This window comes from Diadema antillarum, unplaced genomic scaffold, assembly GCF_040938485.1.
Source record: "Diadema antillarum isolate AM-2024a unplaced genomic scaffold, OU_Dant_1.0 seq00001426_RagTag, whole genome shotgun sequence".
NCBI classification, from domain to species: Eukaryota; Metazoa; Echinodermata; class Echinoidea; order Diadematoida; family Diadematidae; genus Diadema; species Diadema antillarum.
This window is the reverse complement of record NW_027272178.1, coordinates 252,262-313,209: the sequence shown is the minus strand read 5'-3', so window position 1 is coordinate 313,209 and position 60,948 is coordinate 252,262. Positions and strand designations below refer to the sequence as shown.

The window sequence follows — 60,948 nt, the reverse complement described above, 5'->3', positions numbered from 1 at the left end:
ACACCTCAAAGTGATTGAAGTCCTTGTTTATTTTTACTTTTCGTACGAGACCCGTTATAAACATAAATACTAGACACATGCTGTTTGGTAGTTTCTATAAGTGTAGACTACTAGCGGGCAGTTTTCATATCGGGTTTCACGTTGCCTCGTTTTTAACATCATCCACTTCCGCGTTTGGTTGTTGGATTTATCATTCCTTTAGAAGGAAGAGACTAAATTAGCGACACGCGTATAGAGTTGATAATATTCAATCATACCGGCACACAATTTCTGACATTTCAAGTGTTAACGCGGAATCTATTATTCTCTATTACCACTTCCTTGTTAAAGTCTCTTTAGCTTAGTTTTGTATGCAGCATGCAGTGCACTTTTGAGGCTGCATTGCTGCATTGTCATTCGTCTTAAGGCTTGAGAACATGCAGCCTGTTAATACACTGCATCAGCAATGATTTGCATTTTTGCTGCGACCAAAAATCGGATTTCGCAGATTTTTGTCGATCACTTCATCACCTTCGCATATTTGTTTGGACTATGCCCCTGAATATAGACCTGTGTAACTCGTGACCGAGTATCCATACGTCATCCTGAGTACTTGCTTGTGTGAACATGCGGCTGGATCAGTTGTCTGCTAATCACGGGTCTGATTTGTCTCGTCCTCCGAATGTTGTCATGTACGTATACCTGTAGTTTTAGAGTATTTGGAACTTTCCATGGAGCGATAATTATTCCGACCTCATTGGTCGATGTTGAATTGGACTTCTAATGTAATTCTGATGAGAAGTCAGTTTGTCTACTGAATGATAACGCTATAGCCATAAAGTATCAGTGTCCGCTAAGCGCCAACGTGGGGAATCGACCTAGTAATCGATTGATGTTTTCGACTGTTGCAAAGCCTTAATAGATATGATTTGAAACAGAGAGACACGCTATATCTCTCAAATGATAGGGTGCATCATGTCTTCGCCCTGGTCTGTCAAAACTCGGTCTGAAAAATGGCTGCCACGACTGGACTAACCACAGATCGTTTGCATCTTCCTAGACTGACCATTGTTCAAAGCATGAAGCACGCCAGTCCGCACTGAGCTGAATGCATCGATTAGAATGGCGTCTACTTCTCGCTTCTGAGGGCTGGCTTCTTAGGCTGTGTTAGTGTGCTTGTAAGGTATTGTTATTCACGAACTCTCAATTACGTAACAAGTTTACCATCCCACAATATCCACTAACATCGTTGAGAACTGTCTGTAGTTTACCGGCTATTTAACAAACTACATGTACAATGTGAAGCCATTGCATTTACTGATCTCATCAGAATTGACAACAATCAATTACTTCATATTTGGAGGATGAAAGGGAGCAACATTCAAAGGTTTTCTTAAACGCTGACTCTGTGATTTTAATGGTTTAACATGTGATGTATCATTGTAGACGATGATATTGTGTGAAACTTCTAAACATACACAGGAATCACACAAGATTATCAGGGCCACATATCATAATAATGTGTGAAGAGCTTGATGGACTTGGATACAGATTATAAAGCAGATGATCGAGGGTGTCGTCGAAAGCCTGTTTGACCAGCAAGTGCATCACTGCGGAAAGGATAATAATACGAGCAAGAAGTAAACAATCTGACGAGAGCAACGACCTGTTTGGTCAGCCCATCCGAGGCATAATGGCCATTTGCTGCCCATGGCGAAAACGAGATCGATATGACGATATCGATGATCGGTACGAGCGGATCTCGCAGACACCGAATGAATCGTCTTCTCTACTAGGAAATGGGTAAGTCACCAACTTCTTACACTGAATGATGCTGTCAGCTTAGTATTTGATATGTTGCTTATAACTTTTTTTTCCTTACAAATGAAATAAAGTTATGGTGTCGGGCTACTGAACAAAATGGAATTATGCTCGATAGCACTGCACAAATTATTTGTCATAGCACATCGTCAAAATCGTAATGATCCAATGATTATTACGTCATAGCACTTCATTATGTTAAATTGGTATGTAATTCAGAATACACAGTTAATTTCGACATAACATAGAATATAATATATCTAATATAATCATATCGCGTAATATTATGTTCATTATCATGCATACGAAACACATCTTTTTCTATTGTCCCTTCGAACAATTTTTTCAAACTATGCTTTTGTTGTATTTTTCTTGCTTAGACGAGTCGGCTATATACCCGATCAACATCCCAAGTAAGCAACACTTATCTTTGCCAAAAACCCACCACGTTATCTGCAGGTCTCTATCATTGTTTAACGGGCCTGGGAGATTTATTTTTCAACGCTTTTATAGTCGTCTCACTCGTAATTCACGGTCCATGGGGTACCATTGATAGCATTGTACGCATCTATCAAAGCCAGATTATTACCCAGGCATGTTGAAGTGCATGCATAAAATCTATACCTGGATGATCAACTTTAAGCCATCTAAAGAGAATGAAACCGAGATAAAACCATGTTGGTTGAGTGAGTGCAACAATCTTAAAAATAATAGGAACACATCTGTGAAGTTTCAGGAAAATCGGAGAGTTGGTTCAAAAAGTTGTCATTTCTGTTTGACGACTCTACAACATTTCGTGACGTCATTCATAGACACGATATATAAAGAAAATACAACATACTGAAAAAGTATGTGATTTTATTGCAGAAACTTATTGCCCTTGCAGAAAACTGGACATTATTGACATCAGTATCAAGAGAAAGAAATGTGTACTTTTGATCTTTTAAATGAAATTTTGTCGAATTCTATACAGTTGTAATTCTATTAATATACTATAATATTATTTTCATTATACGATTGTCCATGCAATACGGCAGCTTTGTTGTTGTTGTTGTTGTTGTTGTTGTTAATCTAAAGAAAGAAAGAAGAGAGAAAAAATGGGGCCCTATACAAATAATTTGCCAAAGACAGCACTTAACATAGAACAAACATTATAAATCTTAGAGAGATATAAACAAGAATATTAAATATACCAAGTCTCCACGAGCTTTGATAACTGCTGTACTTTTCAATCCAGCAATGGCGGCGCTGAATCTTTAAAAAAAATCTAACTTTTCAACTGATTGTCAGCTTTTTCTCAAATGCCACCACAGTTGTTTTTTTTTATTGCTAATATTGCCGCATTTACGCAATCCATACTGTATATATATATATATACGTATATATATATATATATATATATATATATATATATATAGATAATGTGGCATTATCCCCCTTTATGACAGTGTGGAAAAACAACGCAGTGTGGCAGCAGAAGAACTGAAGCCATAGTATACGCATTTCAGAGGAAATCTCCTTTTGAGTTACATGTACCTAAATAGCTCCCCATTCGCAACGTCAAATGTCATGTTACACGTATAGACAGGCCTGAAACATGGTGAAAGTAGAGTATTTTCACACACACACACACACGCACACACAAAACCAAGCTAACAAACCCTAGCCTATACAAAGAACATAGTGTATTATGTGCCATGACTCGGTATCTTCATGTGAACGCTGACTTAAGTGACAATGTTTTACTAACTCTTCATAGTTCACACCTCTATCTTACTAACCACACCCTACACCTGAACCCGCAGAGGTCGGTGATAACGTTGACTCCCTGTGGTCAGAAATACGTTAGATTTTTCTAAGTTAGTTTTGAAACCACACCGACCATTTATATCATTTAATAAATGACGTCAGAATGGATAGCTCTTGTCTTGATGGTATTGTTTTCATACAAAATATCAATCCATAGATAACTGCAAATCTTTCCTTGCTGTTGCCGTACCTTCCAGTGTGAAGGAATTTCTCTTGATAGTGTGCTCTTATCCGTGTTAAAAAACTGCATGTCTCGCAATACGCTGCAGTGCCGTCCTTCTTCTTTAAAGGGGATGGCTAGTAACTGATCAGTGGGAATCAGTGGGAATACAGGGGGATGATTGTTCCAATCCTTGTGGGATTCATTTAAGAGTACATTGTGTATCTATTGTTATGTGAAAATTATTTGCTTCAGAATGGTCTCATATTCAAGTAATGTGCTGTTTGACATTTCCAGGTTAGCATGCCTGTACAGTGACGGAGCATTAAACTGCACATTACTTGAATATGAGACCGTTCTGAAGCAAATAATTTTCACACAACAATAGATATATATAACTATGTACTCTTAAATGATATCCCACAAGGATTGGAACAATCATCCCCCAGCATTCACACTGATTCCCACTGATCAGTTACTAGCCATCCCCTTTAACGTGCTTGTTTTGTATCTAGGATCGCTCTCTTTGATGATGACGGCAAAACCGATATACCTTCCATACATACTACATACATACATACATACAATATCTTTGTGTGTCTACTCTAATAGTACCACTTACCACTACTGTCTTGATTATTTACTTAGTGCTGAATAAGCATCCTTCCTTCATCTAGCTATCACTATTGTAGCATTGTTTATACTTCTAAAAACTGTATACATGTTTCAGTTCCATTCTTGCTGCTCATCTTAATATTTGTTACAAAATTTTTCACTGTTGCAAAGCCACTCTGTAGTGTCCTGTGCTGAAAACGTTCTTACTGTATTGTTGTTCTGTCATGGATCTGTTATAGATTTTTGCTCGCCCTATAATAGAGAATTGCTGTTGCGTGTCATTGTTCGTTTGGTTTCCCTTTTTGTATAATAATGTGATCACCAGTCTTTGTCCACCGAAACAAACATGTGTTGCAATAAGCAAAGACATACAGTGTTAATTAGTTTTATCACGTGTTGAATTGCAGTATCAACGAGGAAGTAAAATCGGAAGATGCCATAGTTAAATGGATGACATAGTTTTGGTTGAGTTGGGGATTCAGTTGTTTGTTTGTTTTTTTGCAGTATATTTAGAGACCACTTAGATAAAATGTTAAAGAGCATACGATTTTTAGAGGAATTTAAAGCTTATTTGAATAAAATTGGTTTTAAAATGGCTGTGATATTCAGAAACAAAGACAGCCTAATAAACGGTTTGGATTCACCTTTTATTGGGACCACTCTGTTTTACTTTGCTTTTGGATATCTCACCCATTTCGAAACGAATTTTCATCAAATAAACTTCAAATTGTTCTTCTCATTTAATGCTCTCAAATATTTCATAAGTGGTTTTTAATCATCTCGTATAACAAGTCGAAACCTGAATCCCCATCTCAACCGAAACTATACCATCCTTTTAAAGGTACATTTGCACACATGATATCCGCGCTGATTTTAGTTTCTGTCACCTTACGAAATGAAGACATTTTGCCATCATATATCAACTATTGAAATACACGTTACATTGTTTATATGTTTTCTAGATGACGTCAGGGATCAGCAGTCAAGTTTTTCCATAGTAACAAAAACTCACACGCAATCTGATGCAAATCACTCTCATTTCTTAGAAAACAAATCAGCAAATATGAAAATATACGAGATACTGCCTAGTAAAATACAGTTGCGCTTATCAATACATTGCAGGGAATGGCTGGACGACCATAATCATTCTCGTTGTAAATCAGCCTGCCCTATCTTTTTTTACTGGTGGCATTGTCATGCTGGTGAAGACAAATAAGAGAAAAGAATAATTACAATTACATTTAATCATGTCCAACTGCATTCACCTGGCTTTCATAGATTAAATTTTAAAAAAAGAAAGAAAGTAGCATCAGTAGTATGATGTCGATGTTACCTGCTACATTATCCTGTCCAGTGTGTGTGTTAAAGAGGACATCCACCCCAAATAATTACACGTCAAATGAAAGAAGAAAATATTCCCTACAGAACGATACAAAAATGACAAAAATCGGATGAGAAAATAAGAAAGAAATGATATTTTAAAATTTCATTTTTTCGGAAAACATTTCTTGACCAATTCTTTTGAATATTCAAATCAGCAATATGACGATGTCATGTTCTCACAATTTTATATTTCATGTACATAAATTACAAAAATCTCATGTTTCAGCTGTATGAATATAAAACTTGTCTTAAAACCACCCGAAATAAAAAAAAAACCAAATGTTAACTCTGACATTATCTTGATATGGGAACATGCTTTTACTTGTACTAGCTACAAATAAAAATTATCCGAATTGTATTACATCGTATAATATACAATAAAAATTGTGAGGGTATGACATCATCAACTCGTTCATTTGAATATTCAAAAGGACTGGTCAAAAAATGTTTTCAAAAAAATATTGAAATTTCAAAATATCATATCTTCCTTAGTTATTGTTCGATTTTTGTCATTTTTGTACCATTCTAAGTAGGATAAGGAATATTTTTGCCTTTCTTTTGAAGTTTGTTCATTTTTGTGGTTGATTTCTTCCTTTTAATGGTGACCATATCATAATTGGTTGATGACATATCCAGACATCAGCGGTGTGTCATGATAACACTAGCAAAGCTGGCATGAGGTGAGAGTTTGTCTCCAATCAGTTCTTGTCATGTTCTTGTCAATATGTTTTAAAAAACTGCAAACTGCAGACATGGCATGTCCTTTAAACTTTGCGATATGACATGTTAACTACAGATCCCTGCATGTGCAACCCTTATTGTATGCTCATGGTCCAAACATGTACATCAATTTGCATTAATTGTACATATGGAATAATTCCCGTGTTTGTTGTCCCATTCCTTCTCAGTCCTTTTGAGTCACGACTTTGATGCTTGACCTAACCATCTCTTTTTATTTTTTTAAATAACTTGATAATTGTTTTGACAGTGACGGGACGCTGGTCGACGCCTACATCGCCAGTTACCGATCATGGGAGGACGACGTCAATCTCTGGTCCGACCCATACGACATCACTCACACGAGATGTGATCAGGACAAGGAACTCGATTCGCTCATCAGGAAGTGGCGGACTACGGCTTCACAGTCGGTACGGGCAACGCAGCAGCCACGTAGTCGTTCCTCAATAAATGTGATCCCACAAACAGCAGTCATCATTTGAGCAGCAAAAGGGCTTAGTTATTATAATGCTGCACATTGTCTACAGAGTTAAAAACCATCTGGCTCTTAAGTCACCATGTATTCTAATCATAGATTGATTTTTGGATAGGGCACTATTGACGATTATTGGTCCGAACCTTGAGGGAGCATACATTGTTGGGCCATATCGTCTGCGAATAAATGGTTGGCTGATACTGTTACAATGTTAATAATGGCGAAGTCCTCTGAGAGAACAGTGCATACACCGCAAAGACTGTCATTGTTCCTTTGTTATTATCATCGTTTATATGTACCAAAATATGGATCGAGAATAATGTTGGGAATCATTTTGTCCTTGTTTGTACGTCAAAATAATCATCATGGATATTTTCAAAGGTCAAGTATTCGAAATGTGCTGTCAGGAGGAAAGTTTTCACTCTCTTTTTGCGCGTTTGTACAGGCCATGTATCGTGTAACCTTTTATTATTTAAGTTTTCTGTACAATTTCCTCTCGACTTTTCTACTAAAAAGTCATGTCTGAAAGTTAACCAATACCGGCCTGACGTCATTACTTACTTTCTGTTAGAAAGCTTCATCATTCCAAATCTTTAAAATCTAATCAAGTGCAGTCATCTTAGTCATTCATTTCCGACATAGATCATTCCATACTTAATTCTTATCAGAGCCTATTTTCTTCATGTTTGTGTAAAGTTAACTTCTAGGTGCAAAGTGGTCTACTCAGATTCATGCTTGGGGGAGGCCAAATCAAATAAAGATAAGGACATGCCGAAGAGGAACCAAAGTCTGCCTTGCATGACCTTTTAACTTTCAAACAATCATCTCTAGAAGATATTTTGTTTGTTAACTGTTTGAAACTTTTAATCAGCAAGTTTGTGACGACAAACGTGACAAACTGCACGTATATTTGAATGAGCATGAATAGCTTGATATCAATATTCTTTTTCATATTTCCGCTATATTGCCATCGTTTCCCTTTGATTGTTTCTGCCTTTGGTCTTCATGTAAAAAGGTTGTAGGCATCAATGTTTAGGAGTTCTTTACATTACATTCCTCGTATTGATTTCGTTACTATTGTTGTTGGGATTTTCTTTCTATAAGACCTTGAAGATACCTTTACCCTTTTTTTCGACCTCATAGACAGATAAGTCGACGACGAACGTATTCCCAGAATATCTTTTGCGCGATATCGTGACCTTCAATTTCAGATCATGAATGATAAATAATTCTATGTCGAAATACCCCTACGTAATCAAGTGTGGTATAGATACACTGGAATAAAGTTAAACACTCATTTTAACCTATGTACTATCCTATACGGCGTCTCGCAACAAGACGAGACAATCACGACATTTACGAAAGCTCTGTTGTATAAATATTGACACGGTTAAAAATATTTGCCCAGAATTGATTTCTCAACAGTGCTATATAGATGCCCTGAGAAGAAGTCCGAGGGCATATAGCACTGCTGAAAAATCATCGAGGGCAAATAGTTTTAACCCTGACGAGAAAAAACGCCTAATTTTGTTTCATATTATACCTCGTCCCATTTAACTTTTCAGATATTCATGCAAAATGAAGGCAATGGATATGAAATTGTGGTGCTACCGGTCAGAAAATTAGGAAAAGTATCATTTGTTTTCACAATGCGAAAACATAGATACGCGCTCAAGATACCTTTGAGCAGCAATACGCAAATATCTATACGCGATGACTGCTAGATGGCTGCTGGGCAGTATATCGAAAATTATTGACTGCACCTCTGACCAATCAGAATCGAGGTTCATCTAATGAGGTATATAAAGAGAATATTACTTTCAGTTTCCTCTCTTTGTCAGTAAGAACGTATTGGACAGAGGACATATTTTTGATGAGTGCCCTATATAATTACAGCTGCTTTCTATTCTTTGACAATGATGTGTTTTGGTCCATTGTTGCTACATCTTTTTCTTTTTTTCGGTATCATTCTTTATTTCAATTCAGGTCATTTTCATTTCATGTAATGTCATTATTTTGTCACTTGTAGATACTTGTATAGTCAACCACTTAGTTCAACAAACATGTCCAAACATGTCATGCTCTGGGGAAAATCATGAATGTAAAAATGAAACAACATTTTTATTCCTTCCAGGAAAAGAAGACCATATATGAAAAGATCCAGGCCATCAGGCAGACAAGGAAACGAGTCCAAGAAAGATGGCTCAAAGTCCTCATAAAACTTGGTAAGTCTTCCTAGAAAAACGAATTGATATCTGTACATAGTGTAAGTCCACATCCGTTACCATGGTGAGGGATGCGAATAAACTCGTCTCTTTCTCTCCTCCCCGTCCTCTGACATCCTCCCCCATTCCGTTTGATGTATGTCTTTCTTATTTAACTTTCCTTCTTTTCAAAGTGGTGCTGCTGCTGGTAGTGGTGGGAGGGACTTGTAATGGTTTGTCATTTGTTTGTTTGTTTGTTTGTTTGTTTGCTTTTAAGACTCCCAATGACTAGAGGGATGGATATAGGACAATGTGTCTACATACTCAATCGATTTTTTAAAATTCTCTCTCGGTCATGTTATAGTTTTCGTACGATTGCGTTTCTTATCGTCTTTCTCATATATGGTTGTGTTAAAGTCAGTAGAGCACATTGGAGCCATTGTAGCAAAGAGTTGGGAGGTTGCAGTGTGTATCGCAGATTGTCTTACACACTACTAGAGTTGGCAAATTCTATCACAGAAAAGATATTTTTGTATGCCCTTGCTGCACATCAATAAATGATAGGGTTTTTTCTGCTCTTTATTTCCCCCGTCCATCTGTACCTACGTCCAGGTTTCGAAGCCGACGCTGGCCGGCTGGTGTCGATAAGCAGGGCCTCGGGCATGGCCGCTCCCGAGCCGCCGACTGAAAAGGCCACGGACTTCCATCACCTGCTCGTCTACCAGACCGAGATTTTCGGGGATGCGGAGGTGCAGGACAGACGGTACACCATCATCCTGGTGAGGCGCTAATTGTCGTAATTTTCCTAATTTCTCATTGACACAGTAGGCAGTAATACAAAAAGGTTACTTTTAGCAAGAGCTCTAGCATTTTTGTTTTTTCAAAGCCCACTCAGTTCTAATAAATCTAATGTAATAATCCTGATAACCACAACAGAATGAGAATTGGTGGTGGTGGTAATGATAATGAGCAGTGATGAGTGTAAATGATGTTAGCATTATGATAATGTCGTAAGATGGCAATATATAAATACCAGTGATGATAATCATAAGAATGGTAATTCAATATTATGATACATGTAGCAGTAATTTGTAACAGTTTTGAAAATATTAACAGTGCTTATGGCTGATTTGCTCTTTTTTTCTATCATTTTGATATGTTCAGGATCGGCTAATAGATCTGGACGTGGCTGATGACTTTATTCAACTCGCTAGACAAATGTATCCCAGGGAACCCGCAGGTCTGCAGCAGCAAATCTCTGTTTAATATGCATTTCTTTTTGCACCGAGAAAACCGAAGAGCGAGAAAACTGGAGAGTACGGAGGGTAAAAAGAGTGGTCGTGGACCACAACAATAAAACGTCTCGATCGCTCTATGTCGGTGAAGGCTATCCCTTCGAAATCTGGTGGGATTGGAAATGGACTAATGTAGACACGTGCCACCGCGGCAAGGAGAGGCTGGGATCACATGGCTGGAAGTGCATAGCTCTGGTACGTGGTCGCTGTGTCAAGCACTTGAACTAGAGCTGTAGGATTCGAATCGCACAAGAGGTTGACGCCCGAATGTGCTGGCGTGTGTGCTCTCATGCCGAGTTTAAACCTAATCAATGGGAGGCTACCAATGCGAAAATATGGACCTTTTTTATTTCTTTGTTGGCGTTTTCCATAATGCGGAACTAATGTATCATAATCAATGTCATTTGGAAGACACATGGAAACTCTGTTCAGATTTTCTCTGCCTCCAAGAGCTTAGGTTTGATACTTCCATGCACCAGGAGAGAGACATCCGGAAGGTAATAGCCCTTATGGCTCAGTGGACTAAGATCGCGGACTCTGGAGCACGAGGTCTCTGGTTCGAGTGTAATGGCAGCAGCGGTTTCGTCCTCAGCAAGGCACTTTAAATATCCTCATTGCCTAGTCCTTCCCAAGGACTATAGGCTGGTCGGTCACGTGGTAACTTGCTCATAAGTATTTAAGTACTTCCTCAGTGGCTAATTCAACGAAATCCAAGCACATGTACTGCTGTACACCTGCTGAAACGAAAGTCATTTCTGTCGTCTCTGAGGGCGCCCCTCCTTGAAAACCTGAAAAACACTTTACTCAACTTGCTTGTTTTCTCTCCCCCATATACTGTTGTTGTTCTCTTTAACGTGAATGTGATGTTCAGTGATAATTTCATTAACTTTTTTATAACCTTTTGAAGGAGATGGTATTCTATATTTTGTATTACTTTTAAGAATATTAAGACGCTTGTCATGACATAAGGATGTTGCAATATTCTTAGAGTGATAGTCGTATGAAATCGTAGAATTTATTTCGTTGAGAAAAAAATTACCAGTTAGCATCTCTTTGCCACCAAGGAGGGCTTTTAATTGAACACAGTTCAAGTATATAAAGCTCCATTCTTCCCTCAACTTAGCGCTTTTTTTGTGTGTATGGATAATAATTCACTGAAATTGTGTGCCTTATCAGACGCAAGGGTTAATCAAACTACATTCATAGGACAGACAAAAGATCGCACTTTGACTCACCTTTGCCCAGCGAATCAACCACAGGTTTATTGTTTGTCGATGCTATAAGCAATGATGTTTATAAGAGCCTCACCTTGACCCCCCCCCCCCCTTTCTTAACATGTGTTGTACTCGATGTTATTAAGTATTGCATACAGCTACGTATGATACCAATAGTAGAAGACAAAATGATGAAGATAGGCCTTTGTCATAATATGTCTGTAGATCTTTATGATCTCACCCAGTATAGTCCTACGTATCAAATACATCACATACATTTAACAGATGATGGCATTCATTATTATCTTTCATCTTGAGGACAGAAATTTTGTAGCATCATTTTGAGACGGAATGTTCCAGAGTATGTGCTTTCTCCATCTGTCTGTTTATTCATGCCGTAAATATATTATCATGTACTCGAATGATGACACGTTCACGCGATCACAATAAGCTCACGATATACTTGCGTATCATAGTAAATGGTGCAAACTGACGCAAGTGTAAGAGTAAGATATCGTACAAACACAATATCTCGAGACAGTCCCTCCTCTTCTTGATGTTGTTTTAATTTGTTCAATTCATACCGTTCAAATGATAAGCGGCAATATCTTTGTATGTTCATGGAAACTAAAATGCAATGTAGATTGTAATTCAAGCATATTTATACAATGTTACGTCTAAAAGACAGAAAGTGATGCTGACACACAAAATTGCATTTTGTGTTTTCCTTTTAAATTGATGATGGTAGTGTATGCTCTGACACCTATTATTATTATGAATGAAGATTGAAATACAGAAGTGACCACTGACTGAGAAAAGCATGATTTGTCACTTTTTTGCCTTTTAATGTGCTCTCACTGCATGCTCATTGTAATGTTGTTGTTTTGAATAGAAAAAAGAAAAGAGAAGAAATGGGACCTACTGAAAAAAAAAATGTCCCAGACAATACTGGCATAAAATCAGACCACAATAAATCTTAGACAAATCAAACATTATTATTAGATATACAATACACGTATAATGTTCATTGTGGACACTTTATACTTTAGTATACTCAATACTGGATAACTGAAGGATATATTCGAAGCACGAAATCGTATAAACTCTACGAAAGTCACGCTGGCTCTGTGCGACTGTTTTTATCTTGAATCATTTCGTATTTAAATGAATCCCACCGCACAGACGTTCAAAACATTATAAGTTGAAGCTAAAACACACTTCTCAGAAGCGCTCAAAAAATTCGTCTTCCACCTTTTGGAATTTGCTTGCAACACATCAAAAGGGTCTACAAGAAACTTACCTTGCTGACGCAATTTGTCAGGATGATGAGTTATTTTGGAGCATTTTGAAAAGTGTAGAACAATTTTGATCGTAGTACACGACTGTTATTCCAGAATAGCCGTTCCCATTCAGCATTGTATGACTGTACAACATTACATGATGGTCGATTGTGCGCTTCCAATCGTATTTTCCAACAAGCTGCATGCGATTCATCCTAGCGCGGAATATCGCTCTGACCAGATTTGTCGATTATTGATTATCGATTATGGAAAAGTACGTAGCAACCACGATCGGCAAATTCTGATACAGATGGGCTTCCGGCGAAACTTTTCGTCTAATATTTCGCATTTTCGTCGTAACCCAACTAAAATAGTGCTAAAACAGCGTTATTCCGCGCATTTCTTATGCATGATTGTACATTTTGGAGCGAAAATCGACAGTCATGCAGACATACAAGAACTATTTGTTGGCTTTAAGAGTCACGTTACCGCTTACATCAAATCCCATGTCAATATGTCAAACATCAAACGTGATATTGTATTCACTTCAAAAGACATAAAAATAAAAGCATAAAATATCCATTAACAACTGTATTTTTCGAATTAAAATTCCTCCAGAAATTTCATAAAGCTCCAAGAATATGAATATCTGTCTTTGAAAATTTGTTGCTCTTCACTATTATTCGCGAATGAGTGTTCGTAGGCACTGGTCAGATCGCAGACATGAATTTACTATCGCTTTGTACGTTGTTTGGCATATTCCTCATCTAGGTACCACAACCCTTCTTGCTTGAATCGTTCAACCTTAAGATCGTGGCCGATTATCCAGTTGTTGTGTACCATCACAGTCTCAACTCCTGAGTTTGCCGCCCTCCACTTAGGATCGAAGAAGAGGTTTCCATTTGGAAAGAGTGTTGGGTCCATAACGGCGCGTTTAAGGCCTTGCTGGTAGCGATCCTTCTTCAGCAGGTTGTTGAGAACCCTCTGGTCTGGTAGCGTCGGGTGTCGCCCCAGCTCCTTGACCCACTCCTTCACCAGCTTTATGCCCCATGGAGTCGAGCGATAGAGAGTGAACCCAGCGCAGTACACCGGAGGGTCGTGTTGGTCCTCTTGCAGCCAGACGTCGTGTTTGTCATCGAAGTACGGGAGGGGATTCTTTAGCCAAACGATGTCAACATCCGAGAAGAGGACGTCATGGCCATTCTCGAGAAGACGGAGCACGTAGCTAGGTCGTTTGTTAACCAGTCGCTTGTATTCTGGCGAGTCGAAAAGCAACTTTTCACTTGGAGACTCCGCCTCGTCTGTGAGCAGGACATCGAGGTCGATGTCGGTGCGGTTGTTGAGGTAGTAATACGCGCTGTGATCCTCGGCTACTAGCGTGATTCCGCTGGAAATGCCGCATCGCTTGAGGCTCTCCAACCAGTTATCGGTAAAGTCTAGAAATGCCGAATTGGTCGAGGCCAAGATCACAGGGATAGATCGGTTCGTAGTTTTCCTTGGAAGGTCAACTCTAGAACGCTTTTTATGGCGGGATTTCCTGCCTCTGTCATTGCGATCTATAGTCATTTCTGCACTCTTCACTTTGAGGGGCAGTGGTGTAGCGTTTGGTCTATCTTTGGCTTGCGGTGTATCTGTTACAATCAGGTTTTTGATCTCCTTCTGTGGCAACAGATCGACTTCGTCAGATAGGGCATTTTTCTGAGCTAAGTCTTCTATCGATCCGGCATTCACCTGGTTGTCATCAAGATCAGAAATTGTTGTTGTGATTTGTGTGTTGACGGTCTTTCCTTTTGAGTTTGCTTCTTCAGCCGAAAGCTTCCCGGCATCCGACGGAGCGACAGCGGTTTTAGCTGTGGCCCTTGATTTATCGTCCTCACCCGATGACTGCTCAAACACGCTCTCCGAGACCGGCCCTTCAGTGATTTTTGGAATCGGTTTGAAGAGTTTCTGGAGCTCGTCTGGTCCTAAGTTTTGGTCCATTGATAACTGAATGAGCTGCTTCCATGCAGGATGGTAGGTGGCTTCAGAGTACAGCGATTTCGGCATTAGTCGTCTGCTGTCCAAAGAGGCCGTCAGCCTCTCATGTAAGACTCCTGCCAGAGTAGAATTCAACAGGAAATATAATTAAAAAGAAATGCAAGAACTGAAATATACACTACTAACTACCCCCCTAAAACACACACACACACACACACACACACACACACACACACAAAACGTATATGTTCTTATTGGCTTTGATGCATAATATCTGCAAGTAGTACGCCAGACGAAGAGAATGATAGAGGTTTCATCAAAATCTGACCTAAAACAGGGATTACAGTTCGTTATTTTGAAGGTTCGTTATTCCGAAAGTTCTTTAATCCTAAATTAAATTAATCGTTATTCCGAAGCTTAGTTAATCAGAAAACGAAATAAGGTATAAGTAATTACTAAAGTTCCGATTTGTACGCACCTTCTCTTCAATTTCAGATCATAACGAAGCTTATTTCATTATGTTTTGGATTAACGAAGCTTTTTACCAACAATGTCCTTAAACTATTGACTATTTTGACTGTACACAGATGTTTTGACAATGTTTATTATGACTTGCGTTATTGTTTGGTAGATCAAAATATCATTTCATTTCAGTCTATCCAAAATTTGGCAAAACTTTTATCATTCTGTTATATAGGCGTGCATCTAATTGCATTTTAACAACTCTAATAAGGACGAGACCTGTTCATTGATAAAGCAAATAAGCCAACAACTCTCAAACAACGATATAATAACAACGTCAAATATGTTATAAATATTCTACTAATTGGTCACTTTCATCACGACACTGCATCCCTGGTATTTCTTGGGATGAAAACTCATTCCTCAATAGTGATTTAGCGGGGAAAAATAAATTGAAAAACGTAAAGAGCCAGAAAGTAATTTAATCCACTCAAAATGTCTAAAAGAAGCACCCAGTCGTCAATGGTAGGACACACGCTATTATTGATTATCGGGATCATCAGTCCTTATGATGACGTTACAAACATGCTCCTATCCAGTATGATTCCATCATTTCACAAGATAGTAATTTCGAGACGTCATTTTCTCCTTACCCAGTGCCACAAAAATGAGATAACAAGTTCATACAGGTCGCTGCGCATGGCTTTTAAAGTTGAGTGCCAAAGCGACTTGCAAAATGTTATCTGAAAAAAGGTTTATTTAATGTTTAAAGGGGTGGTAAAGTATTGGTTGAGATGAGGATTCAGCTTTTTACATTGCGAGATACCTTGAAACCACTTTATGCCCTGATATAGAGCATACAATTCTAAGAGGAATTAAAAGTGTATATGATGAAAATTGGTTTTGAAATGGCTGAGATATCCAACAACAAAGTAAAATAAAGCGAAAGTAAAAAAAGATGAGTCCCACCATTTATTAGGATCGCTTTGTTTTGGATATCTCATCGATTTCAAAACTAATTTTTATCAAATAAACTTTGAATTCTTCTTAGAATCATAAGAATGTGCTTTTACATTTTTCATGAGGTTTCTCTTTATGTAAAAAGTCATGAAGAAACGTTGGAAACCTGATACCCCATCTCAGGCGAAACTACACTAACAGTGTTTAGTTTTTGGTCGAAAACTTTCAGTAAACTTTTTATGTTTACTTCATGGAGAACGTACGGCGCCCTATGTTATCTAAGCTGACATGGTTTACATTACCAACTCTAATGTATGATAATGATACCGGAGAGAGTAAAACTGACCGTGTTTTGTGTAAATGAAGGACATCATCACACAGGACACAAAAAGAAAGACGATGAAGGTCCATTTCGTTAGCAGTCGGCTCATGCTGCAGGGGAAAAGAAAACAGTGATGTAACGTCTTGTAGAATTTCTTCAATATGTCTACGTCCTAAAGCATCAAGTGGAGATGAATACATGGGGGTGTGGGCGAGACATCACGTCAACGTTTTTATAATTGATCTGGAGTAGTGTTAATGAGTTACAGGAAATCTTCTCTTTATCCACTCCCTGAATATTAAGAATTTGGTCGATCTATATAGCCACTCTGACCTCGATAGTAGAGAAGATATACAGTGTCACTTCCACTGAGAAATACATAAGTTCCTGAAGACTATTGTGATGGTCAACATATTTTATCCACGTACGACATTATGACTCTCCGAGTTACTCTTATAGAGTATTCTATTATGCTTTCCTCAAGCTTGACACTCACGTTAAAACAACAAATAAAGGAAAACAGGGTTCAAAAGTGATCTCAACATGATTATAGTCACATTCAAAAGTCGAACCTTTCATTGAAACAGGCTGTTGAGATACGGCAAATTCCAATGATGGAAACGTGAACATGGTTAAAGCTGTAAATATTTTTGGGAAAAAAATCCAAAGTGGAGAGCTAAGTTTAAACTTACATGCTGCCTGTGGACTGCGTTTCCCGAGCCATCGATCCTTATGCTTAGAATTCCTGTAGTCCAGAGTGGAAGACGTAGTCATGAATTCGACGGACAGGCTTGCTCCATGCTTACTTGATGACATCCACTCAGCCAACTACTTTACGTCCAGACAGACGGTTACTTTGGTCAAGCGAAAGATTCACCGCTTCTCTCGTGCGCATCAACAAGACGACAAAGCACTATGTCAACGCCCTCATGAATTATTCGTTGAGTGAATAGAATGTTTGTTGAGCCTTGCTCCTCCTTACCAGGGGGTGTTTCATCAACGTTTGTCGGCGCTGACAACTTGAATCACCATAGTAACAGTCAGTGACTAGAGCATCTCAGCCAATCAAAACCAAGGATTTTGCTAAAATTGGTCAGCGGCGACAGTTGTCGGCGCTGACAAGCGTTGATGAAACACCCCCCAGATATCGCGGCGGACAGAGCGAAAAATGAGAGTTGAAATAATCATCCATATCCACGCATAGAATATTTTCTCCTATGGCTATAGCAGACAAGATGAGAAGATTCTAGTAGAGCAGCTGTCATTTCTTTCCTGGATGTGTGATACATACATTCATACTATTATGATATGTATAATATGGTTTAAAATTCTCTTAATTGCACACATTTCTCTTTCTCTCTTTACGCACACACACACGCGAGCGGAAAAGCACACACACTCTACCCTCTCTCATTCTGTATCCCACTCCTGTCATCATTGGTCTCATTTGGGCTTTCTCCTTCGGTATGACGTAGTCGTGTAGAACACTCTTCATCTTGTTTGATTAAATCATTAGAGTGCAAAGGATTGTGATAATAATTGGCACCGCAGCCCCCTTTCGGTGAAGAGAGTGGGACAACATTGAGCAATTGTGCCTCCAAGGAACTCGTCTCTACAATGAAGATAGCTGTGGATCACTTTGGTTGTCCCACGTTTCAGATGTTAGTCCTCAGTAACCCCATCCCTCCCCTGCGTTCTACGTACGTGTCTCCCGCAGTATCCTTATGCAGGCGTACTGGAGTACATGTATGCTCGAGTAAACCTAATTTTCGCAGTGGCGGATCCAGAGGGGGCGCAACCGGCCCACGCCCCCTTTATTTTTCGTTAAAAACAAAAGAAATAAAAAGGGAAAAAAATGAAATGAAACCCGGAAGTGGCACCAGAAATATTAGTTATGCCCCCCTTACAGAATTTCTGGATCCGCTCCTGTCAGTGGCGTATCTAGGGGGGGGGGGGGGGGCAAGGGGGGCACGTGCCCCGGGCGCCGCTCCTTGGGGGCGCAAAAAAAAAAGGAAAAAAAAGAAAAAAGGAAGAAAAAAGGGGAAAAAAGAAAGAAGAAGAAGAAGAAGAAGAAGAAGAAACAACTCACCGGAAGGGGGGGGGAGGAAGAATGGTGGGGAGGGGGGGGCAGAAAACTAAACCAAAAAAAGATAAAAACAAAACATAATGATGACTCGGACAAAATGACAATGTTTATTGTGTTCACACAGGAATTCCATGTTATGTAAGCTGAAATACAACAATTTTCGGCTCGCTCGCTGCGCTCGCTCTCTAAATTTTACATAGCTAAGAAGAAGGTGAGAACAAAATGTGATGATGGCGCGGACAAAATGACAATGTCTATTGTGTTCACACATGTCATTTTATGTTTAGCAGGCAAAATGTTTCACGGAGCAGCGGCTGCAATTTCTTTCGTTCTGAAGCGATCGCCAATTGGATCAAAAGAAGGCGCCAAAGGTTTCGAAAATACGAAGGGGGCACCAAAAAAAATCAAACAAGATGAGAACAAAACGTAATGATGACGTGGAAATATACAAATTTCGGCTCAATCGCTCGTACTGATTTAGATTATTTCTTCAAGTCCTCAGTTTGTTGGTAAAAATCGTTATCTATAAGGCCGTCACTATATCTTGATTAGAATTGTAAGATTTGATAAGCAAAAAATGACAAGAGTTCCATGTTTTGTAAGCTGAAATACAAAAATTTTCGGCTCGCTCGCTGCGCTCGCTCGCCAAAATTTATCAAAACAACAAGGAGATAAGAACAAAACGTGATGATGACGCGGAAATATACAAATTTCGGCTCACTCGCTCGTACTAATTAAGAGTATTTTTTTCAAATCTTCAGTTTGTTGGTAAAAATCGTTATCTATAAGGCCGTCACTATATCTTGATTAGAATTGTAAGATTTGATAAGCAAAAAATCAAATGTTAAAAACAAATGTTTATTTCCTCTACAGTATAGATTAATCAAATACTGAAAATGACAAGAGTTCCATGTTTTGTAAGCTCAAATACAAAAATTTTCGGCTCGCTCGTTGCGCTCGCTCGCCAAAATTTATCAAAACAAAAAGGAGATATGAACAAAACGTGATGATGACGCGGAAATATACAAATTTCGGCTCGCTCGCGCGTACATGTTCATGGGGGCATTTCATGAAGCAATTTGTCAGATATCTCGTCTGACAAACTGTTAAAAGCTACTGAAATCCTTGCTTCTGATTGGCTGAGAGCAAATTTTGTCCGACAAGTTGTCGGACAAAATGCTTCATGAAATGCCCCCCCCCCCCCCGATTTTGAATATTTTTAAAGTACTCAGTTTCTTGGTATAGATAAATCGTTATATATAAGGCCGTCACTATCTTGATTAGAATAGTAAGATTTGATAAGCAAAAAATGACAAGAATTCCATGTTTTGTCAGCTGAAATACAAAAATTTTCGGCTCGCTCGCTGCGCTCGCTCGCCAAAATTTATCAAAATTCATTACATTTAAATCACCCTCAAAAAGACCCCTTTTAAGGGCTTGAAAAGCATATCATGTGGACTTTGCTTAAAGTCCCTACCGGGATCGGGTTGGGGTTGAACACTAGTCTTTTTCAGAAATTAGGGGCGCAATTTTCGCGCTTGCCCCGGGCGCCGTTTTCCCTAGATACGCCACTGCGTACGATATACTGTAAAGGCACGTGACTAGCAGGCGTGCACTCGTATCATGCTACAGCAGGATGGCTAAATGTGCCTATAATGGTATGCTCGTGGGTGTGATATCAAAGATACTGAATCTAATGGAAACTTAATGTGGAAAAAAATAGCTGTTGAAAAATGTTCATCCGATAAAAGTGAGCCGGTGGACTGGGTTATACAACTGAGTCTAAAAGGGTCTGATAATTCGATCCTACCAGAATCTTCGTCAGAGGAAAATGACAAACATAAAAAGTAAGCAGGCACTTACATGGACTCAAAACAACATAACATGTACTATCTGGGAGGGGATAGCCGAGACACAGAGCAATGAAAGCAAAAGGGGGTGGTGTGGGGACTTAACGGCAATGGAGTGAGCAAACACAACGGAAAGGTGATGTAGGGCCAAGCACAAATTAGTTGTTATACGGTATGAATTTACTACTTGAAAGTACAGTTAACAATATTGTTTACGAAGGTGCAAGTGGTCGGACAGGGTGGTGGGGATTGTTTAGAAAATGTATCATGCTGAAGCCATTTTTTCCCACACATCATGCAGGATTTGAAAACCCTAGATGCGTTCTTGAGATCAGTCTATCAAAAACGTATTAGGTGCTTGTGTCTTTTGCATGACTTTGATTGTGTATATGGTACGTGCCACTCCGCACTACGGTATTTTTGCATTACATTGAGTATCTTACGGTACATTTTCGTGAATTCTCTGCTGCATGGTTCATTACCAAATTAGCCAAATTACTGCTATATCCTCTGAAAAATAAGTAGGGACCCTAATTAATCCCTCCAAAAGCAAATTCCAGTATAAGAAACATACGACAGCAACAAACTTACAGGTTTATTTTAAAAAAAAATGCGTGATGGCACGGTCACGTGAATGCAAATGGAAAGATGATCGAGGCTTTCGAAAAAAAAAAGATAAAAGGATGGCTTTATTCTGCTTTTTATAGGACATTATCTCTTAGCAGCCATGCATTATTTTTGCTGAATATAAATGTCATAATACGTCATGATCAAAGCGGACATCAACAGTATATATACAGGGGAGAAGAGAGACCTCTTCTTATCTTACAGTTCTTACACACCAACTTATACTTCTTACTATCCACAATATCTGTATCCTAATATCCCTGTAACATAGCAAGCTAAGAAGTTTGAAAGATGAAAGGGGAAAATCCGTTTAGCTGCCCGATCCATCTAATCAATATTTCTTTGTAAAGGTCTTCCTTTGTTACAACTCGGCTGATGTGTCATACTAGCAAGTGCAGTCCTGGAACAATGAGTGTCATCTCTGTGTGTGTGTGTGTTCAAGACTTGGATTATCTTACACTATAATATAACACATCACCCAACGCAGCTGTTCTTGTATCATAGCATGTCTATGTCTTTCAATAGCTTGGAAAAGTGTAACTTTTCAGACAACTTTTCGACTGAAGATTTCCTATAATCGCAGCGGATTGCCAGAAACTACGGAGTTTGTTTTCGAGTAGAGGAGACGTTGCTTGTAATGGTGTGCACGCGATGCCACAAGCGACAACACAGCAGCATTGCAGAATGACATTGTGTCAAAGAGCAATGTCGAAATAGTGCCCACGTATGTCACGTAAGTTTTTCAATCCCTAGATTATCTCGGAGACTATTTCCTGTAGTTTATGTCATCATCTCATGCACCTATAACAAGGAGTCATCATGGCTCAAAATGTAGGCCTATAAGACTATGGATTATCTTTCATGTGGCTGAAGGCAGTGACGGTGCCTATATGATAGTCCTCACTGCCTTTTAGTCTCTCGTAGGGAACATACAACCGTCCATCTCATGTTTTCTTGTTTGTACGCATGAATGGCATACTTATTGCTCACATAATAATACGTTAATCATGAACATCGACAAAAAGAGAAACATCCCCGTATACCATTTCATATGTTTATCTTCCTAACTGCGTTTTGCTTCTTTTTTTTTTTGCCTGTCTGTTTGTGTGTTTGTTTTTGTGTGTTTGTTTGTTTCTTTGATTGATTTTATTCGCGTACATTTCAGGTTATGTTTGGAATACATGATGCATGTTCGGATCGTAAACTGCACCATGGTCTATAGGCATACTGTAAATTTTGCAAATTAAAGGTATAGGCTGAGTTTATGATCTGATATTAGAGAGAAATGTAATCGAGAATAGATCCCTCGTGTATTACTTGTAAAATTCAAAACGAACTATGTATGTACATAGACCGTCTAATGCCTCTCCTTTTTTTGGGGGGGGGGGCATGGCGTACTGACGAAATATCTTGAAGCAACGTCACGATGGTTGGGAACCTGTTGCATTGGAAAAATCAAGACGATGCATGTAACTAGTTAAATTCACTGTCAGTTCACTAACAATCGAAACGCCTTACCATGAGAAATGTACAGCATTTTTTTCTGAGAGATTCTGAACTCTCCATAGACAATTTATGCTCAATAAGATATAAAATTACCACCGTGTACAAAGCAGTGTCGTGTAGTTGTCCATGGTGGCGCCCTTGTAATTCTAATGCAAGAGATTGCTGAAGTAAAGTAAGTCAATGTACAGCTGCAACTAATGTATTGTCCCTCTTGTCTGCTTGTCATCTTCAGAGGTATTACCATCATGAAAAAGAAGTCGATAACTGCATTATTTTAACTGAAATCAGTGAACTAAAAACCACGATTCATGAAAGACAGTTGTCCTCTCCCCACCCCCACCCCAATTTAACTTAACAAATGAACAGTTAAGTAAACGAGCGCACAACAAAAAACGAGGATTAAATTCCAATGAAAAAAAACCAGTATCAATTATAACAATCGTGGTTTATTCTTATGTATAGGAGAAAAGGCCCGCTGCAGCTGTCATTTTCGCATGCATATATGTTTATCATAGGCCCTATATTGATTAATTTGTTTGTATGTAGTATCCACAGAGCTTGTACTTCACGTTGCCTCTCCCTATACAAACCCTTCATGGCCGGCATGCTGTCGTACTGGTAAGTTATTCATTGCTTCTAACCGTGGAAAAATTGAATTCATACATGTCTACAGGTGGTCCATTACAGATTGTACTGTCAGTAATAATAGCCGGTCATCCGTTTTGTGACCAGCTGGTGATGGTGGAGAACGTTTATTAATTTCCCATTCTCCTGAATACCTCATCCTGCAAGGATCAAAATAAACATCATTTTCACTGTTTAACACTTTCATTCTGAAGAAAAAAAGAGCAACAAAAATGATAAATGAAAAACAAATGGAACGACAAATAAGCTTTTGTTTGTTTGTTTTTGGCTAGTATTCCGTACAGCCTTGGGATGAAATACTAAAGTTTATGCCGTCCTCTCTATGTCCTGTTATGCTGTCTTGCAAAGTCTTCAAGGTGTGATTTTATGTGACATACTGGCAATCCTAAATGCTACAAGCATCATAATCATCACACTGCTTTGGTCAAGTAGAAGTATCGCAACGTGGTGGTGCAAAGAAGGCTACATTGTTATGTTTTTGTTTGGTCTTTTTTAAACAAAATGACTGCATATTGATATAGAAGACTAATGGTGACTGTGCTCGCTCCCTGCATCCAATGCCTGTACGCAAGGAAGATTACAGCTTTCTTAGAATCTGGTCAATCCTTTAAAAATGTTTTAAGCGTAACACTTTACGAGAATAAAAAATGATAATAATAATAATGTAACACATGTTATCACCTCCAACCACAAGCTGTCGCTGTACCAGATATCGAAGGCGTCTGGCTGCGTCTGCTATCGTTATCTCAACGCTGATGGCAGTAGTCCATACTCTGCTCCGAGTAACAAGTGAGTCGAGTAAATTTTAGCCAACAGGCGGTTTACACAATACATAGGAATACATAAGGTGTAACCACTTTGACCCCCTCCCTTTTTTTTTTTTTTACCCCGGAAGTGGCACCCAAAAAAAAAATACATATATATATAATTCTTTTGCTTGTTATAGCTGATAAACCCCGGAAGTGGCACCAGAAATATAAACTGCCCTCACCCCCCCCCCCTTTTTTTTTTGATAACGTGGCCGTGTGATTCCCTGAAACTTTAAACAACTTGGGTATCACACTTAGTGGCAAGTGTCAACAGACAATACTTCATGATTTATCGTCACTTGCTAAGGGAGACACGACATTTGCTGCTGCGACAGTTGCTTCGGTCTTATTTACCCCACGGACTTAGGGTTAGGGTTTAGGGTTAGGGTTAGGGTTGCGATAGGGTTTTCCATAGGTTCAGTTTGATGTGAGGATTAGGATTAGGGATAAGATTATGTTTATGCATGGGTGTAATGTTTGGCTTAGGGTGCAAATATTTCATAGAAGCAATTGCCGCAGGAACAAATGTCATGGAACCCTTGGTAAGACAGTTCCCAGCTGTTTCTTCGTCCTCTTTTGATTCGTGTCGTCTTTATGGCAGAACAAAAGATCTTGTTAAGACAAATTGAATTCTGTTTGACATCATTTTCGAAACAGTAGGCTGGCACGATATCTAGTCAATGACAGCATTAAAACGCAATAATGGTTCTCCCTCTTTACACACTCTGTTTACAGCTTCACATCAAGGAACAAACGTTGGACTTGGGGGAAGAATGTTAATCGAAAGGGAAACTATTCGGACGTCCCCTGAGCTCATCACTCCTGTCGCATTCGATCTCAAATACCAGCTTCCTCTTACGCATGCCGGTGATCCCATCGTCTTGATTACATGTAACCGGGCGTTCCTCGACTTCGCCCAGAACTGGATCGAGAGCGTACGGCGGCTCGGCACGCGCCCAAACGTTCTGGCAATAGCAGAGGACATCGAGGCGTACAGGACCTTGAGGAAACATCCGAGGGAGGTTGCGGCAGTCATGACGCCCCGGGCCGCATCGCCTCAAGCGGCGCTCAAGTACTTATCTCGCGAGTACAATCTGCTAATAAACAGGCGACCTGCGTATATCTACAGGCTCCTGCAGAAAGGGAAGGACGTCCTCTTCTGCGACGTCGATATGGTGTGGCTGCGAGATCCCCTACCGTACCTCGTAGGGGACTACGACGTCGTGCTGCAGGAAGACTTACACGACCCAAAGGTTGTCTACTGCGCGGGCTTTGTCTTCTTTCGCGCCACCAACGCCACGCGTTCGCTGGTCTGGGAGTGGATGGATAGAATCCACAAGGCGCGAAATCGACTTCCGGACCAGAAGATTTTGAACGACCTCCTCGACGAGAAATTTGACCCTAATCTTAGAATGAAGGTGCTCGACTCAGACTTGTTCCCAAATGGTAAACTATACTTCGATGTAAGGTGGCGAGAACAACGGAGGATACCACCAGTGATCGTGCACAATAATTGGATTGAAGGGCACGAGCTCAAAGTGGAAAGATTTAAAGAACATGGATTCTGGTATATTTAACAAGCGCATCATTTTCTTTTTTCTTGCTATTCACACAGTCGGTTGCCGTAAATTAAATAGCAGTACACCAGTCTTTGGAGTCAAAAGTTGTCATAACCCGTGCAGCGAGGCCGAAAGGAATTATATACCCTTATGCTGAACAACACGGGTGGTATTCGTTATTCCGAAAATGAAATATGATTTGCTATATGCCAAAGGTTCGTTATTTCGGAAACGAAATAAGGTTCGTTAGTGCGAAAATGTAAAGAAGGTGCGTGTACTAATAAACCATCGGAGCTGCGAACTTTATTTTGTCATCGGATCAACGACTCTTCGGAGTAAGAAAACTTATTTCATTTTCGGAATTAGTTGGACTGGGAATCCTACAGCTACAGTGTTATGTAACTTCGATTTGAATCTATTCAGACGATCGAACAAGAACAGACTTCATAAAAGAGCTTATACACCTGATAACACCGTGTCGAGTAATAAAGATACACATGATAAAAAGTTACACAAGCTGCACGCAAATATATATATTTTTTCTGATCTACATACAGCCTCACTGGTTATTTCCAAGTTAGTTTAGAAGACACGGAAAAGTTCCCGATGGTGAAGAGGGAAAATGATAGTCATATTTGAGTATCAGCTTCGTAAATTGTGAAAACCACAAACATATTATATGTATATTGTATTTACACACATACACTTTGCAAAAAAAGAAAGTAAACACTTTTTTGAAGTCATATTTTTCATAGAAAATGTTTATGAAAATCAATGTAATATATACCATGTTAAAGGTAATTTAATTGGATATTAAGCTATTAGGTTGATTAAAAAGAAAACTTTAAGCATGAGTGAGCACATTCGCTTTTGTACTCCAAGGCACAAAATAAAAAATTGCAAAAATTGACATGTTCTCTTTCATTTGCAAATGCCCTTCACGATAACATTGAGAAGAAAAGACCATTTTAACACAAGGAGAGACATGAACGAACAGAAAAAATAAGTTTTTGTTCTCTTTATCTCTTTATAACCTCTAAGAAAAGCAAAGTGGGAAACTAAAGGGGAAAAATAAGAATTTTCTGTCAAGTCAAACTTCAAATGACATAGGGAATAATAAGCATAACGATGATTAAATGAGCAGAATTTCTTTATTTCCTTTAATCTAGTGATTTAAGAGTCCATGTGACCATTTCAAGAACCAAGCATTATTTACAATTTCTTATTTTGAAAAAAAAAAATTCAAATTTCTACCATTTTGTTAATTTTTACTCCTTCTCTTACTTATTTCATTTGAATTTAGATTTGACATAAGATGCTTTATTTTCCTCCATTTCTTTTAGCCTTCATTGATCTTTTGGGCTTTAAAGATATCATAGAGATCAAAGGTTTATTTTTACAAGTAATTAATGTTTCTTTTGGGGTGAAATTCGCTGTTTGTTCTTATTGTTCCATGGAAGAGCACATACGCATGAATGACAACTTGTTCAGTTTTGCAATTTTTGCTTTTGTGCCTTGGAAGAGAAAAACAATGGTGTTCACTCATGCGTTAAGTTTCCCTTTTTGTTGACCTACCAGGTTGATAGCCAATTAAATTACCTTCAATATGATATATAATACATTAGCTTTCAGCCAAATATTCTATGAAAAATCTAAACTTGAAAAAGCGTTTACTTGCTTTTTTTGCTGAGTGTAGACGCACATACAAGATGCACCCCGTCTAATTAAAAAAAAAAAAAAAAAATCCAAACATACACAAAACACGTCACAATCACAAGACAGGTACATGTACTAGAAGTCAGTGGTCCATATTTAAATAATACACAAGGGAAACTGAGAAGCATGCACTTTCTGATTATTTTTGCATTTAATTTGTCAACTGATGGCAAACCATTGCAATCGTACCCCCTAATATACCAAAATGGAACTGCTCCTTCAGCATCACTTGTCGACAAGCAAGCACTGGCAAGATAACATACCCGGAAGAGTCCATTCACTGTAGGGGTATGTCATAAGTGCTAACATACTAGCTACACAGCTTTGCCATGAATTGGACACAATTAATGAGGAATGTATCATTCAAACAAAGTAATGACCTAAGCACACGCCCTCTGTAGACCAGACTTGGCATACATTTATCATGAAAACACACAGTTACAAACAGACCGAGTCCTTCTCAATTAACTAACTTCTATTCATTAAAAGCATTGACGATATCCTTAAACAGCCACAATCCCCTACGAATATCTTACTACCTGAAAGATGACGAAAAATCTTTAAAAATTATTCTCTCCTTGTGTGATCTCATCCACTAACAATCCTTCAATACACCATATCAATCATCAAAGCATATCCTCAGGCCAGGAATAAACATTGTTACATAAAGGTAACCCACTTTCTAATTGGTAGAACAACGAAATTGTACACCAAGTTTAAGAACAAGACTGAATGAAATAACAATGGAGCAAGACATATCTCAGGATGTCAAAATTAAGTCGAATCAGAATTGATCAGTGCTTCATAGATTATTCTGAGAATCAGCACCACATGACAGGAAACAAAAAAAAAAGTTGCTGTTAACAATATTATCTTCCTCTGCATCTTGGAATTGATCATGTCAGTTATTTTCCACACACAAACACACACAATGTAACTGCATATAATACTCTAGGTCCAGTGGCTAATGGTTTCCCTATGGTTGTCTAGTTAAGTATCGGTAAACATTGACTCTCATCACAAAGGTTTGTACAACTGTAATCAATATGGAAGAGTGACATCAATCATAAAGTAACAGACATCTACACGATTCAACAAACTGATCAACAGCATACATTGAGACATAGGGCCCTGTTAGAAAAAGAAAGAATGCGCATCTTACAAAATGCCTCCTTCCAAGCTGAAGGCAAATCTATTCCCCCACCCCCACATCGCCCTTTATCGTAATTTCCTATGGAGTCATGCATGCTACACCCTATTCTAGGATCCTCGGGTTGTCTAACTCTTTTCTACTTGCTGTGCTACAAACTCGTGAATCTTGGGGTGATTGATCACTGCTACATTGTATAACATACTGGACCATTCATATGTCAAAAACTCCCACAAGGTACTACATGTATATTCACAATCTGTCCTCTCTTAACTTTAAGATTTCTTCAAAACATGGTTATTCATGTAGACTTCGATTTTTGTATATGTTTCCTTCATTCCTTATCTGAAATCTCATCTCTCTTCATATTTTCTATCGATCTACCTTTTTCTGTGCCATGAGCATTTGTTCACGATGGAGACGAGCTTATTACAAGTGTTCATATTACTATTATTATTATCATGAATAAACGCAAACAAAGGGAAGCTGACCAGAAATGAATATATTTTTTTCACTAACCATTAGTATTGATATTTATTGTAAGAAATGGGTTAAAAAATGAGTAATTAGCACACTATACTGTTCCAGCAGTGCTGGTGGGCAAAGTGGGTAATCTCAGATGGTAAAGCGTTTCATTCTATTTAGTTTAATTTTTGCCAGCAGCCATTTTGGAAGTTTCCAGAGAGCCCTAGCGACCAAAATTCTCCACAAATCTCAGCCTATGCAACAAACTGCCCTTTATTAGCACAGTGGGTTTCTAACCATCAAGCATGATAATCAGTCATGATGCAGAACACACATCATCCAAAATAAGTCACAATTAAGATAGTTCAAATAGTTGTCATAAAACAGTGGGCAGGAACAAATATTCACATAGCATATATTCAGGAACTAAGCATACTATAATATCTGATTATGTACAGGTACCCCTCACTAATAAATTACTCTCCTTAACGGAAATGCAGATTTACACATCGCACAATATTATCTAACATGTACAAATCCCACAATTCACATACTGTCTAAACATAAAAGTTTGAAGTATGGTAATGCTATGTGGAAAAGAACAAATGCATTTCAGAGTCCTGACGGGTACTGCCTATTAGTACAGATTATACCTAAATTTTTTTTAAAAAAAGGTAAAAATGAATAACTCACCAAATTAATACAAAACTGCCAAGTCTGTGTAGCTTTGAATGATTACAAGAATGCTCTGGCTATGTACGCTTTAATATTTGCAGCTTTATAAGACATGAATTCCAGCTATGCAGATGTAAAGTTAAAAACAAGATGGGATCCAGATACACAATTATGTGGTAGCCTTCTACACACTGTTTCTATTCAAATCACATATGATTTGCACAGGAGTCTGCACATTTCAGGACAAAGTTACTGGACTCGTATACTACTACTTTCACCAAAAAAAAAAAAAAAAAACTTTCAAAAAAAAATACACCATTGCTCTGGTTTACTAGCAGCAATGCTTTTTTACAGATTAGCAGGAAGATAACTTTAAAAGAATGACATGTTTCATATTCAAGATAGAAGAATAAATATCATCAATACACAAAAGATAAAGACAGATTTGAAACTCAATTATTTACATTTCCTGCACATCTGCTACATCACTATACATTTTCATTTCTCACTGGGATAATATTGCCACTTTGACATGAATTATTTTAGAATACTGGTACACCCAAATATAAGCATCAAACCTAGATCACACCATTGAGCATATAAAGCAGTCTTGTAGATTTTCAACGTAATTTTTACATATGCGCATGTAATACAGTAATACATGCGTATCGAAACCTTTTGCAAGTCAACCTACCAAAGGTCGAAATGAAACAAAATGAGGGAGCAATCTGTATGAATCATATATCTTAACAAAAATATTCACCTGCATTTTATGTCCAAATTATGACATGACTTTTACTCCTTTGTTAACACAGATAATGAATGTGTGTTCCCTCAACAAAATGTAAACATGAAACAACTTGCAACTTCTCCAGCCATTTACTGAAAATTTGAACTGAAGGCCTACTTTTTCCAGCAACTAGCTCTGTGAGTAATGTGTGACATAGTGTGGGTGTTCCATGCCTTTGAATTTTTCTACAGATAAATGGTGCTATATAAATGCTGTTACATCATCATTATTACAAAATCACTCTTTATCTTAACTGATGTCACGCTCGACTATCTACAGTGGTCAGAATCCAAGATGTAAACACCATAACAAAACAACATTGCAAGTAAGAAAGACTACTGTCATTTCATCTACCGTAACTTAAATTGGGCTTGAATGAATGCTCTGGGTTTAATCATCATTTAGAGTTACTGGGGGTATACCGAATATTTGATTCATAAACAGTTTGATTTTTTTTTTTTTTTTTTTTTTTGGGGGGGGGATGGAATTGAAAGGATAAAGATCTTCAAGTTTAGTGCACATTCAAATGCTATTAGATAGTGTAAAACTGACAAATACTTCATAAAAACCATAGCATATCCAATAAACTGTTTTGTTATTAACCTTCTAATGCCTAAGAGTGGAACCATGTGCTCTTGATATTTACTTTAAGGGTGCATTTATCAACTCACTTCTGACATACAATTATGGTATTCCAACAACATTCAGAGAAATTTGCGCAGATGATAAACGCAAAGCTGTCTTGACTACGGGAAACGCCATAGGCCATTTAAAAAAATGCATCACCAAATGCTCCCCAGGTCTATAAACTGCGAAATGGAGCTGCCTTCCTCTTGACTCGCAATGGATATGATAAACATAACAACTTGGTTGTTTTGATAGTGGGTACTCAAATGTGTTTCAAACATTGGACAGATGATGAACACAGCCCAAATGAAATGAAAAACATAAATGGAATAAAAAAAAAATAGAGACGGCAAAAGGGAAAAACATGACACCTCATACCCAAATACCTCTTCAATTGTCAACATTCACAGCTGTAGCCAGATTGTTATGGAGCCCCTTTCAGCATGGGTACTATCTTGCAGACAAGGATGTGTAATATATGTAACATATCATATGGGTGACATATGTTATATGTGATACAAATTCAGACCTCCCAACCTTTCTAACTGAAAAATAGGGATGATTTGGCTCAAAAGTAGGAAAGAAAGAGCAGTTCCCATAGGAGTGTGTAGTAAAATTATTTAAAAAAATAGGAAACTCCTATTGAAACAAGAGTTGGAAATAGTCAAAATTCAGATTTCTTTTCTCCAAATTCTGAATGTTTGGGAGGTCTGCACATTACTATGTTTGGAATTTCACAAACTTTGGCTGCAAGGACTGCTATGTCCTGGTGCATGATATTGCCTACAGAGGGATGGGCAGTAAAGTGTCCTTAGTGATTATCACAGCACACAGCTATGGCCTCATTCACTGAATTCTGAACTTTGAACTCTAACCTTTGACATTTGATAATTCTCTACACACACACACACACACACCATTTTGTACACTACAGAAAGTAGATTTCATAGAACTACAAAATACATTCAGACACTCCTGTTCTTATCCCCCTCAATTTATAAGCATGCTTTGATTTGGCTGTTTGTGCGTTTCTACTGTTTGGGTTTTTTCTACAATGCATTCCTGCTGTAACACTACTATTCTTTCTTTGTTTTCTTCCCAATCACAAAGCTAACTGAAGAAACACACAATACTGTAAGATGTAATTACTTTAAGTACTATTTGTTAAAAATGGTAGTGTTATAATTACCACCAAAATCCAATACCAAAGTGTAAAAAGTGACATTTGAGGCATTTGATGTAGCACTGTAAATTTACGAAGTAGCACTTCTTAACTGCTGAGAAAAAACATGCTATGTTTTGTTTTGTTTTGTCTTTTTTTCATTTTGCCCATCACCAAAACAAAACATCAAATAGACCACAAAAGTAGGAGTAGTGAACACAGGCAAGAAATGTTGTACAGTATACTAGAGAATTTCTTTTAAAAAATTAATGTGATACCCAGATGTAAGTTGCTATGTAATATCAATATGACCTGCTAGATAAGTTACTAGAATTTGTACAAAATTCACGTCTAGACTACAAATGTATTTGAGAAAACTAAAAGCATATAAGGAAGGGGAAAGAACACCATTTTCCAAAGCCTCCTGTAACCTCTGACATGAAGGCATAAAAAATTTCATTTGCATGAAGTTGCAACTTTGCAATTATTGAATGTAATCACAGTAACTATTTAACATAAACCTACCAGCACATACCCTATTGACACACTGAGGCAACAAAAATATATCTTCAAAGGATAAAAAACTGCATCACTTCACTACCAGACATCTAAGACAACATACTTTTTCCTCATTTCCATTTCCTCTGTCCAACCACCTTTGATCCACTCAATTTATTATCTTTTACAAATCTTTACCAATGCAATGATTATTTTCTTTGAAACTGTTACATCTTGCTATCTTTAATGCTGGCACAAGGTTGCTAATTGAGTTGCAGATCTGGTCTCAGAGAAAGGCGTTGGGATTGGCTCTAGGATCCTTCTGGTTGCGGAACCGGTATGTGACTAGGACTCCTACAAACTGTAAGGGAGAGAGGAATGCAAAAGAAGGAAAGAAAATGAATGAAAAAATGGCATGTACAGATTGTCACTTTCATGGTATTGATCACATTTGGAAGTTAAAGAGAGAGAGAGAGAGCTACTCAGCACTGACAGTGACTTATCCTAATTTTTCTAAAATATTTGGGCACAGACAAAACTTTAATCTGATGAGGACATGGAAAAAACATTCTTCTCTAATTATACACTAGGAACATGTCTGCAGAAAATATCTTCCTCAGGAGGAAAATGAAAATTGGTGATTTTTGTGTGTGTGTGTGTGTGTGCAAAACCAAACTGAGAGCTGCTAAACATATACAATTTGTAGATTGCACAGAGTTGCCGATCTGCCTTACTCTCTAAACATTTAGAAAACAAAACTTTGTGTGTTTCAGATATTTCTCCAAATTTTCACTGATCCACTTCTCTGATTTGTTGTTTTCGTACAAAGCAACAGGATATCAAGATGGATTTTCCCTTTAATTGTTCTGTGCATTTGATATTCACTTCCCTGATATGAGTCAGCCAGAGCGCAAAGTGGACTTTGCCTTGGTGTTTCCTATGATGCTATGATGTAGAAGAGAAGATACATTTTCTGATATAACTTAACAATGTGTGGTGCCGCTTTCGAAAGTTTGAAGAGAAAGGAAAGACATGAGTTCAGATTAGATCTGTTGCAAATTGAAAGAGAGAGAGAAGAACATCCAATATAAATTGTATAACAGCCAAAACAAACAGGAACTATGACATGACACTTCCGCAGAAATGCAACATTCAAAATTAGTCACCATTAATGTGCGATCAGATGGAGATGCATCATTACTTTGTCAGTAATCCTTATCTTTTAAGGACAGTCATAATAAAGCATATAGAATACATATTTAAGACTAGTTCCAAGTAAACTCGGGTACATGTAGGTATCTATGGGAAGCGCGTGTTGTCGCAAAATCAGTCTGTCCTCTACGGGTTAATAAAATATATGGCAAACATGATGGTACAATTTCAAATTATATCTGAGAAAGCCAACACTTTGTCAGATAGAAAGTGTATGATTTCAAAGGGAATATAATATGACATCATAAGCATTTTATAAGGAATGCAGTGATTAGTACATATTATAAAATGGGTTCAAGAATGTAGCCAATAGGAAGCGCTGAAATGAGTCACATGTGCTTTGGTTACTCAGTCCCATTGCACTGCATGTTAAATCCTATTGCCGATCGTCTGTGCGCGCGGCGGCTCCTTTGAATTGCATGCATACGCGCTGTCAATACTGTAAACAACTTCTAGTTCGGGCTGCCGGCCGCCGGCCTTTCTTCCCTTGTGCATAACATGTGTGGCGTACGTATACTCTTATACGTACAGTACAGTAGACCAAGCGTTGTGGGTCCGGACGCGTACATGGAGTCACTTTGAAGGGCAAATCCAACGATTTAGCAGGTTAATTCTCACGCCGTTTTCAGAGTATGTTGTCTAGTAGGCCTATATGAGGAGTCTATCCAAGTCTTTAAGGTAAAGGGTGCATATTCTATGTAAAATAAGTAAGTTTTCATGCGGGAACTTAAGTGTCCGGAAACCCAACTCCCCATCATACTTATATGTGCGGGATTTCCGAGTGCGACGTGCGTAAATGTTTGGGACGAACATCTTTGGACGTCTTGACCCACAAAGGTACGTGAAAAACGCTGAAAAATGCTGTTAGTTTTCGAATTTTCGACCCATTTTATAAAACAAATGATGCACAGGATTATTTCGTGGCGTTAGTGGAGGCGTATAGCTCACTCTCGGGTATTTACAATGTAAACCCCGAGTGCACTATACGCCTTCACTAACGCACTCTATCCTGTGCATCATTTGTATACAATTGTACATGTACATGCAAATGTTGTTTAATTCTACTATTAAGGTCAAAGATCAGGTTGAAATAAAATTGCATGAAGGCAAATTATCGAGGGTACGTATATTATCACAATCGGTCCTGAATGCCACATGGCAGAAAATGCAGCATTACGTGCAAAATACAAATTATGTAAATGAAGTACACTGCATATTGATAAACACTGCTTGTCACTGTGTGTATATTGCTTCAATCACTATACAGACAATAATCAATGCAACCAATCAACAATCAATGTATAAATCCACTATCACATACTTTGTAAAAGACACTACAAAATGTACTCGTACTCACAGGTACATATCATGCCTCACAAACATGTACTTGTTATCAGCACTTGTGACTTATGTATAACATTATTTCAATGTCCAATGTTTAATCTAATTTACCTACCAAAACTAGAATAACAAAATCAAGCAAAGGAAGTGGACATGGGAAACAGTTATAATATTTCCTATAAAATCGCTTGGATGGACAAGTTAAAGTTCATTGCACTCACACATCTGTAACATATCCCCCCCCCCCATGTGGTATCAAATTGCAAGGGAAACAATGAAGAAGAAAAAAAGTAGTGAAACATGGAATGACAAAGTCTGCTTGAGCATAGAAGAAATTTGAGAAAAACAAAACCAACAAAAAGTCGCTCACCCCGATCTTATGTTAGGATTCAAAATAGGAGAAATGGGTCTACCATGTCAATTCTATATTTTCCGAAAGAGCAATAATTCTTCTACCAGAGCTACCAAGTCTCACGCATTCTGCGTAAGACTCATGGCATTTAGGATCTGTCTCACGATCTCACACATGGCACCCATTTTTCTCACGCATTTGGGCGAAGTCTGCAACTTGAGCCTATAATATGGAGCATAGCTTAAAAGATTAAAGTGATAGTTGCAATTGAAGGTATATTTCCCTTACGTCTTTCAAAATAAGTAAAAATTGATCACTTAAGTATGCACCTGATCGCACCATTAAGGGCTAAAAATTGAAAAAGCTCCCCACCATGGGAGGCCAAAGAGGGAAAAACCCCTCCTGCACCCTCACTTGCACGCACATTAGCGCGCTTAGATGCCGAGCGATGCAGAGTCATGAAAATCTCACTCATAAAAATTTTTTGAACTTGGCATCCCTGTTCTACACTATTCCTAAGTTTGGGGTCATGTGAAGAATGGAAAATTGTGGTTTTTGCAGCTGTAGTACATTGTACAACAACACTTTTTTTCCTTTTTTTTTTTAGAATAGCGTGATTAGGTTTGTCCTACAGGCCTCTCTTCATTCCTTAAAAACCCTGTGCTTACTCTTCACTTTGAACTCTAATAATTTTTGAAAGGATTGTGCTGCTGCTTTCAAATTTGGTACCAGTCATTATTAGAATGTGCTAATAGAGTACGAACACTTCCAGTTTAATCTGATAATCCCTTCATTGTGGTTGCCTTGGAGTTCTACAACCTGTTTTTTGTTCCATTCATTGCGTAGTGCACAGCTTGGTGAGATTAAACACTTGAATAGACCCTAAACTCCAAAGCCTCTTTTCTCAGTTTAGACTTTTCCAGAGTGTGTACTTTTTTTCCATTATCTAGATGGGTTAAGAAAGTCCATTTGTATTGAGTTATACACCATTTTAAAGCTTAGAGTCTGTTCTTTTAGAATCTGCCCTTTACTAAAAATCCAGGTCTGGCAACTTTGTTGGTTTTGTGATGCAGGGTCACATTTAGGGTTTAAGTTATCAAGAATCACTTCCAACATTCTAAAGCACCTCTACATTTGTGATAGCTTTAAATCCTTTATGTACCCAACCACTTGGCCATAACTTGCCATGCATTTTTAATAACATTTGGTAAATCCCCTAAACTGGACCTTCTTGTAATTCAATAATAGACATTCAATATTAACAAAACAGGGATTAAAGGACAAGTTCACCTTCATAGACATGTGGGTTGAGTGAATGCAGCAATATTAGTAGAACACATCAGTGAGAGTTTGAACAAAATCGGACAATCCGTTCAAAAGTTATGAATTTTTGAAGTTTCTGCTCAGTCACGGCTGAATGAAAAGACTACTATAGCTTGTGATGTCACACGAGTACAACGATATAAAGAAAGAATAAAGAAAATGTAACATATTTCCATTTTTCTCCAATAACAAAAGAACACTCAACTTCTCTCTTTCAGAAGGCAGGGGGAATAATATTACCCTTAACATACGTCAGTAGCAAGTCGAAGAACTGTGCACTTTATTCAAAAAGTAAAGTTTTGTGAAATTCTCTTTTTATTTTCCTTATATAGTTGTACGCATGTGACATCATACACTGTAATAGTCTTCTCTTCCAGCAGTGACTGCGCAGATACTTAAAATATTCCTAACTTTTGAACGGATTGTCCAATTTTCCTCAAACTTTCACTGATGTGTTCTACTAATATTGCTGCATTCTCTCAATCCTTATGTATATAAAGGTGGACTTGTCCTTTAAGGGGTAAGTAATGTCTATTCACTGACTGTACAGCATTTCAATAAATGTGCCACCTGGGCCCTGTTGCATAAAACCTTTACCGCTGGACTTACCGCTCCTTTCTAGCGGTAAGTCTTCAAATTAGCGGTAAATTTTATAATCCTTGATGCTGATTGGCTGTGACGCCTAATTTTGATGGTAGTTACCATTGAAATTCAACGGTAAGTTTTATGCAACGGGCCCCTGGCATAGAAGCACTCCATTGTATGTACTGCATCACCCTGCAAATGAAGTGTTGTATTCAATGTTTTAAAGTCTACAGAGGTTTGACCTTCTTGACCTCAGACATGATACTGTGAGGAGATAGTGAGGAATATTTCCAAAAAAAGGCTTGTTACCTTTCAGCATGCCAAGAATTTTTTCCCTTTTTTTTCATGCAATGTCACAACAGGATAAGATCTGTAGGATATTGGAAAGGTTTAACTAGCGGGGGCTCTACCTTTACACATAAATGTCAGGCAGTTTAATAACTATGTTCAAATTTAAGAATGTTTTCCATTGCAGACCTCTAGTAGAGAAATCTCCCAACTCACCAAATGGGTAACAAACTTATTAAATACATGATAAATTCAATACCTACAAACTAGTTTGCAATTGTTACTACAGGAGGCAAATCTGTCTGGTTGGAGTGTTCCAGCATGCAGGAACATCCTTCATCATAATGACATGTGTAAACTTTCAAAATGGAGTCAAAAGGGGCCTGAGCTTTCGATCCTAGCAGAAAACTTTTAAAAAGGTCTGAAGAGGAGCCCATTAAAAGCATCCTAGTGGTGCAAGCAAAAATAGAAACAACAAGTACAAAAACAACTCCTGCACGAGCAGCCCCTATCACAACCTAACATTACTTCCGACCAAAAAGTCGAGTCGCATCTGGCATACTCATTGACGTCCCTCCCCTCCTTGCCTGCAGGACCTAATGCCTTCTGGTGTGATGAAATTGATGAGGCCATTAGAATGTGCTACAGTGGTTACTATGGACACCATTAAACATTCATGGAGGAGGGGAGCAAAGGAAATGATACTTTGATATGTATGTCAGTTTGTTTCTCATATTATTTGAAATGGGAGATTGGGAGGGGGGGGGGGTATATCCTCTTTCCTTCTTACTTCCTCTTGTAGGAATGGGATTGCATACCCCAGGCTAACATTTATTCGCTGCTCCTGTCCATACATGATTCATAAAAGCACCTTGCAAAACTGGGCCTCTCAAATTACGAGGAGTGAATGTCTCAAAAGGGATTTCCTACTACAGCTAGAGAATATCAATCATGCACACTGCACACAAGCTCAAGGCAAACAATATACAGTTTGTTTGTTTCTTTGTTCGTTTTTTCAAGTTTTGAGTTTGACTACATGATGCAATATAGATTAGTCTATCAAATACTGGTACATATACATTCCGTTCATGTTAATGCAGGCCTTTGATATACGTTTACCCGTCAAGCAACAATTAGCACACAAAAGCTGGATTCCAAGTACAGAAATGTACCTAATGAGTTTAAACACATCAGTACACTGGCTTATATGCATCTTGTAGGAATTATGAATGTATGCATGCGTGTACAATGTATCTCTGTCATTTTGTTTGATACCCACTCAGAATTTAAACATATAATTTGCACTTTCTTCCACTAGCTTATAGAGACTTCTTTTTAAATATGACATGTGTATTCTACACTGAAAAAAAAAAAAAACTTTATTTTTGTCATATTCAACTGTCATTCTTACTCAAGTTCCCATGTCAATGCTGTATTACAATTCAAAACTCCCTGAAAAAGTTGAATTTGTAATTCACAGAAATCCTTCTTCAATTTTATTTTACCAGTTAGCTGCTGACCTTTAAGAGCCTCCAGTATGATGAAAATATCAAAATAAGGATTTTCTGAAAAAGTAAAACTACTTAGTACTACTCATATAGTCAGAGGGGAAAGAGTACTGTTAATGATTTTTGCAAGATGTTACTGAACAAAATGCAAAAAAAAAAAAACCAACCCCCCCCCCCCCCCAAGTATATCTGATAATTTCACCTTCATTGCACTGTTTTAATAAAAGAACTTGTATCAAAAAAGGCATGTTGCGAAAAAAAAAAAAGGGGGAAGAAGCTTTTACCATCTTATCATATTCAATAGTAGAAATGACATGCACATTAACTCCCCATCTAAAACAAGTATACCTAATTGAGATGTGCAAATTTCACTTGTTGAAAGTAGCAGCAAACTGGCATATCTCGGTGCAGTCACAGAGTAATACTACAATCAACTTGGTATTCTTTAGGAGCCTATCATGTTTTATAAGCAGTTCAAATTTGTACTTACAAAACATAGAATTTTATAGACTTTACACCTTGTAGTTTGTGCATGGAATGTATGCATTTGTCATTACTATTATTGTTGTTTTTTAATGAATTGAGTAAACCTTAAGTTTTTCTAGAGGTCTTTCTTTAGTCTGCTTCCAGAACATCAGTAATCAATTGTAGGTCACACATGTAGAGTATATGCACTCTTAAAAGCTTTCACAGCATTACAATGCACTTTGTTTATGTTTTTAACAGGGTGGTACATAGTGAGGGCTTCAAACAAGAAAAAAAAAAAAAGAAGCTCATCGGTGAATTACCAATGATTACTACAGCTCAGCTCCCAAAAGGTTAACAACCAGTATGCACTGTACATGGCTGCGTCCTCTTTCATCTTCCCCCAATATCTCAGGGCTCATAATTAGCATGCAGCTGAGGCTAGCACCAGGCCTTCTGTACAAGCTGCCTGCTGCCTGTCTTTGGCCGCTTGCTCGGCCTCAGACAATAAGCGGGGAATCACACCTCTCCAAAGTTTGGGTGGGTGAGGAGGGTGGCAAAATCTAATCAGAGAGCTGGGCTTATCAAATTAGAATGACATTCGCATACTGGTTAAGGGGGGAAAATGTGGATGAAACTTGGTCTGCAAACATTGTGCATAGACTAAGGGGTTTCTAGTCTAAACAGAGATGTGATACTCCGACAAGAAGTCAAAATGGGTCAAATAAAGTCAGTTCAGTTGAATCGGAGGAGGACAGCAAGCGCATTTTCCTATTTCTACACTGATGTTAGTACAAACTCATGGAAAAGCCAGACAATACAAAAATGGCAGCGGCACACATGCACATTGGTCACAGATTTCTGAAAGTTAGCTGTAAATATGTATGTACTAGAGCACAAACTCGCTTATGCCGTTCTGCAGCTGAGAGGCTTCAAAGCTCAGTGATTGTCATGTAAACTGTATTTGCCGCAGTACATGTGTCAGGAGCATACTAAAGTCAGGACTGTGTTGCGATACCATTGACTTTCAGTATTGTCATCCTCATCTACCTATGCAATTGTTGCTTCTCTCCCCCCCCCCCCCCCCCCCACCCCCAACCCCCCACCCCCTCCAACCTCCCAACCCCTTAAGAGGCACAACTCCAGGCTGGCTTGTAATGGCTATCTGATGTACAGTATGTACATGTATAAATTATGCTCAGCATAATACACATGCCCCATTGCAAATGTGTTATTTGCATGTTATCACCTACGCAAAGTGTGGCATTCACAAACCTCCCCCGTAAATGCTGCAAACTGCCCTCCTATTTCTGAGAAGACACCATGAAAGACATGTGCAAAGGACAGGTTTTTGAACACCAACAAGTTGTTAAATGAAATACAATCTGCTGCCAGTGTGAAATAAACATAACTTCACATGTAAAAAACATAGATGAAATAACAGAGTAATTGTCATATATGTGACACAAAAAGAAAAGTTGCATGACACAATTTTACACGAGGACTCAAATTAGATGGAATGGGTCAATCTTAATGGTCAATTTTTATCATTTTATAATTTCTCAAAGAGCAATTCTTTGTCTTTATGATTCTAAATGTTAAGGTAACAAAAAGAATGGGAAATCGTCTTTTTGCTGTTTTTCTAGAACACTTTTTTTTTTTCCAGTCGATGTCATTAGGTACATTGTACATCTCACAGATATTTTCCCTTTTCATTTCATAAAAACCCTTCACACATTTTCACTTTCAACTTTAATAACTTTCGAAAGAACGACACTGCTTAATATCAGTCATGAATAGAATATAGGTAACGACAGGCCTCGAATTACCCGGGAGGCAAAAGGCAATTGGCCGCAATGCCCTATCTACTTGCCGCAATGCCTCTCTCAAAATTACCATGCTTACTGCAACTTTTCCTTGCTGCCCTTAAAAAATTTTGAGAGAGAGTGCCCCTAAAACCAAAAATTGCCTGTCCCTAAAACTTGCGAAATTCGAGGCCTGTAACGAGTGTGCACAATCTCCACTTAATCTGATAAAGTTACGAAATGTTAGCCTCAAATGTTTCTAAAAATCAGTGGTGTTGGGACAGACCTCATCAGTGTTATGCAAATTAGATGTGGTGGCGACACCATAACCTCTTGAGTCTTCCATTGGCATACACAAAAGTCTTCCCTATTTTTTTTTTTATTTTTTTTTTAATCAAATATTATACAAATGAAAATAAGATATTTGTTCTGTTGCCATGGTCTACTACTGTAAAACGAGGAATGTTTGCGTGCATTTTAATTTTGGAAATTTCGCGCGAGCCAAAATTCATGAAATTAGAATGCACGCGAAAGTTCTTGTCTGCACTGCATGTTTTACATCATGTTTTACAGTACCAGTTTTTATGATATCAACCAAAAACATTGATTATTGCGACATATTTGTGTACAAGCCACATGAAAACGTTGTGAGTTGCTGTCATCATCCCCTCACCTAAATTTGCATTCGAGATGAATTTGTACGAGAGAAAACAACAGGAATAAGTAGTCATAGCAGTGCTCTTTTGATTGTAAGCATGAAGTTGGAAAAAACTATAAATGGAACATATATCCCACTCTACAAAAATGAGCGTTACTGTATGTGTTAGATATTACAAAACAAATGAGTGTTGGATGAAGTTAAATGATCATGAGATGTTAACAAAAATGTATTTGTGCAACCAAAGATTTTCATGCTGTTTACAAAGAAAAGAATTATCACTACTTTTTGGAGTAATATCTTCTGGCAGTGACAGTATTAGAGTTGTATAAAATGGCACTACTTGTGTTAGCATCCAAAAGCACTGTAATCTAAAAACATAATTGGTAAACAAATCCCTGCATATATGCTGCTCAGGGATCAAAGAGTGACATAACTGTACGAAACGAATTATCACAAACTCATGATACACCAAACAACTTTTTGGTTAAAGATAAAACTGATCTACAGATACCCAGTATATCTTTTCTTCATACTTGTGAAGTTTTGCGAAGCGAATGCAGATTGGTAGGTTTGGGTGACGGGTGGGGCCACTGCTACAGGAAGGCGCTGGGGTTGGCCCGGGGGTCCTTCTGATTCCGGAACCTAATAGCTAACCACACCCCTATCAGCTACAGGATTCGTACACACAAAAATAAAACAAACCGAAAATAGGGGGTGGGAGAAGAAAATACATTGGGGGGGGGGGGGGGGGGGGAGGAGGAGACACATGTAGATAACCATTTTGAGGGGAAAGGGGGTAAGGAACATATTGATTTTGGTTTGGTTTGATTTCCAATAGATTAACATGCCATTTGGAGGCAAGGAAAAAGTATTTTTATCCCTCAGGCAAACCCAATTTAACATGGCATATGCCAAGAAGAGAAAAAATGAATTTGTGACAATATGAATAATTCATCATCATCATCAGATGTTATGAAGTAGGAAAATGAGTTCAAAGAACATGGAATATTATTTACCCATACCAAGAAAGATATCATTGCATTATAGAACAACATTGCAATAGTTGATCAAAGTGTGCAGATATTGCAAAGGTTGAATATCAATTTGTTTGTTTGTTGTTGATTTTTTTTTAACGAATATGCATACAATATTATTTGAAAGGGTGAAAATTGCACAAAAGTGAACCATGAATATTATGGATAAGGGAAAACAGAGCAGTGCAGGAATGTGGCCAGAGAGTTGTTTAAGGAAAAATTTCACAAGGGGGTGTGGTCAAGAGACAAGAGATGACGAGCATACAGATACAAACCGAGTAGCGAAGGGTCAAGAAAGGGACAGACAGAATGGAGAACACGGAAAGAGGACAAGGAAAGGGAGCAAGAACAGAGAAGAAACAAATTAATTTCCAAATGAAATGAAACCATAATGATGCAGGATGGAAATATAGACAAAGCGTGTAGTCCACACAATCAGATTACCTTTCAACCTTTTAGCATGTACACAACATATCTCACACATTGCTTTGCTTCAGTATTGAACTTTGCTCCTCATCGACCGTGGAGGTGTTTACATTGTGCAGCACAAGTTAGAATGACAGAGAAAGCCCTACACCATACTAAAGGACAGAGGATATCTTTATGTGTGTGAGTGTGTGTGTGTGTGTGTGTGTGTGTGTGTGTGTGTACATATGTATGTGTCTGTGGGTTCCCTCTCCAATATTAATGTAGTGTTAAGACATTAATATTAATGTACTGAAAAGCATTGCTGGGTATACAACTGTAAATGTAATGACGACTACGTCTACTGTCGACAACTGCATGTACAGCATTGTACAACATTTCTAAATCAACTAAATGTTCCAGTTTCCTTTTGATTTCCCCTATCCTGTAATAATATGTCTAATACACTTATGGAATTGTATCAACTGACAACAGCAAGAGAGTGAGGAGTTACAGAAATCTCCTGACAACTTCCTCAACGTCTGAGTGCAGATATAATCCCAGTGGGATCAAATTTCTTGATTATGTGACCCCGTTTCGCGAGTCAAGTCCAAGCGCAGATTCAGCGAGCTAATCTCTCTTAAAATTACTCTGGAAATCACAAAAATACTCATTTGCATCAGCATACAGCATAGATTCTGCCCGACAATCACAACAACTGCATGAAAAGTGTGCGACATCATGCTTGTTTTATGCGGCGAATTTTGTCAGCAACATTTCCACATGCAATGCAAATGACATTTTGATTTGGTGATTGAAGTATTAACCCGTTGAGTACGAGTCCCTGGTATATTCCGACAAGTGTCTGTGGGAAATGCGTGTTGCAGAAAAATCAGCCCATCTGCAACGGGTTAAGAGGATCAACAGATGTACCTTGTTATCATTGTAATCACATTCACATTCTGAACATAAGTTGATCTAATTTCTTGTCAGTGCTTGTGAAAACAACCATTACTGGCACACGGCAGTGACAGAGTTTACATAAAACCTCTGTTACAGACAGACAAAGTGATGGTTTTGCATGATAATGTCAAAAAGGAAACATATCTTCAGTCTTGGGGGAATGTGTCCTTGCTCAATCCCAACTGGGGAATCACTGAATATTGTTACTCTTGTCATAATGTGATTAATGATATTTCAAACAATAAACGTAGACAAATCGCGTAAGCATAGGTTTGTGTCATGTTTTATTGAGTCCATTTAGGTATGGGTATGTCAGGGATCTTTTTCTCCACAACTACAATGTATTTCTCTGAACAGTACCCTCCCCTCCCCTCCCCCAGCCCTCGCCCTCGCTCCTTTTGCAAGTAAGATTACTCAAACAAAGAGCAAACAGTGTAATGCATAAACCTCGCTTGTCACGACTGAATTTCAGAATGGCAGGGTTGGGTGAATTTTCCTTCACTTTCCCTGCATCTCTTGACCTGAATGAAACTTGATATAATGCACAGTCACCCAGTGAACACCTACATGTCGTGTAATACTATATGAAAGCATAGAAAGAAAGAGGATCTCCGTGTGCATGTGGTTGCCCATATGTAAAGTTCTAAGCAAAGTTTAAACACCAGCAGCTGTGCGTATGCGTCCCGTGACATACATGTATAATCCACTGTGTGCTCAATATGATTGGGTCCCGTGCAAACTGCACAAAGATATCAATTAGTCATGCAATAAACGGCACACAACTTGGAGCAGTTTCTGTACCACTAACACTGGGAAGGATAAGAGCTTAATCTCCCTCTTTTATTCCCTCGCTCTCTCTCTGTAAGCTAATACTGTGCATGAAATATTTTTAGCAAAGTGTTGTGCACATAGAGATTATAATACACCACACTGTAGGTTAGAAAATTATCAGTATAGTGCAAAGAATGAGCAACCGCACACACACTGCATACATCATGTACTACATAGGAAGAGGTGCCTAAACTCATATGAAGACAATTTAAACAATAAAAGATGCAATGTGTGGAAGAGTAAAGAAAAAAAAAATCCCTGAACACACACAGTGGTTCTCTATGTGGTTTGAATAAAGGCTATGACTTAATGTTCAATTGCATGTGATACATTCCTGACATGAAGATGAAGGATAGAAGTGAATAATAAACTGTAAACTATCATTGAGGCCTATATGACAATACATTTTGTACAGTTGAAGTGTTGCCCATCTGGAGGTAAAATAAAATGTCTGGTACAATATTACCTGCACGGTAACCCTTATCGATACTTTTAATAGGTGAGTGACAGTAACAGATACAACACATTCCTTTGACTGACATCTGGTACATCATTATGTATAAATACAAACTATCAGAGTGTAAATTCCAATATGTAGCCTTCCTGTTTCGTATAGACAATTGGAAGATGAGTCATAAAACAGAAGTGGACACAGTGCATTATCTTAGACAACTCATTGCTTTTAGTTTAAAGCCATTGTTGGTGCACATGTGACATTTAGTACACTGTAGCCAAAACAGTCAGTTGTCCAAATGTTACCAGAAAAAATAAACATTACAAGTACATGTATGATGTTCAAATAGGATGAGTTTTGCACATGTTTTTAACATGTTTTATTACATTCTACACATGTCACTGATTCTTGAGGATGCTGCATTGCATGTTGCTGGCTTTTGAGCATGTTGCACAAGAAATTGAGCATGTCGCACAGGAATTTGATCATGTTGCAGTAACATCACTCTGTCTGTGGATCACTCTGTTTACCTTGTCTTGTTTGAAAAATGTGGTTGCAGCAACAATGTAATATTACAATTTTGTAAAAACATCTTAAATTTCAAACATTTCATGGCTTTCTTTCTCATAACCCAATTTCAATGAACGCTTTAATGATCTGTTTGTTTGGCTTTGATTTTTTATATCGAAGTCACCTATACTCATATAAAAGTTTCATTTTAAATAGTATGTTAGATGTATGTTGAGCAGTAGTTTGTGGCAAGCTTTTATAATAGTCAAAGCTTTCGTGCAACACAGTCCACTTGAATACGGGTTGAATTGTATTTACATGATATATAGTGGCAAATAACTTTACATACATATCCTATGAATTGGCTAATTTTAGTGGGGACGTTTGTGCTTGCAAAAAGGCTCTCAGCCTCTTTGAATCACTTACTTTAAGGCTTGATACCATCAGTGTAATTCCAGTATAAAATCTATTGTGCTTCAATGGCACTACAATCAACAACATGACCGCATCACACAAAGTGAATGCACAAACTGAAGTACAACCTCCCTACATAACTGACACCCAACAGTATCATATCTAATTATCATAATGTCCATGATGTGGATGGCATATGTTTAAACTTCACACACAGTCTTATGTATTGCATACAAAAGAGCCAAAAAGGGGGGCGGGGGGGCACAGAAAGCCATCCTTCACGGCTTCAGCAAATAACCAAAGAGCAAACACAGGCTCTGGTATTTGCTGTTCATATTAATATCAAAAGCTACACAACAAATTCTTCACAAAGTGTCATCAAGTTCCCAGTGAAATTGCAAGCTTGGCAGAAACTGATGCACACCGGTATTCTCGTTCCTCCTCAAAGGTGGTTTGCCCGGATATATTGACCACACAGCATACAGTGAGATAAAACACAGAACCTGCTGACATGGCTTTGGACAGGTAATACATACAATTTTGTACTTCTCACCTTAAATCAAAGATGAGAAGCACCTGACACCTACAATGTTCATAGAAATTTAACATGTAGTCAAAGGGGCCCCTCCATATTCTTATCACAGCTTTGCTCTTCTCCATCTGGCCAAAGAGCTGTAACCATGACAACCAACAAAGAGGGAGACAGGTATAATAACTATTTGAATGGGTTAAAAAAAGCCCCTTCTCATGTCAATACTAGCAGAACTGATATTGCAAAATTTCATAGGCCCACGCACAGAAAAAAAGGAAGGAAATTGTGAAAGAAAGAGGAAACCGTACTCACCTCTGTTAAACTGAAAAAGAGCCCCACTGCTCCAGATATTTTTAATCCTTGTGCGTATCCTGCGTCCATTTTACCTTGACACGTAATATCTGCACATTTCTACAAAGGCAAGCACAGGGAGTATGAAGGTGAAGAAATCTTGGATTCCTATTAAAGCCAATATAGCTTCAAAACATTGCTAGTACAATAGAAATTGAATTTAAATAAATCTTGGCAATGCAAAGTACCAGAGGGAAACAACAGAAATTGATAAAATCTTTATGGTATATTTATCCCATTCAGAGCAATAATACACATTATCCCCCCTTAAATAAAAAAGAAAAAAATACACACACACACACAAAACAAATAAGGAAAAAAGTCTTCAAAAGCATTGCAAAATCTACTTGGAATCAGCTGTTGAATGATCTTGCTTTTTTCAAAGGTAATGTAGTGTAGCAGGTGATCATTATATTGCTCCACACAAAATATACCTGCTCACATTCTGGCTGATCATATTTTCATGAAATACATTTATCTCTGAGTATGAGACAAAACCTGTAGAGATGATGGTACCATTATGACTGACATCAGGATAGGGTTTCCTCACCTGTCCGTCTTTATTTGTATTTGTTGGACACGGCGGATGGCTGGTGTCATTAGCGTCGAAGCCACAGCAGCAGAAGTTGTTTTGGATGTCTGTCTTTGTGCTGTTGCTGGAACGCTCCCACGACATCTTGACGAGCTGCGACCGTTGGTCTTCCCCGCAGGCCAGGGCGGCAATGGACACCGAGAATTGGATTAGGAAGACTAGGAACAGGATCAGCATGTACTGGGGTGTAGAGATTTCGATGAGCACAAGGATAAGATGGGGTCAAGGATGAAACGCTGCAATAGAAAGAGTCGGATTGATGACAAAATAAAGTTATCCCTCTATCTAATCCCCAATGTCTCTGTGAAGATGATGATTTTGATGTTGCTGAACTTCACACTGAGCAGTTGATATGTTTGATTGTGAACGGCACAACCTATAGGCCTATCAAGCCCATGTAAAAATATAAAAACACTTCTACTCCAACTCTGTATTACCTTGTATATGGATTAGCAAAAAACAATTCCAGGGATTGGATAAAACGATCATGTAATAGTGGGTTATATGCTTTGTTCTCCCATAGGAAAACTCTTTGGTGTAGAAAAAGGAAATGTTATAACACCCGGGCCCCGTTTTATCAAAAGATAAAATGGATTGTAAATTCCCTTTACCATACAGGCTGCCATAGACTTATGATAGAAAAATAAATCAATATAACTCTTCATAAAACAGGGCCCAGAATTTATATTTTGGCACTATCAGTATTCTATACCTGATCAGAAACTGAGGGATTGATTATTTGTAATATATTAAAAAGTTGACTTTGAAAAAACTAATAAATTTGGATTTGTAAATTTAGATATGTACTGCACAGCTGGCAAAAGCTAAACTGTGCACAGACACTGTACTCTTGATGGATACAGCTGTACTGTGCATTCATAGTACTCACTCAGTGTGCAAGAGAATTGTTGTCATCGCATAAATGTAAAAACTCCAATGGTGGTGGTGCTGTTTAATTTCAATAACGCATTGACAACGCCGCGTTGGTGCACAGTGCAAGCTCAATTTGGTCGTACACAAAAAGCATCAAGCAATATTTCTATCTGCAAAATACCATAACTTTCTAGATTTTCTCAGTACAATTGTAATTGTTACTTGTAGGTGTTGGGGGGAAACAAGATATCAACTGCAAGCTCTGAAACGTATTTCCGTTGTGGCATGACAATATTATTCTGAAGGAAATAAAGTTGATCAATATTATTCTGGTCACAACAAAAGAGGAAAATAAGGTGTGATTACTGCATCTGTATGCTCTACTCGTGCTTGTTGCATGGTAACTACACATTACCAGAATTGCACAAGTAAATACCGGTACTGAAAATGTGGCCCCGCTTGACATCCGCATGCTGCGTGTAGGTGTGTATAAAGATCAACTCGTTCACTTGCACATACATGTACACTAGCACACTGGCAGCATATGGACCGGACCGCTAGTGATGAGATATCTACTATGCAAGTGACAGGAAGAATTCTTGAAAAGGATACGAAGAAGAGACAGACTTGGTGATGCTTGATGGCACCCACAAGTCCCACCATAGCCACCAGGAGGAGAAAGATGCCGCAGGCGATGATCCCGCCGATGATGTACAGACTGGATACATACGATGCCGACTTCGCTAGGGATGGGACGATGATGAGAATAAGGGCAACAAGCTGGAGGGGAGGTAGAGAAAACCACACATGAAGTTCCTCACAACAAATATCAATTAACTTAACTGGCCTATTAACTGTTGTATAAAGTGCACTCCCATTATAACGAACATGGTTATAACGAAATTGCAGTTACAATGAAATAAAAATTCAGGCCGCAACATTATGGCTTCTATGTTTTTTACTGTTTATTTGTTCGGTTATAACGAAATTTCGATATAACGAAAGAAAACTGCCAGTCCCAAGGACTTCGTTATAACGGGAGTCCACTGTACAGTGTACACGTAGCAAGCAAAGTCATTACTGTATGAGGGTATAATATATTGTACAAGTATTTTGCAGTCAGCTGCACCATGTATATGGGTCAACCCAGGAACAAAAATATTGTCTGAATTATTAAAGAGAGTTTAGAAATGCTGCTTTGTGTAAACTCAACGAAGGTCATTATGTACCTACAAGTGTACACATCACATTTGTACATTATGTACTTGCACACACTTGTACAAATGTACATCACTCTTGATTCAAACTTCAATACAGATTCCAGACCTGTATAAAAGCATTGTCTGAAGGAAGCTATTAAGTTTTTATCACTTGCATGTGAGTGACCTGTGATTCAATGTTCCTACATTATCTAAAACAGGAATTGTATGCAAAATGTAAATGACAGTATTCATACATTGTACATGTACAGTATCCCGATAACATATTTATAAAAAAAGCGGTGCATTGTCCCAGATGTGGAAATTTGATACTCAGAGCACTCTCTACTGAGTCCTTTCATGCAATCAAGCTGGATACCCCTTCCATTTCATACAAGAGTATACACTAAATCCACCCACTGCCATCTGCTGTACAATGTAATTCTTCTCTACAGCACCACTCTAGTGAGTTCCTGACCTTTGCTAAGTCAATACCTGGAACCTGACAGGTCTACACATTGAGGGAACCCCCACCCCATCCCCTCAAAAGAAAAAAAAAAAAAGAAAAAAAAAAATGGTCAGCGCTTCTAGCATGCCACAATACACTGTAGTTTCTGGTATTGTTGACTGGCCCCATTCTCACCAATTCATCTGAAATTACTACCTTTCTACAGAATATGTGCAGCAGTTGTATTCAGGTACATGCATAATGTTCTCACACAGCTGCGCACACATGAAACCCCCTACTCCATGAACTTGGTTATACATTTTGTAGCGTCAGATGTTGTTGTTGCATCTGCTATTGTATTTCTTGTATTGTCTTCACATTTCTTGATCACTATCAGTGCTCATTTCCGTCATGTTTGCACATCTATTTCCAGGAACTATGAGATCATCTTGTACATTAAAAATTGAGAGGAAGGGAGGGAGACACACAATATGTTCCACAGAAATATTTACATACATGCTGCATACATGTATACCCACTCACAAAAACTTGTCCAAAAACAAATACTTTTTTTTTTGTTAATACCAAAACTGCTTGATTCACTTGTTCTCAAACAACTTTGTTTCGACTGGTCAAATAAGTAAGTACAACTGTACCCGATATAAACAGCTAGAATAAAAGTGAGGTTGACCAAAGGCTGTCCTGACCCCCCCCCCCCCCCCCCCCCGAAAAAAAAAAACAACAACAACAACAACCAAACAAACAAACAAACAAATAAATGATGAGCACGGGGCAACTATCATAGTTTGATCTAGCCCACAGGAACCACCAAAAACAAAGCACTTTATTGTGGTTGCCTGACTGGCTATCAAATGTTACTGTGCATCACAAACCCAACAAAAAGTTGCATCACATGATTTTATGTGAGGACTCAAAAAAGATGAAACTGGTAAACCAAGTCAATCTTGGGTTTTTCATATTTTCTGAAAGAGCTATTCTTCTTCTACATTATTCCAAAGTTTGGGATCATAGAGTGAATGAGAAAGTGTGTTTTTAGCAGTTTTTCTAAAACAGATCTTTATTCAAAGTAGTGAGATCAGGCATGTCTTAGAGGCCCCTTTTCCTTTCTTGATAATCCTTTGCACACTCTTCACTTTCAACTCTTAAGAACTTCTGAAAGGATCACTACTACTGCTTTGAAAACTGGCATCAATCATGGACAGAATGTGTTAATAGAGCGTGCTAAATTTCAGCTTAATCTGATAATCCCTTCATTGTTGCTGCTTCTGTGGTTTACATCCTTCTTTTTGTCTCATTCATCGTGCAGCTAGCATGGTTTGGTATACAAAAGATTAAGCGCTTGAAGAGACTGTGTTCATCAGGACCTCTTTTCTCAGTTCACACTTTTCCAGAGTGTGTGCGCTGTTTCCAATATTTGGATTTGAATTGAGTTTAAACACATCATTTTAAAGCTTAGAGTCTGCTCTTTCAGAATTTGCCCTTAACTAAAAATCCATGTCTGGTGACTTTTTATTAGGGTAGTTTTGAGATGCAGGGTCACAAATCATCAAGCTACATCTACTGTACTAGGTTAAAATATGAACACCCACTATTAAGGAAGTACAACATACATGTACATGTAAGTTTGTCAAAAATTATGTTGTCAGTTTGGTTGATCTGCTTCAAACATGATTACCTCTATCTTCCTTACTCATTTCTTATACATGTATGCCTTTCAACATCTGCAGGTCCACATTAGTACACAGTGCATATACATGTGTACATACAGTGTACAGCGCATGGATGTGCACAGCTTGTATAATACACCAGCATGTCCCTCGTGTGGAGAATGCATGAATACACGACCCCATAATTACCATGGTTCCAAAGGCATTAGAGATTACTCCATTTCACTAATGGCCTGTGGGATGCCCTCCCAAGGACACGCCACAATTTGTAGTGTGAACCTAGTGGAAGCACACTTGAAAACATGCATTGCAGGTCGAGTATAGTGGAGTAACAACTGCACTGCCTCGATCTGTTGTAATATTGCACAACTGAATTGCTTGCAATCGCCGTTGTGAAACACATTTTTGTTTTTCATTGTGTCGTACACAGGTTGTACACATGTAGCATCTTCAGACAGTGTCACTGATTACTCTCCTTGCCTTCCACAAACCATACATCTCATACAACATCTCATACAACTGCTGCACTATACACTGTACACCCCACCCATGGTCTGTCAATTACATGTTCAGCTCTGAAGTACAGTATACAAATGTAGGCCTACAGCTGTATCAAAAAACAATGCTCATTGCGTTAATATGCATTATATCCCACTGTATGTATGCATGTTCATGTACATACTACTACAGTTGTAGACAGGTTTATTGTACAGCACTGTTTCGTATGCAACTTGGTTTATTGGAAAAAGTACTTTACGATACTGTATACAGAAATGTACTAAAAGCAAAGTTTGGTCGTGTAGTGTACATTGTACATTGTACAATGTACACATATTACATTTTGAATTAGTTAAAGCCTTTCAGCTGATAAATGCACACCAAAAATCCAAAGAATGTGATCAGAGAACACCTGGAGAACACATGTGAACGCAAGTTGTTCTAGAAGTCTTTTGATGCACAATGCCACAAAACTACAGCATACATTTGTACCTCATCATGCTTCTATTACATTCACAACCTGGGTTTGTTTGTTTGTTTGTTTGTCTGTTTGCCTGCTTGCTTGTTTGATTGTTTGCTGTTGGGATTTTTTCAGGGGGGGGGGGACTGTTTGAAAGAACAAATATCGCTACGGCTACTGATATGCCTCCGCCATAATGCATGGTTCTCCTAATAGGTCTATAGTACAATGTCTTGACAATGTGTGATGACAGTTTCACACAATTGGCAAAATATTAAAATGACAGGTTTGACACAAATGTGCTGAATGTTCACTTTCCTAGAACTAGGTTCAATTGGATGAATGATTAAAATGTCAGAGTGCAGGTATTTGGGGAACTGATGATTTTTACTTGACTTTTGACCCTTTTATAAGTTTATGCATTGAGTAATTTTCAAGGTATTGAGAAAAAGTGTAATTTCAGTATCAAATGGGAAAATAGCATTATCTAAACCTGGCCTTTGACCTTTGACCTCACAGTTCCAAAGAGAATCACTGTTAGGTTGAACATGCATAAATATGTAAGTTTCATGATGATACCTTGAGTTACTTTTGAGATATGGAGGAAAAAATGCAATTCAGCACTTTCATTTGAACTTTTGACCTTTGACCTTTTGGCAAGAAACTTCCCACAGAATATATATTGGGTAATACATGCCATACATCAAGTAAAAAAAAAAAAAACCTTCAGGCATATTGCATTTTAAGGAAAGTAGTGATATTTTGAGGAGTTGACCTTGACCTTTGACCCCCTGACCTTTGACCCATGACCCCCAACTTCCCTAGATAATCACTGCCTATCGGTACAAGCATATATACTAAGTTCCATGAAGATACCTTGAACCATTTGCGAGATATGGAGAAAAACATGAAATTTCAATTTTTTTTCACAAAATAACCTGTGACCTTTGACCTTTGACCCTGTGACCCTAAAATCCACACAAAGTATTATCCCCCAAGGATATACCCTCATACCAAGTTTGATGTAAAACCACCACACGGTTCTTGAGATATCGACAAAAACAAAACGGGACGGACGGACGTACGGACGTACGGACGTACGGACGTACGGACGTACGGACGGACAGACGGACGGACGGACGACCCGAAAACATAATGCCTCCGGCCACTTCGTTGCGGAGGCATAAAAATAGCTGATATATAATAAACAGAACAGGATAAATACAGTAAACAAAGCAGCCTTGGTTTGGCAACCTTTTGTGCAATCTTAACAGTTCAATTGAAAGTCACAGTAGTTATATGCAACGTTACATGTACATTGTACAAAAAGTAGATTCACAATGTCAGTCTATACATGGTCATAATGGCAAGTTGAAGTAATGTTTGCAATTCTTCAGACAGACTGGAAGGACAAAGTTGTAATTCAATAATTTAAAAAAAAAAAAAAAGCTTGGGGGCTTTACAAGTTTTCAGAAATAAAATATGTACAAAACTGTATACTGTGTATGTACCGTCTGCACATAGTATCTACCGGTACTTGGGTTTGTAAAGTTACCAAATGTACTGGCACTATTCAAAGCGAACTGAAGTGGCCCTAAGCATTGCTAAACAGCATGAGCATAATGTTAGTACAATACACGTACAATGTACATGTATGTACCACCAGCATTTAGCAACCAGCAACAGCCACAGTAAATTAGCAATAAAGTCAACAGACAAGAATCACATCCATAATGTGTTCCACCTTGACCTCTCTACTTCAGGCAAAGACAAGTAAAATGAAAACGAATGAACGAACAAACTAACAAACATATACAGCTGAACAGAAGAAGAACTCATCTGATTAAAAGGCAAAAACAGTAATATTCACAGAATGTAACCTCCTCTTGGATTCCTTTTTTACCAGAAACTGAATGCTGACTGGTGTTATGCTCAAGTTGACTGTTCAGAGGACAAAAGAATATGACAAAACTCATTGGGCATATTTGTACTTAGCAATGGAAATTCAAGGTGATGTGAGATGATCCACAGTGATGCACGGTGATGGCGATCTCTGTAGAAACACATTGGGTAGAGGGTGATGCGTGGTAAATGCAATGTGATCCGTCGTCCACCTTTTGAGGTGGTCGATGCGTAGTGCAGTAAGGGACAATCTTTATAATATTATTTCTTACGATATCTATGCATAAATAGTATGCACAATCGGGCCTGCAACTGATTTTAAAGTTTTAATAGTGTACAATATATTTTGACAATGCATCGGCCAGCAATTTGTCTGCAATGGAATGATATGAGGAGATTAAGAAAACATTAAAAAAATCACAGAAAAAAAAAAAAACATTGATAAACTTGTACACGTGTAGCATTGCATACAGAAAGCTACCAAGGATCCTGTTCATTTCCCTCTTTGTGCTGGGTTTAAGAGGTCAGTTCAGGACAAAAGTTCCCGGATGTTTGACCTCGCGAATGGAAAAAAAGAAAAACTTATTTCCCGTTCCCTTTAACTTGATCATGCCAACACTCAGCCCAGATCTTGAATCTAAGAATAAGATGCACACACACTAAATACGCCCATACTGAATAAGCAATGAATTTAAAAATATCGCCATGGGTGTACGGCAGTTGCACAATTACAATGTACAATGAGTATAATGAGTATAAGGCCAGGTTAAAAAGTCATCTGTTGAAGTAATGTATTTTCTGTTCGAATTTCTTGACTGCATGTCATTTTGTAATGCGCAGTAGAGTATATTATTATAGTAGCTGCGCAATATAAATCTCCTTTATTATGATGATTATTATTATTATTATTATTATTATTATTATTATTATTATTATTATTATTGTTATTATTATTATTATTATTCTGTATGTACAACCATGTGATACAGATCGTTTCCCCCCCCCCCCCCCCCCCCCCCCGACCTATACAGATCTACTGTACATGTACAGCAGTCATCACCAGCAGCATAATCTGGCACACTACAACCATGTACGTATGTAGGCCCTATGTCTAATATTTTGCACACACAGCTTGCCAGAAAATTGGCTCTGTATTGACTGCAAGCAACATGTATGACATGGGTGGATTGATATCCCTTTTCCATATTAAATCTTATCCAGTCACATCAGTCTTTAACAGCTGATTTTTCTGTACTAGATACATGCACGAACTTTCTGTACCAGTACCATTGCTAGCAGTGGTTCCATTTTTATAAGTAAAAAAAAAAAAAAATCATAAGATTTGGTTGGCTTTAATCGTTGCGAAGCCAATTTATGCTTTTATTCATCGATTTTGTGAAATTAAGTATTCAATTTATCTTGTGGTTGGCAGCAGAGAGCAGTCTAGAAATCTGATTTTTATGACCGTTTTTTTCAAGCCGTCTTTAACTCCATGTTACAATTTTCTAACACAGTCATGCTCACAATTCAAAGTTTGCACACAAATGGGAGCTGTTTAGGCAAGATTTTGGCAAATTTCCCTGCAGCGCCGGTCCGCAGCAACAACGTTTTGCCAGAACAGGCCGCAGCAGCTGTGAGCACACCTGACTCCATACACATGCAAGCACTGTCGAGCATGCAAAACTACAACATAATATGCTAAGGACAAATTGGGGGGGGGGGGAGGGTCTATGTGTGGTTGTGGTATTGAAATGCTGTATTCTGCACAAATACAATTGTTAAAGCAGATTTTAAAAAAAAAAGAAAAAGTTTATAGGTCTATCTACATATGGTTGGAACCTGAAGTAACTACTAATTGACTGCTTTTTTTATCAAATACCTTCAAGTATCTTCTAGAAAATATTCCTCAGTTCACCTTTAATCTCACTTCACTGCAGCAGAAAATACTGTAGATTCATATCCCGGGCTCAGATTATTGACTCATATTATACATACAGACAAGCGCAAGTGATATTTTTTATTATATTCCACATACTAAAAATGTTGCAATAGGATTGGTTCAGAGCTGATCACATGATGAAGCGTAGTTTTGCCCATCACATCACTTGAGAAGAAAAGTTCGTTACACTCTATGTTGACAGTCCCTTCTGTTTCGCTGATCTCCACACAGTCCACATAGTCCTAACGCAAGATGAGTACGCACGAAATAAAAGTGTGTTGCACTGTGGACTATCATGTGACCTAGGTCACTTGATAGTACACAGTGCAATGCACTTTCACTTCGGTGCCGCGCGGTGCGCGCAGCAACTTCATTGTTTTGTCATCTACGCGCACACGTAGCCTAAGCCCTAAGGATACCTAAAGACAGCTAAAACGGTTTCAGATGTGGAATAAACTGGGAATTCCTAGGACCCTAGATGTGGAATATAAAGCAAATAATCAACTTTTAGTTTCAGGCAATGAGACAAACTATCACTTCCTCGGCGATCTGAATGTGTACGCTATCTTCCTCAGCTGCGCTTCGGAAAGATAGCTACATTCAGATCGCCTCGGAAGTGATAGTTTGTCCCATCACCTTCACCAACGTTGATTATTTGCTTACTGTACGCCGGTGCAAGCTCATTACTCTAACCAACCCCCTGTTCTCCATTGATAAAGCATGGCATCTAGTGAATGGCAAAGACGTGTTTCATTTAACATCACTGCCAGCAATTATGTGTATAAACTGATGAGGATTTTCTTCAATTCTTTTTCCTTCTTTTTCCTCAGGTTATTGATCTACAATGTACATGTATGTACATGTACTCTCCTCATTTCTCCTGATTTGTATTTATGTTTGAATATTTCAGCGTATTGCGCCCCATCTCATGCGAACATTTGATCTTTATACGCAAGAAAGCCATTTCGCGAGGGTGGTCAATCTAAAAATAGATGATCATAAATGACTACTTTCAACTTTATAGTAGACTCACGATATATTGCAAAGCAAGGAAGTTCTAACTGGTACACATAACTCTAAATGTACTATTTTTTTTTTGCACAATTTATCTTCATGCAAAATTTTAGTTTTACTGTTTGATGTTGAATAGAAAATTAATATTGGCATCCACACCAAGGTTCGACCTCCCATGCCAAGATGTTTTGCCACAAGCCCAAAGTTCAACTCTGCGCAAAAGCAAGGTTTCTACTACAAACTATACACAGCCCAGTGTCCGCACAGCGTCTGGTCGGGCTTGGTTTCTACATGTAGCAGGCAGTCAAATTTTGGATGGCGTTGTGGTCGAATTATGGGCACCTTGCGTTTATTACTAGATCTTGATCTTGTCTACTCTAGTCTAGATCTAGTTGTCAGCTTGACTGAAAGATCGGTCTGTATCTTGTCATGGGGATAGGATATGTTCTGCGGAGACTGGCATGTCTGGCTCCACGAAATCCCCTCCTCCTGTCTATGGAGGAGAGCCCAGACAGTAAAAAAATGATTTTAAAAAATCCTCGGGATAGACGGATGTTTCTGAGGTCTGCCCAATTACTGTTGCTTGTTGTTTATACACAGGCACCTGCTAGTGCTAGCTACACCTGTAGGCCTTTTCTTACGTATACCATAACTGAGCTTTGATACTAGTCTATAGATTTTATAGACAGAAAGATCCATCTGTCCGGAGGAGTCTTTTATTTTTTGACGTTATCGCTCTCCTCCGTATATTACAGTGGTATAGGAGGGGATCCGTGAAGCCAGACGCAGTCTCCACGGAACATATCCCCGACAACCGGCCAGATACAGACTGATCTTTCGGTCAAAGATTTTAACGTTACTTTTAGGCATGCCTTATTTTTAATAGCACTCTGCACCATCCATGGCACAGCACAGCCCTCCACAGAACAGTGACAAGTCAAGTGTCTTCGCTTTTGGGAGAGTAAAATGTTTAGATTCTACTTTAATATTCACAAGGTTCATTAAGGAAATTACACTTGACATGTATCTCCACTCCAGTATCCAATACACTGTATGTGACACCAAAGCAGCATATATAGGCCTACATCATATACTAATACTTAGTTATAGATATAAAGATATTAATTTTGCTCTCCACATCCCACAATATCAAACAACACCCCCACACTCTCACCACATACCACACTCCACAGCAGCACAGGCCCACACACAGGCGCAGGACACATCATATCTCGATCGTCATTTAGGAAACGTGTACTGTTGTAGGGAACATCTTGAAATTTTGCACTTACAATGTACAAACTATTTAGCGCGATGAGCGCATTTTTGCTGCAGGCAAACCCGCCACACACCATGGTGGTTCCGTTCCTTTTGACGTCTCAGAGGTAATCACAATTTGCTGCTGGAGAAAATCTTAAGCACATACAACTTGCCAGATGTAAATGACTGCACCACATCACAATCCATAGACAAGCAATAAGCTAGTTTATAGTACAGTAGTAAATTCTCCGTTACCCATAAACCAGATTGCATGCTCTACACTAGTATGTGATCTTCACACGTTTCACCATTCTCGATGTGTGATCACCATCACGCGAGGAAGGGATGTACGGAGTACGTGCGCGCACACGTACATAAGTTATGTACAACTACTAACAAAGCGCGGCGCTCTATCATCTTTGCTCTGTTTGCTACTACGAACAGTTCAACGTAAAAAATAATGTACAACACGCAGCCGTTTGCCTGAAATTTTTTTTTGTTAAAAACTTTATGGGAACTGGGAAGAAGTGACTCTTGAATACTAGTAGTAGTTTACCAAGAAACTCGAAATTAAGCAGAGTATATTTATTTGATATTTTGGATCAAAACTGTGTAAAAAAAAAGGGGCGGGGCGAGAAATCTCGTGGTTGGTGCGATGTTAAGGAGGTCAGGAACTGTGCGAAGTATAAGAAAATGTCATAAAAAGTGATGTTATATTCCAAATAAAAGTTAGTATAGCATATCTAGGATTGTCAAACATGCCATAAAATAGCTTAATGTAGACGATTATAGACATGATCACGTGAAGCCTTTTCAATTATCAATTACTAGGGGTTTCATTTTGTTCTGGATGATGCTTGATATAACTTCATTGTTTTATATTACATCCCCAAATAAACACATCTCTCAAAATGAAATTGCAATACGTTTAACTAAAAGATATTCCTCTGGATTTGTTGTTTGTTTATTGCAGCACAGATTATCCAGTGTGGGGTTGCGCACATACAGTGGGCGTGATTGTACATTCACATGCATGACAGTATGAGAAACGAAAAATCATATGCTGTAGATAGTCTTACCGGTTTGGCGACGAATCCCATCCATTCATTAATTTGGATGCAGTACTTTTACAAACTCATAAATTAGATAATGTTAAGAGATATTTCAGAACTCGCCCAAACA

At 38.3% G+C, this 60,948-nt stretch overlaps 4 protein-coding genes across 9 annotated transcripts; 2 read left to right on the top strand and 2 right to left on the bottom strand.

Moving 5' to 3' along the window:
- Window positions 1-591: 591 nt before the first annotated feature.
- Window positions 592-10,967, top strand: LOC139709347 (melanoregulin-like). 5 transcript variants are annotated; one of them, XM_071621304.1, is made up of 7 exons: window positions 592-671; window positions 1,462-1,782; window positions 2,181-2,213; window positions 6,756-6,915; window positions 9,115-9,205; window positions 9,797-9,963; window positions 10,349-10,967. In XM_071621304.1, the coding sequence occupies exons 2-7, from the start codon at window positions 1,673-1,675 to the stop codon at window positions 10,448-10,450; spliced, it is 663 nt and encodes a 220-aa protein (XP_071477405.1). In that variant the 5' UTR covers window positions 592-671; window positions 1,462-1,672; the 3' UTR covers window positions 10,451-10,967. The 5 variants fall into 5 exon arrangements, with proteins under 5 accessions (XP_071477405.1, XP_071477404.1, XP_071477406.1 ...); XM_071621303.1 differs by lacking the exon at window positions 592-671 and adding an exon at window positions 1,042-1,162; XM_071621305.1 differs by lacking the exon at window positions 592-671 and having other exon boundaries at window positions 1,042-1,782; window positions 9,121-9,205.
- A 2,738-nt stretch (window positions 10,968-13,705) lies between these two features.
- On the bottom strand, window positions 13,706-15,019 carry LOC139709331 (uncharacterized). Its single transcript, XM_071621286.1, has one exon. The coding sequence runs from the start codon at window positions 15,017-15,019 to the stop codon at window positions 13,706-13,708; it is 1,314 nt and encodes a 437-aa protein (XP_071477387.1).
- Window positions 15,020-24,990: 9,971 nt separating this feature from the next.
- LOC139709330 (uncharacterized) lies at window positions 24,991-25,794 on the top strand. The gene has a single exon (XM_071621285.1). It carries the CDS (start codon window positions 24,991-24,993, stop codon window positions 25,792-25,794), a length of 804 nt encoding a protein of 267 aa, XP_071477386.1.
- Window positions 25,795-30,090: 4,296 nt separating this feature from the next.
- On the bottom strand, window positions 30,091-59,997 carry LOC139709312 (tetraspanin-31-like). Of its 2 annotated transcripts, XM_071621264.1 has the most exons (6): window positions 59,799-59,997; window positions 49,971-50,138; window positions 48,444-48,665; window positions 47,855-47,953; window positions 42,933-43,067; window positions 30,091-33,220 (listed from the first exon to the last, which is right to left on the bottom strand). In XM_071621264.1, exons 1-5 carry the CDS (start codon window positions 59,859-59,861, stop codon window positions 42,993-42,995), a joined length of 627 nt encoding a protein of 208 aa, XP_071477365.1. In that variant the 5' UTR covers window positions 59,862-59,997; the 3' UTR covers window positions 30,091-33,220; window positions 42,933-42,992. The 2 variants fall into 2 exon arrangements, with proteins under 2 accessions (XP_071477365.1, XP_071477364.1); XM_071621263.1 differs by lacking the exon at window positions 42,933-43,067.
- Between the last annotated feature and the right edge of the window lie 951 nt (window positions 59,998-60,948).

What these genes read in the sequence shown, in the direction of transcription:
- LOC139709347 (XM_071621304.1), top strand. Translation starts at nt 1,673, where the DNA reads ATGGCCATTTGCTGCCCATGGCGAAAACGAGATCGATATGACGATATC. An exon ending in ATACCCGATCAACATCCCAA is followed by an intron (nt 2,214 to 6,755) that starts GTAAGCAACACT and finishes TTGTTTTGACAG; the next exon opens with TGACGGGACGCTGGTCGACG. An exon ending in CAAAGTCCTCATAAAACTTG is followed by an intron (nt 9,206 to 9,796) that starts GTAAGTCTTCCT and finishes ACCTACGTCCAG; the next exon opens with GTTTCGAAGCCGACGCTGGC.
- LOC139709331 (XM_071621286.1), bottom strand. Translation starts at nt 15,019, where the DNA reads ATGCCGAAATCGCTGTACTCTGAAGCCACCTACCATCCTGCATGGAAG.
- LOC139709330 (XM_071621285.1), top strand. Translation starts at nt 24,991, where the DNA reads ATGTTAATCGAAAGGGAAACTATTCGGACGTCCCCTGAGCTCATCACT.
- LOC139709312 (XM_071621264.1), bottom strand. Translation starts at nt 59,861, where the DNA reads ATGGTGTGTGGCGGGTTTGCCTGCAGCAAAAATGCGCTCATCGCGCTA. An exon ending in ATACAAATAAAGACGGACAG is followed by an intron (nt 47,954 to 48,443) that starts GTGAGGAAACCC and finishes TTGCCTTTGTAG; the next exon opens with AAATGTGCAGATATTACGTG. An exon ending in TCTTTTTCAGTTTAACAGAG is followed by an intron (nt 43,068 to 47,854) that starts GTGAGTACGGTT and finishes CGAATCCTGTAG; the next exon opens with CTGATAGGGGTGTGGTTAGC.